This window comes from Nicotiana sylvestris, chromosome 11 (assembly GCF_000393655.2).
Source record: "Nicotiana sylvestris chromosome 11, ASM39365v2, whole genome shotgun sequence".
Lineage (NCBI taxonomy): Eukaryota > Viridiplantae > Streptophyta > Magnoliopsida > Solanales > Solanaceae > Nicotiana > Nicotiana sylvestris.
The window spans coordinates 63,741,806-63,813,894 of NC_091067.1; the positions used below are offsets into that span (position 1 = coordinate 63,741,806).

The window sequence follows — 72,089 nt, forward strand, 5'->3', positions numbered from 1 at the left end:
GAGTCCCATTTACAAATTCAATTGTTATTACCATCTTTACAGTAAACATATTTTTTTTTCTTTCTTCCTTTCTTTATTTATTCTTTAGTAGTTTATATTTTATGTTAGTTTTTGCTCCTTTAATATTAGTTGTTATTTTTAATTATTATTTTTCGTTGTTTTTATCATTTTATTTTTTGGTAGTATTTCCTTGGGTTTTCTTTATGCTACGGTTCTTTTCCGAGGAACATTTTTGTGTTGAACCGGGTGATTTTTCCCTATGATGGGTGGCGTGACGATTATTTTAAGGGAATTAGTCTTGTTTTTTTTATGTGGAAACTTTTGGATTATTTGCCACTAATAGAATTAGTCTCTTGCATATTGAAACATGAATTAAGAATACCCCTCAGAATTTTGATTTTAAATTGAAAAAGTAAATGCATGGAAGGAATAATTTCTATGATAATTTTTTGGCTCTTTTAGTGACTCTATGCCCACTAGTTGGCATGATATTGCTATAAATGCTCTAAAAAGGTGAAATAAAATAATCTTGACTAGTTCATGTGCCATGTGTGTTAGTTTTTGTTAGAAATAATTCCTGTGTTTTCTTATATCATCTAGAACTTGCCCGGCCGGTCTTTCAATGCTAATGTTAGTTATGTTTGGTAGGAGGGATGACCTTAGGCATTCTTTGTGATCTTTGAAAAAACCCTCTTTTTCCTTTCAAGCCTACCATTGCATAAATATTATCACTAGTTTAGCCCATTTGAGCCTTTAACCTTTTCTTTGGCTGCCTCATGACAAACTTTTACCCTTTTGTGAAACAATTCCATCTTTTGAACCTGTCCCTCCTTGAATATTGAGAATGAGGCTACAAGCCTAAGTTGGGGGTGTTGGTGTCAAAGTGGAAATTGGCAAGGTTGTACATTGAGGTATAATTACTCAAGCTCCAAAAGAAAGTATATATATATATATATATGTATGTGTGTGTGTGTGTGTGTGTGTGTGTAAATATGGAGCCTTGAGAAAATTAGAGAGGAACTTCAAGGTGGTTCTATGTTGGTAACTAGATGCAAATAAAGGCTATGTGGTTTAAAAAGAAGCAAAATGCAAAAAGAAATACAAATGTGAGTAGTGTTCAAGGAGGTTGTAGACACTTGTATCCCAAATGCTTATTCTAAACTTTCCTAAACCTACATTACAAGCTTAAAAAGTCCTTATGGGATCTCCAATCGAATGTTCTTTGATAAGCGGCGAATTAAAATAAGGGCAAGCTTATGGTATGATATTTTGTAATACTTGAAATTCTTTGTTGAGAGTGAGCGTCTTTGTGCATTTGTTCCTTGTGTTATTATTGTAAATATGGTGATTTTGGGACTTTCTTTCTTGTGAGGGCACATGAATTAGGATGTATTGGTAACATTGTTGTATCCGGAAATGCGTAAATGGAGCATATGTAGTAGACTAGTGCTTTTGAGTCATTTCTTGAGGCTTTTTGTTGTCACTTGATTACTTAGAAAATCCTTTGCATTTCTAGAAAGTGTTTTCAAATAAGGGAGTTATTTGGTTAAGATTCACGTGCTTGAGCCTAATTATTAGTACCAACCAAATCCATAAGTATGGTGATTAATTGGAGAATGTGATTTGTAAATAATAGCAAAACTATTCGTGCTTTAAATGGTAAAACCTCATTGAAGTGCTGGATTTGATTTGCTTGAGGACAAGAAAAACCATTACGTTGGGGTGTTGATGAGTGGTGATTTTACCACTCATTCTAGTCTCTTTTCTTTAGTTTTTATGTCCTTTAACTATAATATGAGGTCGTTTATGGTGTGTATTGTTAGATTTTCAGGTAAATGATGCCATGAAGTGATTTGAAATCAATTGAAGTGGAATTGAGCAAAAAATGGTGAAAGCAATGCAAAACTCCTCTGTGATTCCGCATCTGCGGAAGAGTGGTCGCAGAAGCGACCCCGCATCTGCGAGAAATGTAACGCATCTGCGGAGCTTAGTATTTTGCTAGAAACCGCATCTGCAATCAAATAACCGCAGAAGAGTGTTGTTAGTGAAAACTCTCAAAGAGCACTATAAGGCAACAGTGAGAAGAGAAATGAGAGAAGTCAGCTCTTGAAACCCGCAAAGGGCTCCCCTGATTGAAAAGAGGATCCTCACAACCATCGGCATCGATAGAGTCCTGGCAAGGTTTCTTGATTTTGAGGCAAAAGTTGTGATGAATTTCTGAGAGTCGGACCTTTTACATAGATCAGGCATCCAGTCCAAAAGGCATGTCATGTTCATTGAAGTCCGCATGTACTACAGATAAGTCCTTCTTTCCTTTCCCCGAAAGGGATACCTCTTGTCTAAATTCATTTATCAATTCCATTGTTTGTTTTTCCTTTGTATCCCTTTCGGTCTAACTCTATTCCAAAACTGAGACAAAGAAGTGATGGTAAGACTGATTTACAGGGTTCTCATTTGACATGAGCTAATGTACAATAAGGCACCCAGCCTCGTGAGGAGGCATCAAGTCGACTTCAATCAGCCATGGTGGCTTATGTTTTGAAACAGAAAACTCTTGGAAGGCGAAAATAAAATTGAAGTGCCTAAAAAGGCAAATGAAGTTGAAAAGGTTAGGTACCACGTGTCTAACCGTCTTGGCAAAGGTTTGAAAATCCAAGGTACCCCAAATGCTCTGAAATTGAAGTTGGAAGAAAGAAGCCAGAAATGAAAGGCCTACGAAGGCGAAATAAAGTTAGAAAAGGTTAAGTCCCATGCGACTAGCCGTTGCAGCAAGTTTGAGGAGCCAAAAAGTTCCAGAATGCTCCGAAAAAAAACAAGAAAAAGGTTGGAAGTGAAAGGCATATAAAGGCAAAATAAAGTCGAAAAGGTTGAGTTCCACGTGACCAACCGTCATGGAAAAGTATGGAAAAGCTAGAGGTTCTCTAGTGTTAGAAATGAATTGGTCATCAGGGAACAAGCAGTTGCAGTTGAAATCTTCATCATAGAAGCCAGGCCGAAATCAAGTGAGTCAAACACTCAGGCCACAAAACCAACCACCATTTCAAACTAACAAATTGTTCTTTATTTTCTTTTAAAAAAAGAAACAGGAGACAGGTGCAATCCAAAAGCAAGAAGCAGGTGCAACAAAAGGAAACCGCGTAGAGACTAAAATAGCTCTACAACAATAATCAATCCAAAAGGGAAGTCTCCTCAAATTCTTTCCTGCATTTTACTCATTTTATTAAATTAAAAAAAAAAAGAAATGAAAAGAAAGAAGAAAAAAAATTAAAAAAAAAATCATGGCAGCCTAGGGTCCCCAATCTCTAGCTACGTTTTCCCAACATAAGGTCCCATTTCCTAGTCGCTGCCAGCATAACTTGGTAGTCTTTTCCAGTATAGGGTTGCACTCTCTAGTTGATTCCCGACATAACCCGTGGACCTTCCCGTCATAACTCGAGGACCTTTTTCCGGCATAACATGATGACTTTCCCGGCATAACCCGTGGACCTCCCCGGCATAACCCGAGGACCTTTTTCTGGCATAACCCGATGACTTTCCCGGCATAACCCGTGGACCTCCCCGGCATAACCCGCTAACCTTTTCCGGCATAATCCGATGATTTTACGGCATAACCCGTAGACTTCCCTGGAATAATCTGAGGACCTTTTTCTGGCATAACCCGTGGACCTCCCCAGCATAACCCGAGGACCTTTTTCCGGCATGACCCGATGACTTTCCTGGCATAACCCGTGGACCTCCCCGGCACAACCCGAGGACCTTTTTCTGGCATAACCCAATAACTTTTCCGACATAACCCGTAGACCTCCCCAGCATAACTCGAGGACCTTTTTTCGGCATAACTAGATGACTTTCCCGGCATAACCCGTGAACCTCCCCGGCATGACCCGCTGACCTTTTCCGGCATAATTCGATGGCTTTCCCGGTATAACCCGTAGACCTCCATGGCATAGTCTGAGGACCTTTTTCCGGTATAACCCGATGACTTTTCCGGCATAACTCGTGGACCTCCCCAGCATAACCCGAAGACCTTTTTCCTTTATGAACCGATGACTTTCCTGGCATAACCCGTAGACCTCCCAGGCACAACCCGAGGACCTTTTTCTGGCATAACCCAATAACTTTTCCGGCATAACCCATAGACCTCCCCGGCATAACCCGAGGACCTTTTTGTGGCATAACTCGATGACTTTCCCGGCATAACCCATGGACCTCCCCGGCATAACCTAAGGACTTTTTCCGGCATAACCCGATGACTTTCCCGGCATAACCCGTGGACCTCCCCGTAATAACTCGAGGACTTTTTTCCGGCATAACTCGATATCTTTCTGGCATAACCCGTGGACCTCCCGGCATAACCCGATGACCTTTTTCCGGCATAGCCCGAGGACTTTTTCCGGCATAACCCGATTACTTTCCTGGCATAACCCGTGGATCTCCCCGGCATAACCGAGGACCTTTTCCGGCATAACGCGATGACCTTACCAGCATAACCCATGGACTTCCACTGCATAACTCGAGGACCTTTTCTGGCATAACCTGATGACTTTTCCGGCATAACCCGTGGACCTCCCCGGCATAACCTGAGCACCTTTTCCAACTTAACCCGATGACTTTCCCGGCATAACTCACGGACCTCCTCGGCATAACCCGAGGACCTTTTCTGGCATAACCTAATGACTTTCCTGACATAACCCGATGACCTTTTTCCCGCATAACCCGATGACCTCTCCAGCATAACCCGAGGACCTTTTCTGGCATAACCCGTTGACCGCTCCGGCACAACCCAAAGATCTTTCCAACATAACCCGATGACCTTCCCCGGTATAACCCGAGGACCTTCCGACATAACCCGATAACCCTACCAGCATAACCTGGTAGTCTTTTCAACATAGGGTCCCACTCCCTAGCTTTGCCAGTATAACCTGGTAATCTTTTCCGCCACAAGGTCTCTTTCCTTAGTTGATGCCAGCATAACCTAGTAATCTTTCCAACTTAGGACCTCCGATCCCCATTTGATTTCGTTTTAGATATAGCGCTCCACTCCCTAATCTCTTTTCTCCCAAGGATACACAATCCTAATTTTATTGCTTTCAATAAAGAGTTAGTTTAGATTTTTTTACAATAACTCATGAAAATTTCCTAATGAAAACAGGGGCAGAAAAGTTTTGTTCATTTGTTTGTTTTGGTGCCTGAGTAGGTTTTTACCCTTAGGTGCAAGTTTCGAGACGACTAAAAGAAAAAGTCTCGATCCAGAATAAAAGAAAAGAAAAACAAGAAAATATGTTGAACTTTAAGTGTAGAAGCGGGGAAAAGATGCGGACTGCTCAAGATATGATTGAAGTCACAAGCTTTGCATGTCCTGCCTTAATCCGAAAAGCTGAAGAAGAATGAACCAGCGATCGCAACTAACAAGCATCAAGATTCAGATCAGAGTCTGCAGGAAGAACCAGCCAAGATTCAAGATCAAGCTTTAGAAGGATTATAGATAGGAATCTTGTAACTCGTAGTTGATAAGCTTAGCTAGTTTATCTTTCATCTTTCATTTGGTGTAATAAGGAGATCAGAAACAGAAACAATGGCAACAACACTGAAATAATAGTTTCCTAGTAGCCACAGCTACCAAAACTTCCAAAACTACACCAACCTGATTCCTTTTTAGCCAAGGATATGTAGGCAACTTGCGAAGCAAAGTTCAGTCAAACTTTTTCAAAATGCTTCCAAATGGAGTAACAAACGGGCAAAAATTGCTCATAATTGCTCACTTTGTCTTTGCCCGAAAACTTTTAATGTTTCCGATTAAAAGTTGCTCACTCTAAAAATTGCTTATTTTTAGAGTCCCATTAACAAATTTAATTGTTATTACCATTTTTGCGGTAAACAGTTTGGTGCCCACCGTGGGGATAAAAATAATAGTGATAATTTTCTTGCTGGTTTCATTACACAACGCAAGTTATCTTTCACACTTTTTCTTGTCCAAGATCTTCGATTTCAAGTCAAAATGTCTAGCTCGGTAAATAGAGTCGAGCATGACAACCTCGAAAACCATGGAGAAAACAGTGTGGTTGTTTTAGTTGTTGGTGCGCCATCACAGAACCCTGATAATGCACCTGGACCGATTCTAGAGGACACGGATTTGCAAGACGTGCAGCAGGTTGACGAAACCTCACACACCTACAGGACATACGACATGGCGACTAAATAAAGGGGATTCTCACCACTTTGTAAAGGGCTGCTGTTGCTCCAACTACTCTACATAAGATCAATAACAACTCTCTCTCTTTTCTCTCTAACTGACTCGCTTGAGACTACCTCTTTAATTTGTTGCTTTAATACCTGTTCTTCATTTATTGTTTAATATTGGCCATAAAGATCCTCCTTTAATTATATCCTAACTGTTAGTCCCTTCCCGATTACCCCAGATGGCTCGAGCCCGATCTCAAGCATCGACTTCGAGGCCCTTCACCGGCTAGCCCGAGGCCCGGACAGCTAGCCCCTCGGTTTGAACACAACTCTTTTCTAGTTTGTGTTCTATATTATATATTCACATATCTAGTATCAAGTTCCCTAACCACTGGCATAAAAATAGAGCACGCATTTTTAGAGTCCCATTAACAAATTTAATTGTTATTACCATTTTTGCGGTAAACAGTTTGGTGCCCACCGTTGGGCTAAAAATAATAGTGATAATTTTCTTGCTGGTTTCATTACACAACGCAAGTTATCTTTCACACTTTTTCTTGTCCAAGATCTTCGATTTCAGGTCAAAATGTCTGGCTCGGTAAACAGAGTCGATCACGACAACCTCGAAAACCATGACAGTGTGGTTGTTTCAGTTGTTGGCACGCCATCACAGAACCCTGATAACGCACTTGGACCGATTCTAGAGGACACGTATTTGCAAGACGTGCAACAGGTCGACGAAACCTCACACACCTACAGGAGCATACGACATGGCGACTAATATGAAGCCCAAAAAACCCATCCCGAGAAGAATAAGAATTTAGTCTTCATGTTATTTTTGAAATATTGTGTTACGCCCCGCAGTATTACATCGTTGTTATGCTCTGCAGTAATATATTACGATGATGTTACCCTCTGCAGTAATATATTAGGATTGTTGTTACGTCCTGCAGTATTAAGTTACGATAGTGTTGTACCCCACAGTATTATATTACTGTGATATTATGCTTCGCAGTAATAAGTTACGACAGTGTTGTACCCTATAGTATTACATTACGGTGATGTTACGCTTCACAGTAATAAGTTACGAAAATATTGCACCCTACAATAGTTTACGTTGAATTTGTTGTAAGGTAGTAATTGACATCAGTCCGAGAAAAAGATTATTTGGGAATTAGAAGGATTATGCTATTTCACAAGTTATTAGTAAATTCACCAGGGTGAAAGGGAGAACAAGTCTAAGAAAACGAATTTTGTCAAAATTTGGCATTTTGGGATAAAATACGGCCCGAGCTAAAATAATCGGTATATATGGACTAGTGCCATACAAGGTACTACATGACCATGATAGTAAGGTGTACAAGGTATGTTAAAAGAGAGTAGTATTTAATTAAGTTGAGATAATTTTTAAATTATACGGGTAATTGATTAATTACTGAATAACAAGACATTGCCCAATTAACAAATAAGGGGATAAAAAATTATAAAATATACCCATCTAAAATGTGGCAAAAAGCCACCATGACAAAAATGATTCATTAGTTATGTTACGCGGCGCCTTCCTGAGATTCCTTGGAAGGGCGACGTAAGGCTAAGCAACTGATGTCAGTGCAGTTGCTGTCCGCCAACTGAGGTCCCCTCCGTACGCTAGACTAGATTGTCAGTGCCGTACGGGAAAACCAATGTCAAGAGAAATTGAGAGAACAGGAATGAGAATTGAGAATGAAAGAAAGCTTGATTGCATTAATGAAAGCTATTACAGAAAGGAAACACGGTGTCGAGGGGGAGAGACACCAGTACAGAGAATTGTTTGCTTGCTAGAAAGTTTGATTGCTTGATCCCCCCTAATAATGCTTAAAAAAAATAATCCAAAGCTACAAGACTAGACTTGATTAAGCTAGAGAAACATAATGGAAGTACATGGAATAAAACTACTCTATATTTACAATGAAAAAGACTTAGTTTGCTATAAGGCAGAAAATAGGGCCGTTGTCGGCAGCATAGTCTTTGGCATCAGGATCTGCGCGCGCGGCATTGTCTGCGCGCGCGGCGCTGTTGGCATCTGCCTGCGGTTGGGCGCTGGCGAGGGATATCGGTGGGGCGACAGAGGCACATGCGCGCTTGTCACTTGGCGCGACCAAGACCACGGGGCCGTCCGTGGCGCTAGGCATTGGAAGGCTTGCTAGGACGCCACGGGGCGCGCCCAAGGGGTCATGGGGCACGGCTGGAAAGCCGCCCATGACATTCTCCCCCACCTGAGTTGGCGACGTCCTCGGCGCCTTACTTGCAAGATAATCTTCAATTAGGCTCTTGTAGGCTTTGAGGTTTGTTCCCCTCTCCCAAGTGTTCTCCTCTGCATCACAGCCCTGCCATTTCACCAAGAACTCTTGGTGATCTTTCCTTGAGGCATGAATCACTCTATCATCAAGGATAACTTCAACACGCCTTTTCCCAGTTGAATTGGGCCCTCGAATACTGGGTATTGTGAGCTGGCTCCTTGAAGGATCCTCCGTGTCTTCCCGAAAAGGTTTCAGGAGGCTGACATGGAAGACAGGATGAATTTTCCACCAAGCTGGGGTATCCACCCGGTATGCAACTTTCCCAATACGCCTTTCAATGGATAAGGGTCCAATGTATTTTTGCAATAAGCGAGGGTCATGGACCCCCGCAAATAAGTAACGTTTTGGAATTTTGACCATCACTTTGTCTCCTACTTGGTATTCAACAAAGCGACGATTCTGATCAGCATGCCTCTTCATCCACTTTTGAGCCTTGACAAGATAGCTCTGCACTATCTCCAAATTTTGCTTCCACTCTTTAGAGAAGCTAGCAGCTCGAGGAGATTTAGACATATTTGGTGCATTGACGGTGTGTGGGAGTAGCGGTTGCTGTCCGGTAACAATTTCAAAAGCGCTTTTGTTTGTACTAGAGCTCTTTTGTGAATTGAAACACAGTTGAGCAGCATCCAGAAGCTTCACCCAATTCTTCTGCGATCCGGTTACAAAATGACGCAAATATTCCTCCAACATACCATTGAACCGCTCCGTCTGGCCATCAGATTGCGGATGAAAACTTGAGCTGTGATTCAGCTTCGACCCAAGACACTTAAAGAGTTGGGTCCAAAAGTTGCTAGTGAAGCGTGAGTCACGATCACTAACAATATCTTTGGGTAGGCCCCAATATTTGACGACATGAGAGAAGAAGAGTCGAGCTGTATCTTCTGCTGATATATATTGTGGGGCAGCAATAAAGGTAGCATATTTGGAAAACCGATCTACCACAACCAAGATAGTTGTTAGATCTCCGACCTTGGGCAATCCGGTGATGAAATCCAGGGAAACACTTTCCCAAGGTCTCTTTGGGACAGCTAGTGGTTCCAAGAGTCCCGCCTGTGTTAAGCGGTCTGACTTGTCCTTCTGGCATACTAGACAAGTCTTCACATACTGAGCAACGTCATCGGCTATTTGAGGCCAATAATATGCACGGAGGAGTAACGCCATGGTACGTTCTTCACCGGGATGGCCGGCCCACAGAGTATCATGACATTCCGCTAGAAGAGTCCTTCGTAGGTCTTCTCCTTTAGGAACACAAAGTCGGTTCCCTTTCACTTTCAGAAAACCATCTTCCATGTAGAACTGGCGAGTCTTGCCCTGTCCTACCAAATCAACCAAATACTGTGCAACAGGGTCTTTGATGAGTAAATCCTGTATCTTGTCCTTGATGGAGGTGGCTACTTCGCTCCCCCTTAGGGTGGCGAGCAAGAACATGCTCTCCGACTGAGCGCATCAGCAATATGATTGGTCTTCCCACTTCGGTACTCCAGGTTGAAGTGGAATTCAGCTAGTAGTTCCTGCCACCTGGCCTGTCGACCATTCAACTTTGGCTGGGTCATGAAATGGCTAACAGCTGTGTTGTCTGTCTTGACCACGAACGGGGTTTCCAGCAGATAGTGCCTCTAGAGGCGCAAGCAGTGGACGATAGCCAATAATTCTTTCTCATGGGCGGCATAGCGTCGCTCTTCATCTTTTAGCTTCCGACTCTCGTACGCTATAGGATGCCCTTCTTGTATCAGGACTCCACCAAGGGCATAGTCAGATGCATCTGTTTGTACTTCGAATGGCTTGGCCAGATCAGGAAGGGCCAAGACGGGGCTACTAGACATAGCCGCTTTCAATGCGTTGAAGGCCTCCGCTCCCTTGGGTCCCCATTCCCAAGGCGTGACCTTCTTGAGGAGTTCTGTCAATGGTACTGCAATGAGGGAGTAGTCTTTCACGAATCATCTATAGAAATTGCATAGACCAAGGAACGCCCTCAAGGCGTGGATATCCTTAGGCGGCGGCCAATCTGTGATTGCCTGAATCTTCTACTGGTCCAACTTGATCCGCCCTTCCTCGATGACATGTCCGAGGAAGTCAATTTGCTTTTGAGCAAAGGAGCACTTAGATAGCTTCACATATAGTTCATGCTCCCGCAATCGAGCTAGGACCTTCCACAAGTGCATCAGGTGTTCCTCAAATGTTTGGCGTCATCCAAGTAGACCACCATGAATTCATCAATGTACTCTCGGAAGACTTGGTTCATCAAAGTGCAAAACGTAGCTGGGGCATTAGTCAAGCTGAATGGCATAACCAGGAAATCGTACGACCCATATCTTGTCACACAGGTCGTCTTGTGCTCATCACCCTCTGCAATTCGAACTTGCCAATAACCTGTCTTCAGGTCTATTTTGGTGAACACCGTCGCTCCACCCAGTCTATCGAACAAGTTTTCTATTAGCGGGATAGGGTACTTGTTCTTCACAGTAATTATTTTTAGAGCCCGATAGTCCACATAGAGTCGTAGACTACCATCATGTTTCTTTTGGAATAGCACAGGGGACCCGTATGGGGATTTGGAGGGCACAATAATCCCTCTGTCTAGCATTTCCGTCAATTGTCTTCGAAGCTCGGTGAGTTCGAGTTGTGACATTCTGTAAGGCGCCCGGGCGGGTGGCTTCGCGCCCGACACCAGCTCAATTTCATGGTCCACAGTGCGCCTAGGCGGTAGTCGCTTTGGCATGTCTTGTGGCATGACATCTTCAAACTCTAGTAGTAGCTCCTTCATGGGTTCAGGAATGGGACCCGAGGAGCGTTCTACATCTTCGATGCAGAGGGTTGCCAGGAACGTGGGTTCATTCCTTTTGACCCACTTCTTCAACTGCAAGGCCGAGATGTTTTCAACAGCCATCTTCATGGGCATGCACGGGATAATGCAGGGCTTGGTCCCGTTTGCTCCCATCATCAGTAACATGTCAGCATACGGTACATGCATGGTGTTGGTTTGCCTCAGGAATTCCAATCCAACTATCAACTCGAAGTCATCTATGATCACCACGCGCAGGTTGAATTTTCCTTCGTAAGGGCCAAGCTTCACCGGTACTTCTTTGGCTATTCCACCCACTGGCTGGGGAGGTGAGTTGATAGCCTTGACACGGCCTCTACCTTTCCCTACAACTAGACCAAGGCGCTCCACCTGAGTCGAGGCTAAGTAGTTGTGGGTAGCACCCGTGTCTACCATGGCCCGAATTGGCTTGCGATTCACCTTCATCTCAACGAACATTAAGGTCCTCTCGTGCTTAAGATGAGTCTCATCATCCGCCTTCTTTTTCCATTTCTTGGTGACTGGACATGGGTCCTTCTTCTTACGGATACCAGCACTAGTCTCTGCTAATGCCTCAGAAATAGAGCCAACAATTGCATTGAAGGCACCTACTGGTTCAGTCTGATCCTCATCGTCTGAGTCGTCATCCGTCCCATCATCAAAAGTATGATGGGATTTCATCTATGCCTATGGGCACTCATTGTTCCAATGTGGTCTCCCACAATGACGGCATCCTGAAGGAGGCTTCATCCCCTGATCATTGTTGTTAGACGCAACACTGTTGCTGCCTGTGGAGGGAGCCTTAGGTTTGGTTGAGCTCCGATCTCCCCCACTTCTGCTAGGGCCACCATTGCTAGACTGGCCCCCTTTGAATCCCGCTCGGGCAGGCGGTTGAGGCCTATCCTTCCGAGCTTCCATTTGATAGTCCCCAAGGCATTCAGTTGCTTGGATCGCCTTGGGCAGGGTATCTACCCGTTGTCTTTGTAGCTCCATACGGGCATAAGGTTTCATCCCTTCTAGGAAAGTGAAGAGCTTGTCTTTATCCCCCATGTCGTGTATGCTTAGCATGAGCGCGGAGAATTCCCGCATGTAGTCCCGCACGGATTTGGCTTGCGGAGCTCCCGTAACTTTCTCCTTGAATTGTATTCGACATTTTCGGGGAAGAACTGTAGGCGGATGGCTGCCTTCAGTTCTGCCCATGTTTTGAGAGCATCTTCACTGGCCTTGATGGCTTCGTATTTCACCCGCCACCAGAGTTTAGCATCACCCTGAAGATACATGGCAGCAATTGCTACCTTCTTAGCTTCTTCTAGGCCCCCAACAGCATCGAAATATTGTTCGACATCAAAGATGAAGTTTTTCACTTCCTTGGCATTCCTAGCTCCACTGTATGGCTTTGGCTCAGGAATTTTCAGTTTTTGTGTCGCGGAAGTGGGGTTTGCAGCGCCCCCGATCTGGTTTCCACCGCCTCGCAGCAGGCCCTGTAAAGTAGCATTGACAACATTGAGCTTGTCTGTCAAGTCGTCAATAGTTTGTTGCATGGCAGTCACCCTGTCTGCCTCTTGTGCCCTGTAAGCTAAATCCTCGGCACGCTCCTGTTGGAGTCCCTCGAATTTGCCAAAAATTTCGGCTGCCTCTGTGGCTGCCGTTTGCCGATCTCCCTCGGAGTCACGACTGATGTTTTCTATGTCAACTTCGGCCTGGAGCACCCTGCGGTCCAGGTCATCCAACCTTTGCCCTAGGCTGGTTCTTAGTTCAGGCACCGTATCCATGATGGGCAGTAATCCGTCAACCGTCTGTTCAAGGGCCGCAATGCGGTCCCCATGATTCACCATGGTCAGAAATGGTGGTAATGGCAATGCGTTCCCTCGTCCGATGTCGAGCCTAGGCTCTGATACCAACTGTTACGCGGCGCCTTCCTGAGATTCCTTGGAAGGGCGACGTAAGGCTAAGCAACTGATATCAGTGCAGTTGTTGTCCGCCAACTGAGGTCCCCTCCGTACGCTAGACTAGATTGTCAGTGCCGTACGGGAAAACCAATGTCAAGAGCAATTGAGAGAACAGGAATGAGAATTGAGAATGAAAGAAAGCTTGATTGCATTAATGAAAGCTATTACAGAAAGGCAACGCGGTGTCGAGGGGGAGAGACACCAGTACACAAAATTGTTTGCTTGCTAGAAAGTTTGATTACTTGATCCCCCCTAATAATGCTTAAAAAAAATAATCCAAAGCTACAAGACTAGACTTGATTAAACTAGAGAAACATAATGGAAGTACATGGAATAAAACTACTCTATATTTATAATGAAAAAGACTTAGTTTGCTATAAGGCAGAAAATAGGTCCGTTGTCAGCAGTATAGTCTTTGGCATCAGGGTCTGCGCGCGCGGCGTTGTCTGGGCGTGCGCCGCTATTGGCATTTGCTTACGGTTGGGCGCTGGCGAGGGATATCGGTGGGGCGACAGAGGCACATGCACACTTGTCACTTGGCGCGGCCAAGACCACGTGGCCGTCCGTGGCTCTAGGCGTTGGAAGGCTTTCTAGGACGCCACGACCACCCAAGGGGTCATGGGGCACGGCTGGAAAGCCGCCCATGACAGTTATCATGCCATGTGGCAATGTAAGGACTCATTATATTCCATGTGGCCAAAGCCACCATGACTTAAGATAAGTCTTAAATAAGACTTGTAAAGTCTTATCAAAGACAAGGACGTGTAAGACAAGTCTTCAATAAGACCTTTAAAGTCTTATCCATAAGTCTTAAACAAGACTTTTGATCATTTTTTTGGAAACTTAGTAAGCCATTTGTTAGGAAACCACATTTTGTCTTTGGATTCAAATCAAAGACATTAGAAGCAGATCATTTTGTCCAACATTCAAATCCAATGTGAATCATAAGGAATCAAAACGTTATTCCTTCTAAAACTCAAAGAACCAGAAACGTTTTCCTCTCAATTTCAAGGGATTCAATCAGAATTTCGTTCAACATATTTCACGAAAGCAGAAGCTTCATTCCATTCAAATAATTCCAGGAAAAATTATGTTAAGGCCCTCCCTTCTCTCTTTTGGCATGGTCCATATAATACTGAAGAAACGAGCAAACATACAGTTTCCATAAATTACTCTATTCATAGAAATAGTCGGGGTGTCTATATTCTTGATTCCCCATGAAAAATATTATTATCTTCTGCTCGTGGGTCTCAGAATAATATGCAGTTGGAAAAATTTATCCGGAAGGAATATTGAGATTATTATGTATTTTTTATGCATTTCATACATGTGCATTGACCCATGACCCGATGGCGATATATATGTATATGGGATATGGGAAAAGGTTACGGCGTTTTATATTTACCACCACCTGATCAACTAGTATATGATGATAATGTTGCCTACAATGGCTGAAATATGATTCAAACGGCATTATATACACGTATATATATATATATATATATATATATGGGATATGGGAAAGGTTATGGCGTTATATACGTACCACCACCTGATCAGATGGTGTACGATGATGATTTTGCCCATAGTGGCCGATATGATATGATGGGATGCCCTCAGAGGTCGATGATGTTATGAAACATGCACCTATGAACGACATGGCATTCATACTCATATGCATGACGCTAAAAGTAATTTATGATTTACAAAAGTATTCAGACTTACATGTTGAGTCATGTACACTGCGTTTCATGCCCGCAGGTCCCGATAGACAGGTCGAGAGTCCTCCAAGTAGGCAATCAGCTCAGCGGAAGATGTTCGTGCGCTCCAGTTGCTTCGGAGTTGCTCGTTTGGTTAGTATGATTTAGATGTGTATTGTTTTGTATGGCGGGACTCTATCTCGACCTTTATGACATTTATGTACTCTTAGAGGCTTGTAGACATATGTCGTGTACATAAAATATTATACAGTTTATAAAGGATAATGTTGGCCTATTAGGCCTGTATGTCATGTGTATATGATGATGTAATAAGAAAGATATGTTACGTTGGTACTCAGTTGAGTAAGGTACCGGGTGCCCATCATGGTACACCGGTTTGGATCATGACAAAAGTGGTATCAGAGCAGTTCTGTCCTAGGGAGTCTACAAGCCGTGTCTAGTAGAGTCTTGTTTATGGGTGTGTCGTGCACCACACTTATAAGCAGGAGGCTACAGGGCATTTAAGACTGTCACTCTTTCTTCTTACTCTAGATCGTGTGGTAGAGCTCACTTATAAGAATTCAAGTCTCGAGCTTCTATTTTTTTTCGAAATAAGACAATGCCTACGTTCAGAAATATGATCGAGAAGAGATATAGTTGTGAAAGATGTAAGCCTCTTGATAAGGAGACTTAAGGCAAGAATGCCTATCCACCTTTATGGAGAAACACAATGAGAGATTAAAAAGATAAATACAAGTTTCAACAAGTAAAAGAAGCAAGATCAATAATGGTATGAGTCGCCCAGTTAATGAAGGTTAACAACGTTTATAATTGAGGCAGAAGAACATAAGCTTTTTGAGTTATATTCAATAGTAATAAAGGTATGTACAATTGGTCACACCCATTTCAGTTATGCCATGTGGGGGCTAATAGGTATAGTTAAGAGAAGGATGGGATATCAAGATCTGGCCAGGGTTAGAGTAACCCAAATTGGTAAATGGATTACTTTCATTTGTTGACATTTCCAAAGGGTATTACAAATGTGCCAATAGATCTTCTTGTGAGACACCCAGATGGTGCACCCTAGAATATTACGATTAGATGTGAATACTAGCATTCAGAAGATAGGCACTGAAAGCTTGGATGGGATAAATATTACCTTAAGTGTGGCTCTCATCCCTAGTAGAGCAAGGATGCTGAGCAACACAAAGAGCCATTGGATGGAGCAAAGGGAAGCTAAGAGCAAAAGAATGTCTTGTTCAAGTTTTCAAAATAAAGTGATAGGCATAAATGTTAGCGGGAAATAAGAAAAGAGTTAGTGAAGCATTATGAGTAAGATGTGATACATGGATGACAATAGTAGATCAAAAGATGAAAATATTACAAAATCTATAGTCAAGTGAATGAATAAACGAGAAGTGACAGGCCTTAGGACAACAAAAGAGTATAGGCCATACAATCATGTCCTCATTTCGAGAAATAAGTTCGCAACTCTAGCTTGGTTACCAAGAGGAAAAGTTAGACCCTAGAGTAATAGAACCAGCATGGATTGGTGAACAAGATAAACTAAACATGAATTAGGGACTGAGTGTCTGATGGTAGTCGCCATCATAAGAATTTCAGATTTTGTTCCGCCAATAATAGAATGGACGACAAAAGAAGATTCATGAGAAATTCAAAGAATGGTCATGTAGAAAGACGCTTCCCTACCGCAAGCAATGTGAGCAAAGTTCAGATTAAGGGACTGTATGTGCAAGTTATACTAAGTTTCACCCTCATGAGTAAGCAATTTTGCTATCCTTGGTAGGGAAGGATTACCGCAAGGCGAGTAAGGGTCATCGATGATGTGAAAGGATGCCAAAGATGAAGAGGTGAAACATCTATAGGCAGGTCGTCGTAGTTCCAACTCTTAGTACTCCCTTAAAAGGGGAAATATGGAATGATAAAAGGAAGAATGTGATAAAAATGAGAAAGGGATGAGATTGCACTTATCCAAATGCTACAAATATGCTACGATTCTAGAACGTTATGCAAACACGACGTCAAGGAGAAGAACTAAGGGTTCCTGTCCAAGAAGTTATTGATAATTAAGGATCCAGTGCGAGACGTAAGTTAAGACCAAGGAAATAACCCAAGAAAGATTGCGAGAAATATTGATATGAGAATGGGCCAACGAGTAGTTAGTGGTCAAGAAGATCCTGGTTATGGCTAAATAGGAGGTTACAGATAAGTCATCAGATCGTGTAAGATAAACATAGTAGAACCCAATGTGAAGAATTCAGCCTCAAAGAATATCATTATAATACTTGACATATATTCAAGCAAGAGTCGGGGTAGTTAAAGGTATCGTATGAGTGTTATGGGGATAAAAAAGAGTGCCACTAGGAATGCAGTCAAAATATCAGTTCAGAAGCAACCATACAAACACAAGGGCATGGAAGTAAGCAACTACAGATGATTATAGGCAAGTAAGGACATCAAAAAAAGTCTGTAATAAGCTCACAGCTTTACAAGAGTCATGGGTTCACCCTAAGTACTACAACGAAAGACTAGAAGAGGAGATAAGAAAGAAGGCTTCAACCTAAGCACCACGACCTAAGAGGAAATGGTCGTGTAACAACAATCTCGCAACAACATTGTAAGCATTCCAAAGGAAAGTGGCACCTACCATGGCTAATAAACGGGAAGTAAGAATTAAAACTAATATTCAAGATCATATGAGCTATCTGAAAACTCTGGCAAGTGTAGGCACTAAGATAAGCTAAGTATGGACGCAACAAATGGCAGAAAGACCAGGAAAAGTAATTGCACACATTTAAAGAAAGCTGAGATGTAACGAAATGAATTATTCGATCAATGATCCTGAGTTACTACATTACGGATACACTCAAGAATTTGGAGCATTATCCAGGCAGCATATTTGTTGATAATCATATAGCTATAGAAGACTCTGATATAAGTTAAAAGAAAGAATTGAGCTAGGGCATAGACAAAGGATTGAATTATTAGAAGATTGCACCATGGATATTCCATAATGCCCATGAAAGGCTAAGGTAATAACTGATACCACGAGCCACAGGTCTGAAGATAGCTTAAGCCTACATAAAGGCTGATCAAAATAAAGAGGAACCTAAAGAATTACATCACCCAAATAAATCAGTAGTCTGATTATTAGACCTAGAAAAATTATAGAAGTTGTGCTGGAGAACATGATAGAATCATTCTTAGTATCAGATGTTCCAAAGAAATAACACAACAACCATAATCTATAATGGATATATAAGGAACCCAGTTGGAAGAAGTACCAGCCTCATAAGAAGTTAGTACGAATCTCCCACCTGATTGTGTATGTACCAGAGGTGCGAGTATTATAATAGAGCTTCAAGTTATGGACATGAATTACACCTAGGTGGAAGGGAGGTCATGAAAGAGATAGAAGATATGATGTGCGATTTTAAGGTAAGTAAGGTAAAGGTGAACAACGTATGAGATACTCAAAGGCAGAAGATCGTAAATAGTCCATACTTCGGATAAAAGGGCCAGAAGCACGAGGATTCAATATCCAAGAATGATAGCGGCATTGTCAACGACATATCTTTTAGTTAATGATTTCTAGGTATCGAGAAGTCTAGTGAAGAAAGTAAAGAAGAGTTAGAGACGTTGTGATGTCTCACTTGATATTCTAAAATAACACAAGAAAATTCAAGCAAGTTGAAGGAAGATTATGAGTAGTATAAATAGATATGTATAGGTCGTAAGCTAAAGTATGGTAAAGCGTTAAGGTTTTAGGAAGACAGGAATACAGATAAGAAAGGGCAGTGAGAAGGTGATGAGAATGGATTAGTCCTTAAGATTAGGCCCATGAAGAAAAGGGAGCTAATGGCTTCTCTATGTTATAGTAAGCTCAGTATAGCCTGAATGGACTCAAAGGAGTTACTCTTCATAAGTAGCATTTAGAAGAGATGGAATGCTACCCTAATAGTAGAATAAAGGTGTAATTGTGATAGATAAAGAATGACGTTTGGGCCTTTAATTGAGTAATGATTTGAAAAGAAAAGAGAAAGAAAAGGGGTTCAGGAATTGTAGGGGATTAAAATAGCCATGTAAGAGAATCACCTTGGGATGCTATAGAATACGGTTATTGAAGAACAATATCGCCGCTAAGTGGATCAAGAAAATTACTTCGAATATTCCATGATGTAACGTAAGCCCTAGTGGCAAAGTATTGCGTAAGAAGTTTTAAGTTATCTGTGGTATATTGTAGATCAATATTGAGGTGAATCAACAATGGATGGACAAAAGTTACAAAGTATGAGATGAGATTAGGCGTCATTCTAAAGATGAGCAATAATGAGGAAACATTAAAGGAAATAAATTTATACATAAGGAATAAGCAATGAGAGTAAGATGGGATATGGTATCAGACCTCAGCAATGATAAATTAAAGTAAGAGTTATGGCAGTAAATTCATACGGATGGCTAAATGGACTTATGCGATGAGATATAGCAATATTCGTGAATTCAACAAAGTACCGAGCGAAGAACTTCAGTATACTCATATATGCCCAAAGGGACATCTTATCAAGATCTACATATGAAACCTAGAGATTGGGTACACTTACAACATCAAAATTGCACAGGATGCATGATGAAAGGTAGTAACAGTTACGAGATTGGAAGGATTCTGACTACAAGTTGTGGTGTGAGAAGGAGGCTTGAGGAGGGAATGCCCTGGACTTTGGACTTATTCATAGAACAGTCGCCTAGATGGCAAGAGAAGTTCTAAAGTACTCAGAAGATATATGTTATAAAAATAATAAGTGCATCAGTCAACATTCGAGGACGAATGTTCCAAAGGGGGGAATAATATTACATGCTGCAGTATTATATCGATGTTATGCTCTGCAGTAATATATTACGATGATGTTACCCTCTATAGTAATATATTACGATTGATGTTACGTCCTGCAGTATTAAGTTACGATAGTGTTGTACCCGACATTATTACATTATTATGATATTACGCTTCGCAGTAATAAGTTACGACAGTGTTTCACCCTGTAGCATTACATTACGGTTATGTTACGCTTCGCAGTAATAAGTTACGACAATGTTGCACCCTGTAGTATTTTACGTTGAATTTGTCGTAAGGTAATTGACATCTGTCCAAGGAAAAGACTATTTAGGGATTATAAGGATTATATTATTTCACAAGTGATTAGTAAATTCATGAGGGTGAAAGGGGGAGCAAGTCCAAGAAAATGAATTGTATCAAAGTTTGGCATTTTGGGATAAAATATGGCCCGAGCTAAAATACCTAGTATTTATGGACTAGTGCCACACAAGGTACTACATGGCCATGATAGTAAGGTGTACAAGATATGTTAAAAGAGAGTAGTATTTAATTAAGTTGAGATAATTTTTAAATTATGCGGGTAATTGATTAATTACTGGGTAAAAGGACATTACCCAGTTAACTAATAAGTGGATAAAAATTTATAAAATATACCCATCTAAAATGTGACAAAAAGCCACCATGACAAAAATGACTCTTTAATCATCATGTCATGTGGCAATATAAGGACTCATTATATGCCATGTGGCCAAAGCCACCATGACTTAAGATAAGTCTTAAGATAAGTCTTAAATAAGACTTTTAAAGTCTTATCAAAGACAAGGACGTGTAAGACAAGTCTTTAATAAGACTTTTAAAGTCTTATCCATAAGTCTTAAACAAGACTTTTGATCATTTTTTTGAAACTTAGTAAGCCGTTCATTAGGAAACCACATTCTGTCTTTGGATTCAAACTAAAGATGTTAGAAGCAAATCATTTTGTCCAACATTCAAATCCAATGTGAATCATAAGGAATCCAAACATTATTCCTTCCAAAACTCAAAGAACCAGAAACGTTTTCCTCTCAATTTCAAGGGATTCAATCAGAATTTTGTTCAACATATTTCACGGAAGCAGAATCTTCATTCCATTCAAATAATTCCAGGAACAATTATGTTAAGGCCCTCCCTTCTCTCTTTTGGCATGGTCCATATAATACTGAAGAAACGAGCAAACATACAGTTTCCATAAATTACTCTATTCATAGAAATAGTCGGGGTGTCTATATTCTTGATTCCCCATGAAAAATATTATTATCTTCTGCTCGTGGGTCTTAGAATAATACGCAGTTGGAAAAATTTATCCGGAAGGAATATTGAGATTATTACGTATTTTTCATGCATTTCATGCATGTGCATTGACCCATGATCAGATGGCGATATATACGTGTATATATGTAAATATATGTATATGGGATATAGGAAAAGGTTACAGTGTTATATACGCACCACCACTTAATCAGCTGGTATATGATGATGATGTTGCTCACAGTGGGTGAAATATGATTCAAACGGCATTATATACGCGTATATATGTATGTATATATATGTATATGGGATATGGGAAAGGTTGTGGCGTTATATATGCATCACCACCTGATCAACTGGTATACAATGATGATTTTGCCCACACAGGCTGATATGATATGATAGGATGCCCTCAAAGTTGATGATGTTATGAAACTTGTACCTATGCACGACATGACATTCATACGCATATGCATGACGCTAAAAGTAATTTATGATTTACAAAGTTATTCAGACTTATAGGTTGAGTCATGTACTCTATATTTCTTCCATGTCTCTTATGTATTTATTTATGTGCCTTACATACTCGGTACATTATTTGTACTAACGTCCCTTTTGCCTAGGGACGCTGCGTTTCATGCCTGCAGGTTCCGATAGATAAGTCGAGAGTCCTCCAAGTAGGCTATCATCTCAGCAGAAGATGTTGGTGCGCTCCATTTGCTTCGGATTTGCTCGTTTGGTTAGTATGATTTAGACGTGTATTTTTTTGTATGGCGGGACTCTGTCCCGACCTTTATGACATTTATGTATTCTTAGAGGCTTGTAGACATATGTCGTGTACATAAAAGATTGTACGGACTTGTCAACCTATGTTTTGAGTTTATAAAGGATCATATTGGCCTATTATGCCCGTATGTCATGTGAATATGATGATGTAATAAGAAAGATACGTTACGTTGGTATTCAGTTGAGTAAGGTACCGAGTTCCCATCGCGGCCCATCGGTTTGGGTCATGACATGTTGCAAGCACAACAGTTGGCTATCGCTCAGTTGCAAAGCCACCTGAAGACTCTCAGCGCAGTAGAACCGGAAACTACTCCCCTAGCCGAACAGATACCGGAGAGATCGAGCAACTACGGATTAATAGCTGATCGTGCCATCGTGAAAATGTTGGAGAACCTCACCAAAAGGATCGAGTCAGGCGAGAAAATGATAGCAGCCAACGATAAGAAGGTCAAAACCTATAACTTCAGAGTTGACCAAATCCCGGGCGCACCCCAGTCCTAAAGGGTGTAGATTCGAAGAAGTTCGTACAACGGCCGTTTCCATAGGAAGCGGCCCCGAAACCTATTCCAAAGAAGTTCAGAATTCCAGAACTCCCAAAATACAACGGGACCTCTGATCCCATCGAACATGTCACTGCCTATACATGCACGGTGAAGGGCAATGACATAAAAGACGACGAGATCTAATCCGTCATACTGAAGAAGTTTGGAGAAATGCTCTCAAAGGGGGCCATGATGTGGTATCACAACCTAGCTCCCAACTCCATAGATTCATTTGCCATGCTAGCAGATTCCTTCATAAAGGCGCACGCCGGTGCCATCAAGGTAGCAACAAGGAAGTCCGACGTATTCAAGATTAAGCAGAGAGAGAACGAAATGCTGTGAGAATCCGTATCTCGTTTCCAAACTGAATGAATGGAACTACCCTCGGTCTCCAACGACTGGATGATGCAGGCCTTCACTCAAGGCCTGAATGAACGAAGCTTAGTGGCCTCAAGGTAACTGAAAGAGAATCTGATCGAATATCATGACATAACCTGGTCAGACGTCCACAATCGGTATCAGTCAAAGATCAGCGTCTAGGATGAGCAGTTGGGAGCCCCCTCGGGCTCAGTATATTCAAGCAGACTCCTAGTGAAGGAGTCAAAATAGAATAAAGAAAGGTATCGGCTGTACCCCGATGATAGGAGGAATGCCCTGAAATGCATTCTGCCTTCCAACGACCGATTGGTAAATCGAGGACTGAACCCTTGGTGACCCATTAATAGAGGTGGCTTTGACGGGGACATGGGGCCAACGAGGGTACCTCACCTATCAAAATACAACTTAACGTCGATGTATCAGACATCGTGTTCGCCATCAGCAAAATCAGGGACGCTAGATGGCCCAGGCCTATACACTCGGATCCTTCCCAAAGAAACAACAACTTGATATGCGAGTTTCACAACTCGCACGGGCACAGAACTGAGGATTGCAAGCAACTCCGGGAGTAAGTGGCCCAGCTACTCGATAACGGACACCTTCGGGAATTCCTTAGCAACTGAACTAAAAACTAGTCCAGAGAAAGAGAAACAACCAAAAAGAATAAAGCAGACGAGGCCTAACACATCATCCATATGATTTTTTAATGCACGCCCTCGGCCGTATTCAAATGAAAGACCACATTGCATCCACTAAACAAACGCCGGAACCCAAGAGCTCCATCGCTACTAAGGTATAATCATTTCTCGCTTTTTCTATCTTTTACTTCACGGTAACTCTTGCGCAGGCCAGTGACCAAAGCAGTCGGGACACCGATCCGGCTCGAGGGCCCTGAGGTTTCAAAACGTTTGTTGCACTCTTTTCCTTAGATCTAGTTTTTATACCAAAATGGGTTTTTGCTGGCATGGTTTTAGCGAGGCAATGCCCACGCGCTGCCTAAGAAGGACCCAACAAGCTTACAGGGTTTCTTTTGCAATCAACCCTATACCAGGAAATGACAAACGAGGTTCCAATAGGAAATGATGTACCAGGCCAAATGGTTGAACGAACCGTGTCCGCATAATCCAGGCTTACGGCAACAAAACAATATGTACTTACGCCAAGCAATCAAAGAATATCTTTCACCAAATGCATCTCGTGCTCCAAAGAAAATTCAGCATGTTCACAGCAAGGATTCCTCCATCAAGTACGTCCCGAAATACTCGGAGATTAGCGTCAATAATTTGATACCCACATGGCCTCAGGGTCGGAACTCCATGCTCATAAGCCCTCAATGATGCAATTTCGAGCTCACGAGTAATGGGTTTCGAGCCTAAGGAAACTCGATGACTCGGAGACTGTCGCCAATCGCCACTCACTTGAAAACCTGAGGTCGTAAGACCCCGAGCGGGCAAACTTGGTCTAGCGACATCTATTTAACATAGCAACAAAAATGTTAAGACCTCAACATGCATGAAAAAACTGTAAGACCTCAACAGGCATGAAAAAACTGTAAGACCTCAATAGGCATGAAAATGCAAGACCTTACTACAGGCATAAAACTCGATCCCGAAGTTTAGGCTATATGTCACATTTGTAACACTCTCAAAAGGGCATACCCTCGATGTAGACGCCTAAACTACCACACATGGGATCAAAAATGGCCCCGTCCAAACGCAAATGACTACGGTCAATACTGCTGCACCAACAATATTAACATGACTCGGGGATGCCCGACTGTCGCTATAAAATCACAGGCCATTACTTCGAATCTACTTCGAAAAGAACCAGTTAAACAGGATACCCTCGACAGGCAAACGAGCTTCGACCATGTCAGCTCCAAATCACAAGGTTTCGAGCTACTCAGCCTATGAGCTAAACTTTCCGAGGTGCTCAAACATCGCTGCAAACGACTTGAAATCGAGGTTCTTCCCGAACCGACGACAGGTCAGGCAAAATCATTTCAAAAAGTCCTTAACGAGAGGAAAATAAAGCCTACACATGCCCAAGGGAAAAAGCGTAAGAGCCATTGTCGCCAGCCAAACGAACCTCAGGGCCACACACTAAAAGGTCGCAACGGCCAAAAGTGTAAGATCCATTATCGCTAGCTTAAAATTTGAAAACTTGAGGATCAAAATGAGCTCGAGTCATAACCTGATTCAGAGATCGGATCCAAAATAGTTAACTAATGCATGCCTAAGGGTAAAAGCATAAGAGCCATTGCCACCAGCTTCATGAGCCTCAGGGACACATACATAAAAGGTCACTTCACCCCAAGGCGTGAGAGCCACTGTCGCCTGCCCATGTAGATATAAAACTTGAGGGTCGATTGAGCTCGAGTTGAAGCCCCACTCGGAGACTGAACCCAAAATAGTTAAAATGCGTATGCCCAAGGGCAAAAGATAAAATCCGTTGTCTCCAGCCTAACGAACCTCGGGGCCGTACCATGGGTTCGAAGACTCCTACTAATTCAAAGGTTGAATCGACCCAATTGAGATCTTGACAAACAGAAACACAAAAGACACAAATTGCGGGGTTTCCCCTTTTTTACATATAGGTGGTGAAATACAAGCTCCGTCGAAAATATATTATGAAAGCTATGTACATAAGAACAAGTCATGAAATATACATTCCCCCCACGGTGACTATGGCACGGCGGCCCCCTCCTTGCCGTCTTTAGCATTGGACAGAAGAAACTTGGCATCGTACTCCTCCCCTTTGGTTTGCTCGATCTCCCCCGAGAGATCAAAGCCCCTGGCATGAATTTCCTGGAGAATTTCCCTCCGGGATCTGCACCTAGTATACTCCTTGCTACTGCTTGCACGATCAAGGGCTCTCTTTATTTCAGCTTTAGCATCGGTAACACTCTTCGAATAGGCCGCCACTTTCTATCCCGCCCTAGTATTGCTCATCACAACCTCGGCCCGGATATTCACCACCTCAGTCTTTGCCTTCAAAGCTTGGACGAGAGTTTTGTGATCATATTCTCCCAAGCAGAATCACTCGCGTGAACGTTCTGGATTTGTGTCTCAAGAGCAGAAACCATGGCTAGAGCACTCTCTTTGGTCGCAAAATGTGCACTTACATGTCCCTGCAACTCGTTGAATTCGCGTTTGGCTCGACCAACCTCGCCCCAGAGCTGTCCCAGCTCCTCTTCCTTGTCCTCCAACTGAAATATCAAAACATCAAGGCGTCGAGGTAAAAAAGGAGCTTAAGGGATTTCTCTTCAGTCTACCTCGCGTCTTTGGCTCCGGTCTACCTCGCGTCGCAGGGAAACCAACTCGCTTTCCTTTTTTGCACAAAAGAAGCTTAAGGGATTTCTCCCTATCCAAAGCTTCCAGCAACGGGGCCTCACTACGAAGCAGCTCAGATTTAAGTTTGTCCAAGGCCTATGAAAGAAAGCTAAATAAAAAAGAGAGAGAGAGAAAGGCATGGGTCCGGAATAATCTTACAGCAATCAAAACTCACTGTGAGCACGTGATTTTTGCCTCACGAAAACTACTCCAAAATAAATCAAAAATAAAATAAATCTCTTTTAATGTGCAATTTTTAGGATTTGTGTGGTGTTTGTAAATTATTTGTGTTGTCCGTAAATGTTTGCTTTGTTATAATTAAACAAAATAAAAATAAAAATATATGTTTCATGCATATCTAGGATTTAATTATGCATTTAATAATTGATTTAAAAATAAAATCACAAGATACGCATTGGTTCTATTTTAAATATTTCACTGTATGATTAATGTTTTGTCTATGTGTTAATAGTTGTTAAAAGTAATCAGTATTTTTGTAATGATAATTTTTGTTTTTAATAATTTTAATTAGGATTTTAGTAATTAAAAAATAAAATTGGAAATTGAAAAGAGTTGATTAAAATGTAAAAAAACGGACTGGGCCATTTATTTAACAAAATATTCAGGCCCAAAACAATACATTTTAACCCAGCCCAAGTCAGTCAACCCGAAGACCATCAAACGGCGTAGTATAGGGCAAATACTACGTCGTTTGATGATGCCCGACCATTTAATTTCAAATGCAAACCATACGGCGTCGTATGGTTGCAATAGATCGGGGTCGTTCATTACTTTTGATCCAAGGGCTCCCAGGATTTTGACCTAACCCGTTATCATTACCCGATCCAGTACCCGGGCCGACCCATTCCCTAACTAAACCAAAACGACGCCGTTCATGTAAGCATATAGATCCTGGCCATCCATTCTGCCTTATCTAACGGCCAGTATCAATCCACCTTCCCCTTATATAAACCCCAAATCCTTACCCCGGCCCCCTTAACTAAACACCCCCCTCCTCTCCTGTTCATCATCGTCCTCAAACACACCCCTAACCCTAGCCGCCCTAGCATCCCATCACCTGAAACCCGGCGGCAACAACGCCGCCGGTCACCACCTTAACACCCCAGACTCCTCACAACCTCATCTTCACGGATCTGGCCTTAGTTTCTTTCGAATCAGACCCCAACTCTTCGAATATTAAATCGAAGGTTGGTCTGAAAACTCAACCCTTTCCAATGGCTTCCAAAATAACACCACAGCTTCCCCTAGATACCCTAGCTATGGATCTAGTGTTGGTTTGGTTCGAGTCCCCTCAGAACTCTTCGAATCTTTTTTTGAAGGTTCGAATAAAAAATGAACTCACTCAGATTCCTTCCAAATTAACACCAAATGACCCCTAGGCTTCCCTCACCCTTGTGTCATCTTTGGTTCCCTTCGAATCTGCCTAGAAGTGTTCGGATTTAAGATCCAAAATCTGAAACCCTAAAAATTTTCCAATCTTGGAATTTTTTTTCAATTCAAACGAGGGATTGAGGTTTAATCGACCTTAGTTTGTTTGATTTCAAAAGTCCGAATCCAAGTTGAGTTTGAGTCCGGTTGAATTTGAAAAAGTAAAGGTATTTTCCCTATTTTTCTTTTTTGTTCCTACGTATGTATAGTTGTTTGTTTTAATAACCTGTAATTTTTCATATTTTTGTTTATTTCTGTGATTCTGTCTCCTACCCGTCTACTTGATCAAAATGTGAATTGTTTCTGTTGGTTATGATTATTTACAATGTGTGTAATCGACTCGATTAAGCTCGTCGATTAGTTGTGTTATAAATCCTGTTCCTGAAAATGTTGATTGAAACAACCTGTTTTGGATGGATTATTTTGTTGTAATCAGTTGTTTCGTATTTGATAGTCAGTTGATTAATACTCGTTTGTGAATCAATAAGTCTGTCAAAATAAATGTTGTGTATATGGTGTTTCCTAAACTTTAAGTTTCAGGGCATTGTCAGTATATTGACAATGCTCCTGTATTTTTTTAATTTTAGTCCAATGTTGAAATTCAGCTTATGCTGAATTCAATATAATGTTGTTGTGATGTTAGGTTTAAATTCAATTTCACAATTGTTGGATAGATACAACTGTGTTAGGAAGATAATTGGGATTGATTCTAGTTGTTTAAAATCAGAAGGATAATTAAGCCTGGACAGATTTTAAAATCTGTTTTGTATCAGATTCTGAATTTAAGTTTAAAGGCAGTAATAACAGTAATTGTAGTAGTATTTCTGGGATAAAACAGTGAGGGTAATATGATAATAATAGTGGGCTGAAAGTGGAATGTTAATGGCTTTTAATTTAAAGGGATAATGGGAAACAAAAGGTAATGGAATGCTGGAAATCAGGAAAAAGGTCACTTAATGGGATTTAAAGTTTTAAAAGCAGATTTTGGGGTATGATTTTCTGATTTTAAAAGAAAGTAGGGGTCCAGGCAGATCTGTATAAATACAGGGACAGACATTAGAAGAAGGGATCTGATTTTTAAGGCATTAGGGAATACACATAGAGATACATATACACAGAGAGATACACAGAGGAAAGGATAGAAATTAGGAAAAGAAACACATACTAATCAGAAACAACAATCTGAAAAGAAAGAAGAAAACAAAAAGAAACAGAAGAATGAGAACACACACACACACACACAATCTGAAACAGATATAGAAAAAGGAAAGAAAAACCCGAAACATATTTTTCCTGGAATCTGTCCGTGTTTATTTATTGATACTGTGTGGTTTAAATCTGAAATTTTTTCTCAAATCTCTGTTACTATTGGTCTGGTTTCACGGGACTCGTTGATTGTGCTCAAAATCAGTTGCGTTATTTGGCATTTTCTGCCTATTTTGTTGCTGCCATTACTGCTGAAATTCACTTCTTCTTCCCTCGTTTCCAGGTACATATCTGTAAACTCCTGTCATGAAAGGCTTCAATGTGACAAATAAATGAAGCTCGAATTGTAATTCTGTTTTCTATTCATTTAAGTTTGTTAGTTTAAATTTCAGCTTTGTTTCATATTAATTAACTAGTAGTGAGTTCGACACGATGACTATAAGTTAATTGTCTTATTTTGAAATTCGTATAAAAGTTTTGTAATAAGTGTTATCCATTTTTAAATCTCATTAGTGTAGTTGAATTGTCAAAATAGGGAACATGGCAGAAAGATGGCCATTATTTAAACTTTATGGTATTATTAGTTAAGTACAGCATAATATGGAAATATCAAGGAAAAAATACATTATTGGTTTATTTTGTTAGTTTTTTTAGTTGTTGTTTAAAGCTAGGTGATGTTGGTTGCATTTTGTTATATTATGGCATAACAATGGTTATGTTTACAATCAATAGTTGAAAGTTGCATTAGTAAAATCCGTTATGTTCACAAGGTCAAAATATGGCGAATAATGTTGTATGCAATATCATTTTATTAAGTCAACCGGTAGATTTGTTCTCTTTCTTAATAACAAAGGGTCTAGGAATTTTACAATGTGAAAGTTAGCGTTTTCCAATAGTTCGCATAGGTTGAGAATAGAAATCGTTTCGATTATGTATATCCCAAACTCAATCATAAACATAATTAATTAAAATAATCATGCATATCGGATTAAGAACAAGCGATATAGAAGTAGATTAGAGTTATAACGTGTAACAATTTTAAGAGTGCAAAAATAGCATTCGTTGCAAAAAGAATAATGAGAATTCTTCGAAAATATCATTTCCATTCAAGAATTGATTTTTTTTAGTTTCATACGCTATTCACATTTTTAGTATACATATATTGTATTTACTAAAAAATAGTGTTAATCATATGTTTATTCTTTTCTTTGGATTTGAATAGCTTGGAGGAATATAATTCATACGCGAAAAAATATAATTCGCAATAAATATTTAATAAATTGTGAATTCTTTTCAAGAATTTAAGGGTATATTAAATGGAGATTTTTCATGATCTTTACATAAAATGTATAGATATAATAAAAAATTTGTGGAAAATCTATACTACCATTAAGAATATTTTGCGTAATTAAGGATGCGTTCGCGTACCCTGATTATATTTCTAAAAGCAATTCGAATTATGCGTTCGCGCAACTTCGAGTGAACATTTTAATAAAAGGGATTTCTCCGAGGATGTTAAAATAATTTCATATAACCCGAGATGTGCAGTTCATTGTTTAAATACAAGGGTGACGATGTTCTTAATTTTATTTTAAATTTTGAACATATGATTTTTAATAAAAACTATAATATGGTCAATTTTATTGTGTACACGTATGCGTGACACCATTCTTTATATCTATAAAAATGTATAATACGAATATACGTACGCGTAATTCGTTTATGGTAAACAATAAACAGAAGCGGTAACAAAATCCTGCAATAAAAATGTAAAATCAAGATAAGCCAAGAATAAAAACAGTTAAGCGACCGTGCTAGAACCACGGAATTCGGAAATGCCTAACACCTTCTTCCGGATTAACAGAATTCCTTACTCAGGATTTCTGGTTCGCAGAATAACAAACAAAGTCATATTCTCCTCGATTCAGGGATTAAAACTGGTGACTTGGGACGCCTTAAAATTCCCAGATGGCGACTCTGAAACAAATAAACAAATCCCGTTTCGACTGTCCTTTAATTGGAGAAAACTCCTTTGCACCCTCGCGGGGGCGGAAAAAGGAGGTGCGACAGCTCTGGCGACTCTGCTAGGGACAAAAGTGAAAACTGTAACCCAGAACCACTGGTTCAGGGTTTAAAGAATTCGAGCTTAAAATAACTGCGATAATTGGCTTTATTTACTATATGATTTTCAACTGTTTATATGCTTAATATGCTAAATGTTGTTTTTTACCGCTTTAATATTATTTGAATTGTGAATATATACAACTGCTACGAAACCCCCTTCTTTCTGAGTCTTCTGAATTTATGGTGTACACATGCGCGTGGCCCACCTTTCTGTTAAAGTCATACCAAATAAGATGGAGTTGGGACAAGTAACTAGGCCGGGTAGACTTTCGTGCTCCCGGTACGTTGCCCCCACTTTGGCTCAAACTGTCCTTTTGGGTAAGCCAGGTTTAGAACAATATGCCTCCGGTTTTTACCTAGAATAACTCAGCCATGTACCGGATCCCTAGTAGGAGCGTCTATTTGCATCATGCACATCTGACCTTGGAGACTCAACACAGGGGTTGGGTCTGTCTAGGACAGGTGAACCCGAAATAAAAAGACCATCCTGATGCATCCTACTTGCTACCTGTGCATTCATTTGCCTCGAACATGCTTGTTGACCAGCTTAATTGAAATCATTGTGAGAACCGAGGAATAAAATGGGTTGTTTTAAAAAAAAATTCCCAAAAAATAGTTTTAAATCTTGAAAAAAAAAAGGTGTTAATAAATAAAAAAAAATGAAAATGATTTTTTAGTGTATATTTTCAAAATGAATCTTGACTTTATTAAATTAAATTTCAGATACAAAATGAGCGCCACACAAAACCCCCCATCCACGAATACATTCGAGTTTCTATTTCAGCTTCAAATGTGGTGGTATGAATTAGGCGAAGATGGTCAAAAATGGGTCATCAAGCATTTGGGAAATCTCACGGATATTACGAAAGTTAAACCCCGTGATGATCTGATTGCGGCATTCGTAACTTTTTGGGACCCTGTTCACAATGTCTTTCATTTCTCTGATTTCGAGCTTACTCCTACATTAGAGGAGATAGCTGGATATGCTGGTTTTGACGGAAGTCTAAGAAATCAGGGCCTGATATTCACAAAGGCTCCCTCGGTACATTGATTCTTCGGTCTTCTGAACATCAGTAATCAAATCAGGAAAAGCAATGTCATCAACAGATGTTGTTCGTTCAACTTCTTATATTCAAGGTTCGGAAAGTCAGATGGATTCGAAATTCATGAGAAAGGCCTTACTAACAAGCAAAACAAAGACACTTGGCAGATTCACCGTCGCTTTGCCTTCATGGTGGCTTTTCTAGGAATCATGGTCTTCCCAAACAAAGAGCGAACAATTGATATTCGCACCGCAAAAGTTGTGCAAATCCTCACCACCAAGGAAAATCACACCCTTGTCCCCATCATTCTCTCAGACATTTATCGGGCGTTGACTTTATGTAAATCAGGAGCAAAAGTCTTCGAAGGATGCAAAATTTTGTTGCAAATGTGGGTGATTGAACATCTCCGACAACAGCCCAAGATCATACAATATGGGCCAAGCAATGATAATTGCATCGAGAGTTATGAGGAAAGAATAAAGGATTATAAGTCCCCAGAAGGGATAGAAGCATGGGTATCTCATCTAAGGGCTTTAACGGCAAATCAAATTGAGTGGACTTTGGGATGGCTCCCGATGAGGGAAGTGATACACATGTCAACCTCAAATAGTTATTTGCTACTATTGGGATTAAGAAGCATCCAGCCATATGCACCCCTAAGAGTCCTAAGACAACTAGGGAGATACCAAGTAGTTCCTGATGATGAAGATTTGAGTATGCAAGTAATCGAATTACACCCAGAAGCCACTATTCCCGAGGCTCTAATTCAGCAGATGTGGAATGGATGTCGATACTTGAAAAGTGATACTCAAGTCCCAGACACTACAAAGGGTGAGATAAATCCTGGATATGCAAGTTGGTTTGAGAAACGGTCTCGCGTGGATGATGTACCAGAACCTGAGCTAAGAAGGCCAACAAAAAGACCCCACATTCAAAACTTTAATGATAAAATCCAAGAGCGGTTGATCTGGGGAGAAAAGGAAAAAGGGTACAAAGCAACTATCCATGCCCTAAAGGAAAATATGAGGAGCCTCAGTCTGGAGAAAGATTTTCAAGCACAAGAAGCCGAAGGCGAGAAGAAGAGTCTAGCTTGTGAGAATGAAAATCTTCATGCTCGATTTGAAAAAATGAAAAAAGCTTCTGAAACACCAATGAGGAGTTGGAAGGATCAAAAAACCATCGCCAATCTTTTTGAAAGAATGCAAGATTATGATTCCATTCTTGCTACAAACGAAAGGGCGTTGAGCAAAGCAAAAGAAAGAATCCAACAATTAAACGAAGAAGCCAGATCTAATAAGGAACGACAAGTAAGGCATTCCGAAGAAGACAGGGCACAATTCAAGAAGGAAAAAGACCATTGGATACGGTCAGAAGACCAACTTCGTGCACAACTAGAAGAGGCAAGAAGATACAACAGAGAGCATCGACAAGCGGACATCGACAGAGAAAGAGCGCAGGCGAGATTAGAGCAGGCCAGACTCCGAGCTCTATTAGAGTCAGCTCTAGATCGTGAAGACCGTGTTAGAGATATAGCCACCACTCGCCAGTAGCAATTGTAGAATCAAGGCCAACGTCTCCAAGATTTCAGGGCACAAATCCACGACCTGGCGGTCTACACCTCTCAAAGTTATATAAACTGCCAAGGAATGGATTATGAAAGGTTTACAGAGCATGCACCCACTTTTGCCCATCATCTGGCAATGGAGTTGGAAAGGATGTATCGTACGCTGGGAGGTCATCCAGGTCAAGCCCCACATTGAGCAGATAATCCAATAATTGACAACAAAAGTGGAAAGTGGGGCATGTTGTGAGATGTTAAGAGTTGTATCTTTTATTTTGATTTAAGTGTGCGTGTTTTAAACCATTTTATTATAAAGTTTTCAAATGTAATGTCTGTTCATCTTTGTATAATGAATAAAATGTTTGCCTCATGACCGAACTACGCAAGGTCTGATTCATGCGGGAGCATGATACGTAGGCAATCTCTATAATATTCGACTACCACAATAAAATATATATAAGGAAATAAATAAAATAAGGGTGAACAACAATAAAAGACCAAGAAAAGCTGGGATGACGCAAGCAGCCGAGCAAATGCATAATAGAAAGGGGATATTTGTCTAGGAGCATTGCATCTCAACGTGTAATTATATATGTGTTAAACTCTCAAAACTAACAAGTTTGCTCATTTCCAGAATTCAAGCAGTTAGTTTCTCTAATGAGTATACTGGCATATTATCATTATCACACGAGATCAAAAGGACAAATACCCGAAAGTATGTCTATCCCAGATGTTGACACAGGTATTGAGCTAGAGGAGATGGATGTCGGGAAAATGAAAGAAGAGATGTTTAAACTCAAGCAGCAAATGGCTAAAATGTACCAGGCCTGGTCTACAGTGCAGTTACCCCCATCTTACCCAACTAACCCTGCTTCATCAACGGCCCAAACTCAGGATATTCTTACCACTGAATTATCCCCAAATTTCCCCATTTACCAACACTACCGAGGCACCACCTCTCAGACACCGCAGTCTCCCCCTCCCAAACCAGTTCCATACTTTCCGCCACCTTTAACTCCTGTCTTTGTGGCACCTCCCACAACTACACTCCACAAATCTCTTAGTGAGCCTACATTCCAGGCCCAGGACAACCAATATTACCCCCGGAGCCCACCCTCAAAGCCTCCGAAATCCATTCAACTACTCCTCGTTTTGACCTCCCAACCGAAAGTGACAAGCCAGCCAAAAATGCTGTACAAGAAGAGATGTTCAGGAAGGTCAAAAGTCTATAACAATCGTTCCGAGACATGCGAGGGTTAGGTGGGCAAGTCAGTGTAGCATACAAGGATTTGTGTTTGTTCCCAAATGTACAATTACCAGTTGGCTTCAAGATGCCTAAATTTGACCTATACAATGGGCACGGCGACCCAGTAGCCCACTTAAGGGGTTTTTGCAGCAAGATGCGAGGAGCTGGGGGAAAGGATGAATTATTGATGGCTTACTTCAGTCAAAGTTTAAGTGGATCAGCTTTGGAGTGGTATACACGCCAAGACCATGGGAGATGGTACACCTGGGATGACCTGGCACAGGCATTCGCATACCATTTCCAATACAATTTGGAAATCATCCCAGATCGACTATCTTTGACAAAATTTGAGAATAAACACAATGAATGTTTCAGAGAGTATGGCTTCCGGTGGAGAGAACAGGCAGCAAGAGTGGATCCTCCTATGAAGGAGAGTGAAATGGTAGACTACTTCCTCCAAGCCTTGGAACCAACTTACTATGCCCATTTGGTTTCAGCGGTAGGGAAATCATTCAACGAAGTAGTGAAGATGGGAGGTATGGTGGAAGAAGGCCTCAAGACAAATAAAATTATGAGCTATTCAGCAATTAAGGCAACTACTCAAGCTATTCAAGGCGGGGTAGGAGGAATCGGAAGAAAGAAGAGAGAGGAAGCAGCGGTAGTTGATTCAGGAATTTGGTCAGGACCCAGAGGTTCACAGCCTTACTATAATAAACAACGACATCGCCAATCAACTTACCACCACAATTCATCCCAACACTACTATCACCCTTCGGAGCCTCATTTTTCCATTAACCATGCACAAGCATACAATCAGCCACCTGTTCACGCTAATTGGCGTGCTCCTGCCATACCAGGTACTTACCCACGAGCCTATCCCGGACCAGGTTTCAGGCCTAGGCCAGCATTCAGGGGAGAAAGGGAACAGAAAAAGAAAACCTACACTCCATTGGAAGAGTCTGACACTAGTCTGTTCCACAGGCTGAGACAGTTGGACATGCTAAGACCAATACAATCCATGCTACCCAATCCTCCTCCAAAGAATCTGGAATACACCATTAGCTGTGAGTATTGCTCCGGTACACCAGGCCATAATACATAGAAATGCAATACAAGAGCTGATTGATACTAATAAAATTGAGGTCCAAACCCCTGAAGCTCCCAATATCAACAGAAATCCAATGCCAGCCCATCAGGAGGCCAATATGATAGAAATCATACAAGCTGATGGGGAGACAAAGAAGCCGTCACGAACTATCATGATGATCAGGTCTCATGAAGCCAAGCCAGATAAGCAGTTAACAGAGGAGAAGCCGGTACCTAAGCAGAACAGAAATGGTGATGAACCATCTGTGGTAGTCAAAAAGGGGTCTCCGAGCAAGGTTGCCACAAAGCAAGAAAGGTTGAAAGTGATAGTACTAGGGGTTTCCAGTAAACCCATTGTAGTCGTGGAAGGAGTCCGTGTAGATCGGGTTATTATTAAACCTGTAACCCAGCTACCAGTGATCAACAACAAAGCTATTCCATGGAACTATGAATGGGTGACTGTAATGTACAAGGGAAAAGAAGTCAAGGAAGAAGTATGTGAGGTGCAAGGCTTGACTCGTTCGGGAAGATGTTTTACGCCCGAAGAGTTAAGAAAAACTAAAAATAATCCAACACCAATAAAGAGAGCTGTGACGGAAGAAGAAGCGGAAGAGTTTTTAAGAAAAATAAAACTCCATGACTATTCTGTTGTGGATCAATTGAAGAAGACGCCCGCTCAAATTTCATTGTTGTCATTACTGATCCATTCAGAGGAGCACCGTCTGGCTTTGATGAAAATCCTGAATGAGGCTCATGTTCCTGAAAAAATCTCTGTAAATCATTTGGGAAGAATAGCCAACAGAATCTTTGAGGCAAACAGAATTACATTTTCTGATGATGAATTGCCTGTGGAAGGTACCGAGCACAACAGAGCTCTTTACCTCACCGTGAAATGTGAAAACTCCGTAGTAACCCGGGTATTGGTTGACAACGGGTCAAGTGCAAACATCTGCCCTCTCTCCACCTTAATCAAATTGAAAATCAAAGAGGAGAGGATCCAGAAGAATAGTATTTGCGTACGGGGGTTTGACGGTGGAAGCAGAGATTCATTTGGCGACATAGTGTTGGAACTGACAATAGGGCCAGTTGAATTCACAATGGAGTTTCAAGTACTGGACATAACTGTTTCTTATAATTTGTTGTTGGGTCGACCATGGATCCATGCTGCTAAAGCAGTCCCGTCAACACTACACCAGGCGGTCAAGTTTGAATGGGATCATCAAGAAATAGTTGTGCATGGGGAAGAAAGTTTAAATGCTCACAGCAGTGCCATTGTACCGGTCGAGGGAATAGAAAATGACCAGGGACCATGGGTATACCAAGTGTCCGATACAGTGTCGGTAGAGAAAATTCCAGAGGGGAAGTACCTTCCGAATCCAAAGATAACCTCTGCATCAGTAATGGTAGCCTATGAAATGTTAAAAAATGGTTTTATACTCGGCAAAGGTTTAGGCTCGTCTTTGCAAGGAATTATACAACCAGTATCTCTCCCCGAGAACTGGGGAACATTCGGTTTGGGGTTGATACCCACTGTCAACGACGTGAAAAAGGCCAGAAAGCTGAAACAAAAGGCATGGGTTCTTCCAAAACCAGTCCCACATCTATCAAAGTCTTTTGTCAAGACCGGTGCTAAAAATCGCCCAATAACAACAATTCCTAAATCCCTAGTCAATCCTGAGGAAGAATTAATTGAAAGATTCGAGAAATTATTTGACGATATGAATATGGTGGAAAGCGGGGAAGGTTGTAGCAACGCAGAAGTTCAATTCGTTGGGCCAGAAACAAAGCTTAATAATTGGAAAGCCACTCCTCTCCCCATTCTAAAGGAGTCTTGGTAGTTTATTTTGATTTTCTATCAGTTTGTTTGGGTTACCTCAGGGTTGTAATCCCAAAGCTTATCTTATAGTTTGTTTGAAGTGTGCAAACTTTGTTATCTTTCAGCATCCAATAAAATACAGTTTCCTTTATCATTCCTGATAGTTTTCTTTTTCCCTTTCTTCTTTTTCTGTACAGTTCTTTTTACGTTGGCTCTAGTGATATGGCATGCATGAGGAATCCTCAGCCCAGTCTTAAAAATCAATCTGGTTCCGAAGTAATAAGTCAAGAAATATATTGTGATTATGAATCAGAATATGATGAAGATGAGGTTTTTGAGGAGATTAGTAAAGAGTTAATTCACTTTGAGGAAAAAACCAAACCTAACTTGAGTGATACCGAGGACATCAATATAGGGGACACGAGTAATATCCGGGAAACTAAAATAAGTGTCCATCTCGAACCAAAGATCCGAGAAGAGTTAATTAAAGCACTCATAGAATTCAAAGATGTTTTTGCATGGTCATATGACGACATGCCGGGCCTGAGCACTGATTTAGTGGTTCACAAATTGCCCACCGATCCAACGGTGCCTCCTGTCAAGCAGAGGCTGAGAAAATTCAAGCCTGATATGAGTGTGAGAATTAAGGAAGAAATCACCAAACAGTTGGAAGCAAAGGTCATTCGAGTCACTCGATATCCTGTTTGGTTAGCTAATATCGTTCCTGTACCAAAGAAAGACGGCAAAATTAGAGTATGCGTCGACTACCGCAATCTCAACAAAGCAAGTCCGAAGGATAATTTCCCATTACCCAATATCCATATTTTGATCGATAATTGTGCCAAGCATGATATAGGGTCTTTCGTGGATTGTTATGCCGGGTATCATCAAATTCTAATGGATGAAGAAGATGCAGAAAAGACGGCATTCATCACACCATGGGGAACTTATTGCTACCGGGTAATGCCATTCGGTTTGAAGAACGCCGGAGCAACCTACATGAGAGCGATGACCACAGTGTTTCATGATATGATACACAAGGAGATTGAGGTATACGTGGACGATGTGATCATAAAATCAAAGCATCAGGCCGACCACGTTGGGGATTTGAGGAAATTCTTCTTAAGACTTCGCAGGTACAACCTCAAGCTTAACCCTGCCAAATGCGCATTTGGAGTTCCATCTGGAAAGTTGCTGGTATTCATAGTCAGTCGGCGAGGCATCGAGCTAGACCCATCAAAAATCAAAGCCATTCAAGAATTGCCACCTCCAAGGAACAAAACTGAAGTAATAAGTTTGTTGGGAAGGCTGAATTACATCAGTAGGTTTATTGCTCAGCTTACGACAACCTGTGAGCCTATTTTCAAATTGTTGAAAAAAGATGCTGCGGTCAAATGGACAGATAAGTGTCAGGAGCCGTTTGATAAGATAAAAGGATACCTGTCAAACCCACCCGTATTAGTCCCGCCAGAGCCAGGAAGACCTCTGATTCTTTACTTGACGGTCTTGAAAAATTCATTTGGTTGTGTATTGGGGCAACATGACCTCACCGGCAGAAAGGAACAGGCCATCTACTACCTTAGCAAGAAATTCACAGCTTATGAGATTAAGTATACTCATCTGGAGAAGACATGTTGCGCCCTGACCTGGGTAGCTCAAAAATTGAAACACTATTTGTCTTCTTACACTACTTACCTCATTTCGGGTTTGGATCCGTTGAAATATATTTTTCAAAAGCCTATGCCAATAGGGAGACTTGCAAAGTGGCAAATATTGCTCACAGAATTTGACATCATCTATGTGACTCGGACTGCAATGAAAGCCCAAGCACTAGCTGATCATTTAGCTGAAAACCTGGTCGACGAGGAGTACGAGCCGTTGAAAACCTATTTTCCCGATGAAGAAATAATGCATATCGATGAGATCGAGCAAATTGAAAAACCTGGCTGGAAACTTTTCTTCGATGGGGCTGCTAACATGAAAGGAGTCGGGATAGGAGCTGTAATCATTTCTGAAACAGGGCATCACTATCCTGTTGCGGCTCAACTGCGATTTTATTGCACCAATAATATGGCTGAATATGAAGCCTGTATTTTGGGGTTAAGGCTAGCCGCAGACATGGGTATCCAAGAAATCTTAGTCATGGGAGATTCGGATCTTCTGGTACATAAAATTCAAGGAGAATTGGAAACCCGAGACTTGAAGCTCATACCATACCGACAATGTCTACATGATCTTTGTCAGCGGTTTCAATCAGTGGAGTTCTGGCATATTCCAAGGATCCATAATGAGGTCGCCGATGCATTGGCTACATTGGCATCAATGTTGTACCATCCAGACAAAGCTTATGTGGATCCACTACATATTCAAGTCCACAATCAGCACGCTTATTGCAATATGGTTGAAGAAGAATTTGATGGTGAACCATGGTTCCACGACATCAAAGAGTATATCAGGATGGGGATATATCCCGCACAAGCCACATGAGATCAAAAGAGGACCATTAGGCGATTGGCAAATGGATTCTTCTTAAGCGGAGGAGTTTTGTATAAAAGAACACCAGATCTTGGATTATTAAGATGCATAGATGCCAGACAAGCTACGGCTGTCATGTTTGAAGTACATTCAGGAGTTTGCGGACCCCACATGAGCGGATATGTACTGGCAAAGAAAATCCTCCGAGCTGGTTATTATTGGCTTACCATGGAGCGAGATTGTATCAGTTTTGTGCGCAAGTGTCATCAATGCCAGATACACAGAGATATGATTCATTCTCCACCAGCCGAGTTGCACACAATGTCGGCACCATGGCCCTTCGTTGCCTGGGGCATGGATGTGATTGGACCAATTGAGCCGGCAGAATCCAATGGGCACAAGTTCATTCTGGTAGCCATTGATTATTTTACCAAATGGGTTGAGGCCAAGACATTCAAATCAGTGACCAAGAAAACTGTGGTCGATTTTGTCCACTCAAATATCATATGTCGATTCGGAATCCCAAAAGTGATCATCACAGATAACGGTGCTAATCTTAACAGTAACTTAATGAAGGAAGTATGTCAACAGTTTAAGATTACACATCGCAACTCTACCCCATATCGGCCCAAGGCAAATGGAGCTGTCGAGGCAGCCAACAAAAACATAAAGAAGATACTTCGGAAAATGGTAGAAGGTTCAAGACAATGGCATGAAAAACTACCATTTGCATTATTGGGATATCGCACTACTGTTCGCACTTCAGTAGGAGCAACTCCTTATTTGTTGGTATATGACACTGAAGCAGTAATTCCTGCAGAAGTTGAGATTCCTTCCCTTCGGATCATCGCCGAAGCAAAGATTGATGATGATGAATAGGTCAAAACCCGTCTGGAACAGTTAAACTTGATTGATGAAAAACGATTGGCCGTAGTATGTCGTGGCCAATTGTATCAAAGAAGAATAGCAAGAGCATACAACAAAAAAGTGCGTCCACGGAAGTTTGAAGTGGGTCAGCATGTGCTGAAACGTATTCTTCCATATCAGGTTGAGGCAAAGGGCAAATTTGCCCCGAATTGGCAAGGACCATTCATTGTGACCAGAGTATTATCGAATGGTGCACTATGCTTAACAGATATTGAAGGCAAATGCATAGACATGGCGATCAATTCTGACGCGGTAAAGAGATATTATGCATAACTTTTTGAATGTTTGTATTTAGCATTATTTCGAAGATTGGAATAACAAAGGCAATTTATTCTGTTATCAAAACACTATACCCTTTGCTTCCCCTTTTGAGCCATATTTGTTTCTTTCTTACCCTCTCTTGGAATCAATGAAAATCAAATATGAAATAATAATAATAATAAAAAAAAAATCACTATTATTTAGTGAACTACGTTTGACCTTATTCCTCAAAGAAGGATACGTAGGCGCCTCACGGCTCGGTCATAGGGTACACAATATACATAATGTGCACAAAAAGAAACATCAAGCGACCCCAATCAAGAAACTGGGGCAAGAATTGTATTGGAAATAAGAAAAAGATTCCAAGAGTTGTAATTTTAAACATATACCAAAACTGTTTAGCTTTTGATACCTTTCCATTTCCAACCACATACCAAAAAGACCTTTCGATCAATCTTAGAAAAATGCTGAGTCAAGCAAATGAAGATGGTTCATAACACTCTGGTACAGACAAGAAAAGAAAGTAAAAATGAGAGAGTCTTATAGGTGAAAACCCACACGGGCACCATAAGATGACATAAGTTAAAAGAAAGTAAAAATGAGAGAGTTTTATAGGTGAAAACCCATACGGGCACCATAAGATGACATAAGTTGAGAGAAAGTAAAATGAGAGAGTCTTATTGGTGAAAACCTTCGCAGGCACCATAAGGCGAAAAGGAAGTAAGAAATGAACAAATGAGGAAGGTTTGTCGGTAAAAACTCTTTGAGATATTGCAAGTCAAACAGGTCTGTAAAATGAAAAATGAAGTTGGGTTATGGAAATTTTGGGGAAAACAAAAATGAGACAATTGAAAGGAGATTGATTAAAAGACTGGGTTGATTAATCCAAATTGCATGCCATGATCATTGGCGCCGGTAACTCCAATCAGATAAGTCCTTTATTCCTTCTCCAACAATTACCCAAATTTGGATTTTTCTTTTAGATTGTCGAAATCATCATGTTTTCGTCACTAATAATCTTACTCTTCTAAAGCTTTTGAGATGAGTTTTGTACCAAACAAATAGGAAAGAATGTCAAGGTATACTACCAAGATTCAAGGTTGCATAGGACAAAAATACGGCCATGATGGGCAAGAGGGGCAAAAACAACATTGGTGTCAGGAAAAACCCGATGAAGAAATTAAGAAGAAATCAGGCGTCCACCTGGAGAATGAGGATAAAGAAAAAGAAGAAGTCAGGCGTCCACCTGGAGAATGAGGATGAAAAGAAGAAGTCAGGCGTCCACATGGAGAATGAGGATGAAGAAATTAAGAAGAAATCAGGCGTCCACCTGGAGAATGAGGATGAAGAAATTAAGAAGAAATCAGGCGTCCACCTGGAGAATGAGGATGAAAAGAAGAAGTCAGGCGTCCACCTGGAGAATGAGGATGAAGAAATTAAGAAGAAATCAGGCGTCCACCTGGAGAATGAGGATGAAAAATTTAAGAAGAAATCAGGCGTCCACCTGGAGAATGAGGATAAAAAATTGAAGAAGAAGTCAGGCATCCACCAGGAGAATGAGGATGAAAAATTTAAGAAGAAGTCAGGCGTCCACCTGGAGAATGAGGATGAAAAGAAGAAGTCAGGCGTCCACCTGGAGAATGAGGATGAAGAAATTAAGAAGAAATCAGGCGTCCACCTGGAGAATGAGGATGAAAAATTTAAGAAGAAATCAGGCATCCACCTGGAGAATGAAGATGAAAAGAAGAAGTCAGGCGTCCACCTGGAGAATGAGGATGAAGAAATTAAGAAGAAATCAGGCGTCCACCTGGAGAATGAGGATAAAGAAAAAGAAGAAGTCAGGCGTCCACCTGGAGAATGAGGATGAAAAGAAGAAGTCAGGCGTCTACCTGGAGAATGAGGATGAAGAAATTAAGAAGAAATCAAGAGTCCACCTGGAGAATAAGGATGAAGAAATTAAGAAGAAATCAGGCGTCCACCTGGAGAATGAGGATAAAGAAAAAGAAGAAGTCAGGCATCCACCTGGAGAATGAGGATGAAAAGAAGAAGTCAGGCATCCACCTGGAGAATGAGGATGAAGAAATTAAGAAGAAATCAGGCGTCCACCTGGAGAATGAGGATGAAGAAATTAAGAAGAAATCAGGCGTCCACCTGGAGAATGAGGATGAAAAGAAGAAATCAGGCGTCCACCTGGAGAATGAGGATGAAAAGAAGAAGTCAGGCATCTACCTGGAGAATGAGGATGAAGAAATTAAGAAGAAATCAGGCGTCCACCTGGAGAATGAGGATGAAAAATTTAAGAAGAAATCAGGCGTCCACCTGGAGAATGAGGATAAGAAATTGAAGAAGAAGTCAGGCATCCACCAGGAGAATGAGGATGAAAAATTTAAGAAGAAGTCAGGCGTCCACCTGGAGAATGAGGATGAAAAGAAGAAGTCAGGCATCCACCTGGAGAATGAGGATGAAGAAATTAAGAAGAAATCAGGCGTCCACCTGGAGAATGAGGATGAAAAGAAGAAGTCAGGCATCCACCTGGAGAATGAGGATGAAGAAATTAAGAAGAAATCAGGCGTCCACCTGGAGAATGAGGATGAAGAATTGAAGAAATCAGGCGTCCACCTGGAGAATGAGGATGAAGAATTGAAGAAATCAGGCGTCCACCTGGAGAATGAGGATGAAGAATTGAAGAAATCAGGCGTCCACCTGGAGAATGAGGATGAAAATTTTAAGAGGAAATTAGGCATCCACCTGGAGAACAAGGACAAAAAAAGGAGGAAATCAGGCGTCCACCTGGAGAACAAGGACAAAGGAAGGATGAAAAAGAAAGCAGAAGTCAGGCGCCCACATGGAGAATAAGGGAATACAACTGAAGCAGCAGAAATCACGCGTCCACCTGGAGAACAAGGGAATATAATTAAAGTATTGAAGTCAAAGGCCCGCCCATATAAGACAGGAGCACACTTAGAGTCAATAAAGCAGAGGAGTCCAACAAAGTCCCCAGCAGGAAACAACAAGAGTCCCAAACAGAGAAAGAAAATACGGGACACAATGAAAGGGAATGCGGAACAAGCCAAATGCCCAAGAGTCACCAAGATATCAAGACAACAAGAAACGCAAGGGCATGATCTAGATAAGATTTTATAATTCATGTACCATAATCTAGTTTAGCTTTTGTATTACGTTTGAAGCAAGGTGTAATAAGGAGGTCAGCAAGCAGTAAAAGCAGCACGAAACAGCAGTAACATCACAGTCCCATGGTAGTCCCAGCTACCCAAAACTTCCCGAACTACATTGACCTGATTCCTTTATAGCCAAGGATATGTAGGAAACCTTTGAAGCAGAGGTTCGGTCAAATCTTTCAAAAAATGCTTCCCACAGAGTATTTGAACAGGCAAAAATCGCTCGTATCCGCTCACTTTATCTTTGCACGAAAAACTCTTCGAGTTTCCGCACAAAGAGGGGCAGTTGTGAGCACGTGATTTTTGCTTCACGAAAACTACTCCAAAATAAATCAAAAATAAAATAAATCTCTTTTAATGTGCAATTTTTAGAATTTGTGTGGTGTTTGTAAATTATTTGTGTTGTCCGTAAATGTTTGCTTTGTTATAATTAAACAAAATTAAAATAAAAATATATGTTTCTTGCATATCTAGGATTTAATTATGCATTTAATAATTGATTTAAAAATAAAATCACAAGATACGCATTGGTTCTATTTTAAATATTTCACTGTGTGATTAATGTTTTGTCTATGTGTTAATAGTTGTTAAAAGTAATCAGTATTTTTGTAATGATAATTTTGTTTTTAATAATTTTAATTAGGATTTTAGTAATTAAAAAATAAAATTGGAAATTGAAAAGAGTTGATTAAAATGTAAAAAAACGGGCTGGGCCATTTATTTGACAAAAATTCAGGCCCAAAACAATACATTTTAACCCAGCCCAAGTCAGTCAACCCGAAGACCATCAAACGACGTAGTATAGGGAAAATACTACGCTGTTTGATGATGCCCGGCCATTTAATTTCAAATGCAAACCATACGGCGTCGTATGGTTGCAATAGATCGGGGCCGTTCATTACTTTTGATCCAAGGGCTCCCAGGATTTTGACCTAACCCGTGATCATTACCCGATCCAGTACCCGGGCCGACCCATTCCCTAACTAAACCAAAACGACGCCTTTCATGTAAGCATATAGATCCTGGCCATCTATTCTGCCTGATCTAACGACCAGTATCAATCCACCTTCCCCCTATATAAACCCCAAATCCTTACCCCGGCCCCCCTAACTAAACACCCCCCTCCTCTCCTGTTCATCATTGTCCTCAAACACACCCCTAACCCTAGCCGCCCTAGCATCCCATCACCTGAAACCCGGCGGCAACAACGCCGCAGGTCACCACCTTAACACCCCAGACTCCTCACAACCTCCTCTTCACGGATCTGGCCTTAGTTTCTTTCGAATTAGACCCCAACTCTTCGAATATTAAATCGAAGGTTGGTCTGAAAACTCAACCCTTTCCAATGGCTTCCAAAATAACACCACAGCTTCCCTTAGATACCCTAGCTATGGATCTAGTGTTGGTTTGGTTCGAATCCCCTCAAAACTCTTCGAATCTTCTTTTGAAGGTTCGAATCAAAAATGAACTCACTCAGATTCCTTCCAAATTAACACCAAATGACCCCTAGGCTTCCCTCACCCTTGTGTCATCTTTGGTTCCCTTCGAATCTGCCCAGAAGTGTTCGGATTTAAGATCCAAAATCTGAAACCCTAAAAATTTTCCAATCTTGGAATTTTTTCAATTCAAACGAGGGATTGAGGTTTAATCGACCTTAGTCGAAGTATTTTCAGTTGAAAATACTTCGACTAAGGTCTGTTTGATTTCAAAAGTCCGAATCCAAGTTGAGTTTGAGTCCGGTTGAATTTGAAGAAGTAAAGGTATTTTCCCTATTTTTCTTTTTTGTTCCTACGTATGTATAGTTGTTTGTTTTAATAACCTGTATTTTTTCATATTTTTGTTTATTTCTGTGATTCTGTCTCCTACCCGTCTACTTGATCAAAATGTGAATTGTTTCTGTTGGTTATGATTATTTACAATGTGTGTAATCGACTCGATTAAGCTCGTCGATTAGTTGTGTTATAAATCCTGTTCCTGAAAATGTTGATTGAAACAACCTGTTTTGGATGGATTATTTTGTTGTAATCAGTTGTTTCGTATTTGATAGTCAGTTGATTAATACTCGTTTGTGAATCAATAAGTCTGTCAAAATAAATGTTGTGTATATGGTGTTTCCTGAACTTTAAGTTTCAGGGCATTGTCAGTATATTGACAATGCTCCTGTATTTGTTTAGTTTTAGTCCAATGTTGAAATTCAGCTTGATTGATATGCTGAATTCAATATAATGTTGTTGTGATGTTAGGTTTAAATTCAATTTCACAATTGTTGGATAGATACAACTGTGTTTGGAAGATAATTGGGATTGATTCTAGTTGTTTAAAATCAGAAGGATAATTAAGCCTGGACAGATTTTAAAATCTATTTTGTATCAGATTCTGAATTTAAGTTTAAAGGCAGTAATAACAGTAATTGTAGTAGTATTTCTGGGATAAAACAGTGAGGGTAATATGATAATAACAGTGGGCTGAAAGTGGAATGTTAATGGCTTTTAATTTAAAGGGATAATGGGAAACAAAAGGTAATGGAATGCTGGAAATCAGGAAAAGGGTCACTTAATGGGATTTAAAGTTTTAAAAGCAGATTTTGGGGTATGATTTTCTGATTTTAAAAGAAAGTAGGGGTCCAGGCAGATCTGTATAAATACAGGGACAGACATTAGAAGAAGGGATCTGATTTTTAAGGCATTAGGGAATACACACAAAGATACATATACACAGAGAGATACACAGAGGAAAGGATATAAATTAGGAAAAGAAACACATACTAATCAGAAACAACAATCTGAAATGAAAGAAGAAAACAAAAAGAAACAGAAGAATGAGAACACACACACACACACACAATCTGAAACAGATATAGAAAAAGGAAAGAAAAACCCGAAACATATTTTTCCTGGAATCTGTCCGTGTTTGCTTATTGATACTGTGTGGTTTAAATCTGAAATTTTTTCTCAAATCTCTGTTACTATTGGTCTGGTTTCACGGGACTCGTTGATTGTGCTCAAAATCAGTTGCGTTATTTGGCATTTTCTGCCTATTTTGTTGCTGCCATTACTGCTGAAATTCACTTCTTCTTCCCTCGTTTCCAGGTACATATCTGTAAACTCCTGTCATGAAAGGCTTCAATGTGACAAATAAATGAAGCTCGAATTGTAATTCTGTTTTCTATTCATTTAAGTTTGTTAGTTTAAATTTCAGCTTTGTTTCATATTAATTAACTAGTAGTGAGTTCGACACGATGACTATAAGTTAATTGTCTTATTTTGAAATTCGTATAAAAGTTTTGTAATAAGTGTTATCCATTTTTAAATCTCATTAGTGTACTTGAATTGTCAAAATAGGGAACATGGCAGAAAGATGGCCATTATTTAAACTTTATGGTATTATTAGTTAAGTACAACATAATATAGAAATATCAAGGAAAAAATACATTATTGGTTTATTTTGTTAGTTTTTTTAGTTGTTGTTTAAAGCTAGGTGATGTTGGTTGCATTTTGTTATATTATGGCATAACAATGGTTATGTTTACAATCAATAGTTGAAAGTTGCATTAGTAAAATCCGTTATGTTCACAAGGTCAAAATATGGAGAATAATATTGTATGCAATATCATTTTATTAAGTCAACGGGTAGATTTGTTCTCTTTCTTAATAACAAAGGGCCTAGGAATTTTACAATGCGAAAGTTAGCGTTTTCCAATAGTTCGCATAGGTTGAGAATAGAAATCGTTTCGATTATGTATATCCCAAACTCAATCATAAACATAATTAATTAAAATAATCATGCATATCGGATTAAGAACAAGCGATATAGAAGTAGATTAGAGTTATAACGTGTAACAATTTTAAGAGTGCAAAAATAGCATTCGTTGCAAAAAAGAATAATGAGAATTCTTCGAAAATATCATTTCCATTCAAGAATTGATTTTTTTTAGTTTCATACGCTATTCACATTTTTAGTATACATATATTGTATTTACTAAAAAATAGTGTTAATCATATGTTTATTCTTTTCTTTGGATTTGAATAGCTTGGAGGAATATAATTCATACGCGAAAAAATATAATTCGCAATAAACATTTAATAAATTGTGAATTCTTTTCAAGAATTTAAGGGTATATTAAATGGAGATTTTTCATGATCTTTACATAAAATGTATAGATATAATAAAAAATTTGTGGAAAATCTATACTACCATTAAGAATATTTTGCGTAATTAGGGATGCGTTCGCGTACCCTGATTATATTTCTAAAAGCAATTCGAATTATGCGTTCGCGCAACTTCGAGTGAACATTTTAATAAAAGGGATTTCTCCGAGGATGTTAAAATAATTTCATATAACCCGAGATGTGCAGTTCATTGTTTAAATACAAGGGTGACGATGTTCTTAATTTTATTTTAAATTTTGAACATATGATTTTTAATAAAAACTATAATATGGTCAATTTTATTGTGTACACGTATGCGTGACACAATTCTTTATATCTATAAAAATGTATAATACGAATATACGTACGCGTAATTCGTTTATGGTAAACAATAAATAGAAGCGGTAACAAAATCATGCAATAAAAATGTAAAATCAAGATAAGCCAAGAATAAAAATAGTTAAGCGACCGTGCTAGAACCACGGAATTCGGAAATGCCTAACACCTTCTTCCGGATTAACAGAATTCCTTACTCAGGATTTCTGGTTCGCAGAATAACAAACAGAGTCATATTCTCCTCGATTCAGGGATTAAAACTGGTGACTTGGGACGCCTTAAAATTCCCAGATGGCGACTCTGAAACAAATAAACAAATCCCGTTTCGACTGTCCTTTAATTGGAGAAAACTCCTTTGCACCCTCGCGGGGGCGGAAAAAGGAGGTGGGACACTCACCATGAGGCTACGACACTGAGCCTTGCCGAAGGCCGAAGCAACATACGATAGCGTACCGCCTTCAGAAGGTGACTGATCAACCGAATCGCTTCTCCTCAACCGTTGAGAAGGAGTCACCTCATTGCAAGCCCTTTTGCACCCCGGAGCATCTTTTCGTTTGTCATCACTCCTCGATCCCGAGGCTAGCAATCTCTCTTCCTCCCCCGGAGGACACGGCCTCATTTCAAAAGAACCCCCGACATCTGCGACAGTTGAGTTAAATAAGTTGGCAAGAAAAGCGCTATTTTCTAGGAAGCAAAGCACTTGACACCTACCACGATGCTTTGCCTCCAATCTCCCTTTGGAGAGATCTCGCCACCGTCACCTATCATAAATCGAGCAAGCTGCTAGCTTATGAGACCACCGGCTAAATGGGGGACCTCGTTTGGCGACCAATGAGTTGCTACAAATATGTAATGGAAAGATATCATTACGGATCCTGCCTCCGGTCAAAACGATGATAGTTTAGATGAGACACTTACGTGTGAATTTTCATTTCCCAGGAAATGGAAAAAATTCTCTAGGAATGATATCGATTGTTCAAATCTGAACGAACCGATTCATCCATTCATGGTCCTCGCCCTCATCGCTACCGACGACAAGAGCTCTAGTGGATCGATGCTGAATAGCAATCAAACCCCGGTAATGTAGTGGCCAATATAACCTCACGAGATGGCTAAGGGTAAACTCTCCCGGCCTTATTAGCAAATTATCTCATTGCCGTTACTATTTTTCAAATGAAGGGATGAGCCTACACTAGTGTAACTTGATATCTCCGACAGAAATCAAGCACGACCCGGTCGGGGGAACCAAAAACATGCATGTATACGCTCAAAAACCCCTCAACGTATGTCATGACACTCTCATCAGGAGAAGGTACTTGTAATACCGCGCCTTCTCCCCATCCGCAGTATTTTCTTATCATTTTGAGGTTTTCCTCTCCCACTAATGAGATGATCCTGGACACATTCTTCCGGTGACCCGGAACATTGGGAGGCCTCCCTAGCTTGACGGTTCTCCTCGAGGCAGGGCACCCCAAGGCTCGTTCACCGGGCATCGGTAGTGAGTCGCTATCACCAACCAAATGCGGAGCACAAGAAGAACTCCCCTATCCACAACGGTGGGATGTCGACGTAGTAGTCATGGATATGATGGAATAGGAGGAGAAAGATGTGGATCTGAGAAATTTTTTTGAATTGAAGCAACAGAAGAACTAGCACGAACGCCAGACTCTGTGGAAGGGATAATCTATCCAAGCAGCAGAATCACCATTGGAAAGGTAAGTGAATAAATATATAGGGGCAAGACAACAACTGCCCGCCTACCCAAAAGGCCTATTAATTCTGGTTGCATTAAAATCGCCCTCTCCTAGGGAAATGTACTAAAAGAATCACCCTGAGGCCCACTTTTACCGGATCAAACAAATGTTGCTACCCCGCAGAAGTCAAAAACTGTGAGGCCTCGGGGGTTCCCCGATGTCGCCATCACCAGTCCGATAGGAGCTATCGATTTAATCCCAGGGCAAGGCCCAGTTTGAGGGTCCCGGTTGCTCCAAGAACGGATTTTGAAATATTAATGTCAAAGGTCGAAAGTTAATCTGCGAAAGCACAGGAACAAAAAAGGAAAGACTGAAAAAACCAAAAGGAGGAAAGTCCCTCTTTTTTACATTGCCAAAAACATATCAACAAAGGACATCTTTATAAAATCCATCCCCCGGGGGCTGCGTAGAAAAGGAAAAAGGAGGGGATACAAAAATAACTTGAGGACTACTCCTCATCACTACTATCTTCGCCCTCATCGGGGGCAATTAAAAGTGCTAGTTCTCTATCCAATTTGTGGGATTCCTCGAGATTAGCTGACAAGTCAACACCTCTAGCTCCGATTTCCTCCAAGGTCTCCCTCCTCGCGTCCGTCTTAGCATGATTAATAGCTCGAACTTGCTTCTACTAAGCTACTATAGATACGTCACGAGCTATTTTATGCGTCGTGGCTACATCCTCCAGATAAGTGGCAGCGTTTTGTTCAACCTCGGACTTGGCCGCGGCCAAGACAACAACTTCCTTGCGAGCATCCTTGAGAAGACCCTGGGATGTCGCCACCCCAGTCGCTACTTCATTCCGCTCCCTCAGCCCGAAGATCTCTGTGTTCAGTTGGCTAATCAGTGAACTATTTTGCTTGACCTACAAAATAAAGATGAGCCAATTTATGTCAGAATACGGGAGCAAAGGTCTAGTACAAGTAGGGCGAAATACCTGCATAACAAGGTCAGCCTTTTTCCGGAGTGCTCTCTCCAGAGCATCTCGGAGCCCTCCTAATTCCTTCTCTCCTCGGGAAGAATGAGCCTCCAAATCCTGCAGCATCGAGGTAAGCTTCTTACACTCTTTGTCATAGTAAGAATGCTCCTCGCGGAGCAGAAAGAGGGCATGATCATGCATATCCTTGCACTGCGACATAGCGGAAGAGTTAGGAAAATGAAGCCGGTTTTCTCCATGTGTATACTTACACATTTACTTTTGGGTCCGGCTGATCCTTCTAAATCCACTCCCTCGAAGATAGATTGGTTACTCTCGACTTTTGCAATAAATACCAGGTGATCCTTGATCAAATCTATCCCTCTTTTTGGAGAATAATCTTGATGCTCCGCCATTTCACCGACAAGGTTGTGGGTGAGACCTTTACCCTCAACCATTTGATTAGGATGTACAGCCCCTTGTTCTATCCATGCTTGATTAGGCTTCGTCACCAATCCAAAAAATCATTTTTCTTGAGCACCGACGAGGACAAAGATCGAGGATGGATGAGTAGGTTTGTCCGGGTTAGAACTCAGACATCATTCCGGCCGGGAGGATGCCTTTCCCGGGGAGGTGGAACATACGACGTAAGCATTTTTTCCTTCGGACATGTTTTGTGATCTTCTTTCCTTTCTTCCAAAAAATGACCTCTTTTTGGTTTCTGTAGCTGTTGCTTGGTATCATAAAGCTGTTTTGGACCTGCCGAGGTGGATCGAGCAGTCGGATAACAAGTTCCCATATCTTGCTCGATCTTGGACCGACCTGGCTAAGAAGCGGTGGGTGGCCAAGAACAATGGTAATGTTTCCCTTGCCACCTATGTCTTAGCCTTATGTTTCTTCTTGTACCTTTTGTGCCTATAAGTTGGGGATTCTATGCTCGTGCAGGCCTTGTCAGGAATATGCTGATGAGACCGCCTCCTGGTGGCGAGATAGGGGCAGAAGTTACCCATCAAGGACATCGATGACCTGGTCGATCTCAATTCGGGTCTTCGATTCTCGTTAGGGGAGCTAAGGGATGCTTAGGAGATTAACATCACTAAATAGGGGAGTCCTCTTAAGGGGGGAAGGTGTGCTTGGCAACATTCTAAACGATGTTAGCGACAATGTCGGTCTCGATGCTCCTGGCGCCATCGAGGCGGCGGAGAAATTCCTTTAGCAGGTAATAGCTGTTTTACGTGTATTTTTTTTCAGTCTAGAGTATTACTCTTCGCTCTTGTATTTCTTTCGTTATGCCGTGGTGTAAGGAGATGTATGATCACTCCCTCTCCAAGATTAGGTGAGCTATCGGTCAACTTTGGAGGAAGCGCTCCAGGGGAAGGCTGGTCTTGCTAAGTAGGCACTTTGTCTTGCATGGACCCGACCTTTGCTCCTATAGTTCGACACCGATTAGCTTACCTTTCTTTTTGCAGGTCGATCAAAATAACTTGCAAATTGGGCGACTGAACGTGGAGATCCTCGGGCTGAGGAAACAAAATGAGGTAGTGACCTCGGAGTTAGCATAAACCCATGATCTTCTCAAAGATGCTCGAAAGGAAATTGTTGTGCTGGTTGCGGCCAAGTTCGAGATTGAATGAAATGTTGCTACTTATTTGAAGGACACAACTATGGCAAATAAAATAGCCCATGACGTATCGATAAAGGCCGAGCATAATATTGCTCGAACCATCGAACATGCTTGGGCGGAGGCGAGGAGAGAAACCTTGGATGAGGTCGAGGCCAGAGGCGTCGACCTGTCTGTTGAAATTGAGGAGGCCCAAGAGTTGGAGAGAAAGTTGGCGCTCTTGATCGCCCTAGATGAGGATGCTTGAGATGGTACTGAAGATAGTGGCTATGAAGAGTAGGCTTTGTGTTGCTTTGCTTTCTTTTTCTTTTTTCATTCCATGTACGTACTCCCCGGGGAAATGAGTTTTGTAAAGACGTCCCTTGTATATATATTTTTGGCAATACAAAAGGGGTTTTTTCTATTCCGAACTTTCCTAGTCTTTATATTTTGTCGCTCTTGTGGAGTCATCCTTTGAATTTTAACATTGGATCTTTGAGGCCCATACTTGGAGCAATTGAGACACTGAGATTGGGTTCTGTCTTAGAGCTAGGTCGACAATTTTTTTGGGGCCGATGCTTGTGGTTAGCGAGAAAACCTCGAGGTCTCAATACCTCTCGAATCTTGTGGGAAAGAGACGTTCGTGCTATCCGATAAAGGGACCACATGGTGGTCTTGCCAGTACATTCCCAAGAAAAGGGGTGATATTAACATGTCCAGAATGAATTGGCCCTCTAGGTAGGCAAGCAGCCGCCACTTTGCCCTATATATTTCTTCATTTGCTCCTCAAATGGAGATTCTATCACTTTGAGTAACCATTTCTACCATAGAAATTGCTGCTTTGTGCTAGTTCTTCCGTCGTTTGAACTCAAAATCTTTCCCAAATCTATTCTCGCCTTTGCTTATTTTATCGCAGCCATGGTTGCTACATCGACATCCGCTTACCAAGGAGGGGGAGTTCCGCCACTGCTCTGCATATGGTCGGTGGTATGCCACCAGCACTCATTAAGCGGACCTCGAGGTGCATTTCCCCAGGGAAAGACTTTACGTTAGAGAGACCTCCCAACGTTCAAGGACATCAAGAGCACACGTCGAGGTTTATATCATCAGTAAGGGAGGAACATCTTAAAATGATCAGAAAAGACTACGGATGGGGAGAAGGTGTGGTACTACAAGTACCTTACTCCGAAGAGAGCATCATGACCTATGTCGAGGGGTTTTTGAGCGTGTATACGCATGCTTTAACGTTGGGTCCCCCCCCCCCCCCGATCGGGTCGTGCTTGAGTTCTGCCGGAGATATCCGGTTACCTTGGCGTAGGCTCACCCATCCCTTTGGAAGATAGTGGAGATGATAAGATACTTTGTGTGAGCACGTAATTTTTGCCCTATATGAATTACTCCCACAAATTCAAAACAAAATAATTTCTTTCATTATTTGCAAATTTCGTAGGTTTTTGTAGCATTTCTGTTAATTGTTTGCATTTTTTTGTCTGTGCATTTTAATTAATGAAAAATACAAAACTATATGTGTATTTGTATTTAGGATTTAATTTAATATTTTAGGGCTAATTAAGCAATTAGGTTGTTTATAAAAGCAAAATTACAAAAAAATAGTTTAATTTGCATTTTTAATTTTAACTTTGATTTTAAGTAGCTTTCCCTTTAATTTTGTTTTTAATTGTGACAATTATCGTTTAGGTTTAATTAGTGTTTGTTAGATGAATTAAGTTCTCGGAATTAATTTAGATTTTTATTTAATCTTGAAAAAAAAAGAGAACTTTTGGAAAAATTGAAAATAGGTGAAAATAAAAGGAAGAGCAATACCAATTGGACCCATCTCCAATTTTCTTGTCCAAGCCCAAAGTGAAATCCTTCACCCCATCCCAATTACGCCAAACCCGCCCGGCCAACCCGTATGCAACCCGACTCGCTCCCCAAATAATGGGTTAAACCCAAATGAAACAAGCGAACGAGCCCTAAGTCCCAAACCGATGCCTACCGTTCTTCTTCTCCAAAATCACTCGAACCAAGCCCCAAATTCAGTCCAGATTTGGGCGAGTGAATCCCAAATCTCGCCTTACGCGTTCCCCCTCTCTCCTCATCACCATTTCTAATGGTTTCTGACACCTAAGATTCCCCTCTCCTCTCACTCACTCGAATTCGAGTTTTATCGCACGATTGGAAGGCTCTAGAGACGAGATGCTGGATGAGTGTGAGGCATTGGATTGATTTCACTCAATCCGAGCCCCACATTCATCAAGGATTGGTCTTCAAAAGAAGCCTTATCCGATTTTGTGAAAGGGGACTCAAAAAAGAATTTTCCGAAAAAGGGTTAAAAAGCTTACTGAACTGATGGTTTTCAGGGTAGATATTCTTCTTTGAGGAGTCCTTTCAAGGTTTAAGAGAAGTATAGGTACAAATTTCTATTTTTCTGAATCCGGATTTGAGTTTCAAGGAGATAAAAGTTGAAGTTCATGCTTGAATTTCTATGGTTGTTCTGTTGATTTGTCACTGAACTTCGCTAGTATTCGAAAGCAAGAGGTGTATTATTAAGACTGTAATTGTTAAAAGAAGTTCGTAACTTCAGGTTCAGTTTTCTTTCTCACATATAACTCTGGTTTTAGCTATTCTTGAGCTATGGAATTTCTGATTTTGCATCTCTTTGTTGTTGTCATTTAAGTTTTTGTGGGATCGAATCAGTGAATTCGAGTTTAGTTTCTTATTGATTTGTGACTAGCTGAGATTTTTTTTTGTAAAGTCTGTTGAGCTATGTCGATTTTCTTCGATGTGCTGTGGCTGAGAACTTAGTTCGCGTCTGTTTGTTTGACATTGTTTGGACTTAACACTAGAGGCTGAGGCCCAGTTGTGTGAGTTGAGCTCAACCTTGAAGTTCTGGGAATTGGAAAATAGTTTCTCGTTTCTACTTTAGTCTTGATTCATCGAGTCTTAAAACTTGGCGCAAAGCTGCATTGGTTTATGTTATACTAAGTTTGACCCGTGTTAGTTTGTCTTGGTTTCTTCATGTTAAATGACACGGGCAGTAGGATTCTTTGTTGACTGCACGAATTTGTGAATCTGGTATGCCGCTTGATGATTCATTCTCATTAGAGCTTGGTTTAAATTGGTGTTGAAACTCAACTATTTCACTGCTTGTATATGTGTAGATCTGCTCTATTTTCCTTCCCCTGCTTGAAAGTTATCTGCATTGTTACAGCTGTAAGAACTTAGTTCTTTCACGCTGCCAAAAACAGTTGAATCGAGCAATGAATCGTGCCGAAACATGCAGGATTTTGGGACATTTGTTTGGATTGTGAGCCTGCTGAAAATCTGCTTTATTTTGCAACTAATTAAGCAACAAATCTGCACAGTTTGAGTGCAAATTCTGTGCTATTAGCCCTCGTTAGTGAATCTGTCTTGGTTTAACTAAAATCTCTAATGTGGGACCATTAAATGAACTTAATCATTTGAATTGAATTCGATTTTGAAGCAACTTTAAAGGCGGAACAGAGTTTTATGCTGTATGCTCATGAGAAATGAGATTTTCAGTTTACTTTTCAATATTAAACAGTCTTAAGGGGTTTATTAAACTCACTGTGAGTTGTGCATTTGGAGTTTTTGGCTGTCCTCATTGTCCTTTCAGTTGTGACTATTTCCCTGGTAAAAACTCTAGCTAAATTTGGAGTTGGCTGGAAAAGACTATTTGGAGTTGTGAGTTGTGAACTATTTCAGTTGTGAAAGATTCTGCCTGCGTAGTTTGAAACTGGAATTTCTAGCTTGCTATAGCTATTGTTATCTATGAATCCTTCCATCTAATAAACTTGGTGCACACTAGGAGGTCAAATCACGCTATACAGCTGGGCTAACCATTACTTTGACCGATCATGTGAGCTGAAATTAGTCATTGTTATTGCACTTGAATTTCACTGTATTTCACCTCTATGTTCACTTATTATTCTCATGTCAAAGGAATTTTCATATATTTCTGAGTCACATTCTTTTCGTTGTTGTCGTACTACTAAAACATGAAGAATTGATTTGGTTCTTACTTATAAGTTGTCTTATTCCTTTGACTAGTTTACTGCAACTGTTGGCATTTCATTGTTAGGCAGACCTACAATCATATAATTAGATCATTACGACTACAGGTATGGTTCCCGTAATGTAGTTGCGGTGATTAATTTCGTATTAGTTCCAAATATCAATATCCTAATTCATTTAGTTAAATTGTTTGGAGGCGTGCCATTCATACATTTGAATTACATAGTTTACGACCCTCGTTTAACTAGTCCTGTTTTGATTCTTAGAATTCGAGGCGTACCATTTAGTAAATTTCCACGGCCCTCGCAAAGTTGCAAACGCGTAGTTGCTTTAGGCGCGTTATTTTAATAATTTACCTTCCTAAATTCGGGTGCGCATTTATGTGACCCAAATCCAAATCTCTACAATGTTTAAATGTGTCGAAGACCGCGGGTGCATTTATGTGACGTGGTTCGAGACGTATTTTAATAACGTTGCAATCTTCTTAAAAATAATTCAAAGCGGCACAAATTTAAAATTGAACCATATGTTAAAACATGTATTAAAAATCAGATAATAGACCAAATATAATAGTTAGCGACCGTGCTAGAACCACGGAACTTAGGAATGCCTAACACCTTCTCCCAGGTTAACAGAATTCCTTACCCAGATTTTTGGTTCGCGGACTGTAATACAGAGTCAACCTTTTTCTCGATTCGGGATTTGAACCGGTGACTTGGGACACCATAAATTATCCCAAGTGACGACTCTGATTTTTAATAAATAAATGATCCCGTTTCGATTGTCCTTTAATTGGAAAAACTCCCTTGTATATATACCCTTTACGGGGTGTGGGAAATAAAAGGAGGTGTGACAGCTCTGCCGACTCTGCTGGGGATCGAACCCAGAATCTCTAGTTCAGGGTTCAAGAATTCGAGCTTAGATGAATCGTTGTATTTGGCTTTATTTATTATCTGATTTTATTCACATGTTTGGGCATAATGTTCTAAATGTTGCTTTTTATCGCTTTGATATTATCTGAACTGTATACATAAACTTCTACGAATCCCCTCTCTTCTCTCCTAAGGAGTGCACGCTGGTTGTGACTTCTTTCTGTTAGTGTCAAATCCCAAATAGAACGAGGCTCGAACAAGTTGCAAAGCCGAATGATCCTTTGGTTACCGGTACGCAGCCCCCTCCTCGGCTTGAGTTGTCAGCTCAGGTAAGCTAGGTCTAGAACAAATAAACCCAGGGTTTTAAATCTAGTATAACAACGCCTCATGCCGGATCCCTAGTAGGAACGTTTGTTTGCATCATGTGAATATTTGACTTGGGAGACTCAACACAGGGGTTAGGTCTGTCTAGGACAGGTGCACCCAAAACAAAAGACCATCCTAATGCATCTTGCTTGCTATTTGTGCATTTATTTGCTTCGGATTTGCATGCTGACCGGTTTTTTTTTTAAAAAAAGAGAGCATTTGGAAAGAAATGGCAGTACGAGGGCTAAAGAGAGTTAATCGCCTGTTTTGAAAAAAAAATGTCCAAATAGTGTCGAAACTCTACCAAATATTTGAGAAATTAGTTTGTTTATATGCCAATGGAATGAAAAAAAGAGTTTTGTTTTCAAAAAAAAATAATAGTTTTCTTTATTTGCCCGAACTACGCCAATTTGATTCTCACAGGGTGTGAGATATGTAGGCAACTCCCATCGGGTCCAACTTACTTTTTGCAAAAATAATCCAAAAGAACAAAAAATTTACTTTTATTTGAAAATAGTTGGGGTGATGCCATTCTTGTCAGAAATAGCCGAATGTCCCTAAAAGGGCGCCAGAAGGCTGTTTTTCCAAGAACAGCTGTCTGTGGTCATTTTTCAAGGTTTTCACCGGTTAGCCAATACAGCCTTAAAATCTTCGTCTTCGAGGTGTTGAAAGGCCGTATTTGCAAAACCGGATTTTATTTTTTTGAAAAAAAGGGAAAAGAAAAGTTGTGTCAATTTTGTCTTTGAGTCAAATGAGTCTTGATTTTTGCTTAATCACCCTAATAAATGTGCAGAATGAGCACGAGTCCAAGTTTGCCAATAGCAGTCATGAACAAGATCCCTTTGGAGTTACATATGTGGTGGGAGGATCTAGGAAAGTCGGAGCAAGATAAGGTCAATATACATTTGGGAGGTCTCACCGGGTTGTTAAAAATCAGGCCCAGAGGAGATGTCATAAAGGCTTTGGTTATGTTTTGGGACCCGGTCCATAACGTGTTTCACTTTTCGGATTTTGAACTCACCCCAACCTTGGAAGAGATAGCAGGTTATATGGGAAGTGCTGAAAGGCTGAGGCATAAGTATCCGATCGCTCCAAGAGCCGTTAACTATCACAAATTCATGGATTTGCTAAAGATAAGAAAGGGAGTGTCGTGCTCCAAGTTAGAGGATGGTTTTGCTACTTTACATTTTATATACCAGAGGTACGGGCATGTAGGAGGGTTCAATGATCCGGCAAACGGGTTTGTAGCAAAGGAAACCGAACAAAATGGGATGAGCATAGGCGTTTCGCCTTCATGGTAGCTTTTTAGGCCTTGTGGTATTTCCCCAAAGAGACGGGAATATCGATTTGCGGGTGGCCAGAGTCGTCAAGGTCCTGATTACCAATGCCAAGAGCATTCTCGCCCCTATGATAGTGTCTGAGATATACCGAGCTCTCACAGCCTGTAAAGCTGGGGCAGATTTTTTCGAGGGGTGCAATTTGTTATTACAAATGTGGACGATCAAGCACCTGTGCCATCGCCCTCAGTATATGAGTTATGGATCCACAGAGAAAAGTTGTATTGAAGAGTTTGGCACAAGAATTGCAGGGTTTAAGTTGCCAGAGGGGTTTGAGGAATGGGTATCCTGCCTTCGCTCCATTACTGCAGGGCAAATAGGGTGGACATTGGGTTGGCTTCCTGTTGAAGAAATTGTGTATATGCCCGCCACTGGTCCTTATTTCCTCCTGATGGGTCTGCGAGGTATTCAGCCTTATGCTCCTTACCAGGCGATGAGACAGTTGGGAAGGTGTCAAGTGATGCATCCAGATGAAGATCTTAGTACGCATGTGGTCGAGGTTAGTTCTGACGGTCAATTTCATGAAGAGACAGTTCGTTCTATTTGGAATGAATGCCAGTACTTAACAGTAAACACTCGAGTGCGTGATTTATCTAGAGGCGAAGTCTCACCCGTCTATCTTGCTTGGTATAGAAAGAAGAACACTGCAAGGGCTGAACCAGAAAGACCATCCAAAAAGCCTCACGTTCAGAAATTCGTTGAAGCATCACAAGAACAGTGGGCTTGGGTGGCTAATGAGAGTGAGTACAGGGCCACAATAGGAAAATTGGAAAAGAAAATCAGGGAGCTTCAATTCGAGAGTATCTTGCAGATTGCGGTGGATGAAGGGGAAAAGAAAAGGCTAGCCAAAGAAAATGAAGCCCTTCGAGCTCAAATTCAGAAGATAAAAGTAGCGGCAGAAAATACAGCCCGAAGTGACAGGGATGAAAAATTCATAGCTAACCTAAGGCAGAAAGTGAGTGAATATAGTTTTGATTTGAACAAAGCAGAAAGTGAACTAGCCAAGGCTAAAAAACAATTGGCTAAAAAGATGAACGGATACACCTGGTTAAGCAGTTGATAGAAGGTACGACGATGGGGTTGCAGGGTTGAAGAAAAGGGTCATCACCATGGAAAACAAAATGATCAAGCTGGCAAAAGACTTCAAAGTTGAAAGGGAACATTGTTATACGACACTGGGGCAGTTAGAAATAGATTTGCAACAGCTTCAGGAGCAAAATTATGCTGCTGAGCAAACTTTGGAGTCCAGGGCCCAGCAGATTGGGCGTTTTTTACAAGAAAAGGACGTCATAAGAGAGAGAATTGGAAACATCGCCGACTACATCATTATGAAGTGCCATATCTGTGAGGATATGACTCGCACTACATTCTTTGCAGCAGTGATGACCTTTGTTAAATAGATGATGAATGATTTGGACCGACTTCAAAGGGATCTTACACATAGGCCCGCGACGAGACCAAATGATGTCCTGCGGGCACTAGGAGCATTGATGTACTCGTAAGTTTTTGTTTGAGTATGTATTTCCTTTTCTGTCAGAGTCTGTAAGTCATGTTGGGCTTGTATTTTCTTTCTGTCTGAGTCTTTATTTCTTTGGCGTATGATAGCTTATTTACGGAGTCTGTATTTTGTCTTTGCATCAGAGTCTATTAGTCTTTTGGAATTTGTTAGTATTGAGTCTCTGTAATCGAAACATCTGCTTTTATAAAAACTAAAAATCCCAAAAATGTTTTATTTACTTTCACACTTATCTCCCAGAACTACGCTCGGTCTGATTCATGCAGGGTCATGATATGTAGGCAATCTCTATAGGATTCGACCATAACCAAAAGAAAGAAAAAGAAAGAGAAAAAGGGGGAAAAGAAAAGAGGGGAAAAACAAGAGAGAGGAAGAGAAAGCAAGAAAATAAGAGAAATAAGAGGAAATAAACGATGGCGAGGAGAGGATAGAGAAAGAAAAGAGAAACAAAGAAAAGAAAAGAAAATGGAAAAGACAGAAAGCTGCAAAATGACCAAGCCGGGATGACGCAAGCGGTCGAACAAAGCATGATAGAAACGGTTAACTGCTTAGGTGCATTCATCCCTCAAATGTGCGATAACCAACTTGTTGAAAACCTAACCACTAACAATGTTGTTGTTGATGAATAGAGTTCAGGCAGGTGGTTAGTTGACTGACATTCTGGCAACTCACTCCTACAACACCCGATCGAAGATAGGTTGAATATGGTCGACCAGGAACCGGAAACAAGTATTGTCGACCCATCGAAAGAGGTGGAAGAAATGGACGTTAATGCAATGAGGGAAGAAATGTATAAGCTTAAACAGCAGATGGCTGAAATGTACCAAGCTTGGGCGAAAGGGCATCCACCACCGGTTTATCCCGCCAATCCTGCTTATATCCCACCATCAGCCCAACCTCCGGAGCCCCCCAATGTGAACTCATCTCCAGCCTTTCCCCTCTACCAACAATGTCGTGGTGCCACTTCCCATACTTCTCAAGCTCCACCACCCAAACAAGTCTCATACCCTACTCCACCAATTTCACCTATTTTTGTGGCATCTCCCCCTACTACATTACACCGATTTTCCAGTGAACCCCTGTTCCAAACTCACGACAACCAGTACTATCCCCCTGAACCCACCTTCAAAGTTCCAGAACCATATCCTTACACTCCTCATCTTGATATCCCGGCAAACACCGAGAAACAGCCCAAAAATCCCGAGCATGAAGAGATGATCAGAAATGTCAAAAGCTTAGAGCAATCATTCCGAGATATGAAGGGGTTGGGGAGGCCAAGTGAGCGTGGCCTATAAGGATTTGTGTCTGTTCCCAGATGTTCAATTGCCAGCAGGGTTCAAAATGCCCAAGTTTGATCTGTACGATGGGCATGGCGACCCGGTAGCACACTTAAGAGGATTCTGTAGCAAGATAAGAGGAGCAGGTGGAAGAGACGAATTGTTGATGGCATATTTCAGCCAAAGTTTGAGTGGGTCGGCACTAGAATGGTACACTAGACAAGATCATAGCAGGTGGTACACATGGGACGATTTGGCCCAAGCCTTCGCCTGTCATTTCCAGTATAATCTTGAAATCATCCCAGACCATCTGTCATTGACGGCGATTGAGAAGAATCCCGGTGAGAGTTTCCAAGAATATGGGTTACGTTGGAGAGAGCAAGTAGCGAGGGTTGACCCCCCCGATGAAAGAGAGCAAGATGGTTGATTATTTCTTGCAGGATTTGGAGCCCACTTATTTTGGTCATTTGGTGTCAGCATTGGGCAAGTCCTTTAATGAAGTTGTGAAAATGGGAGGCATGGTTGAGGAGGGACTCAAGTCCAATAAGATCATGAGTTATTCAGCAATCAAAGCAACCACTTAGGCCATTCAAAATGGTACTGGGGTGTACTTGGAAAGAAGAAGAAAGAGGATGTTGCAACGATCAAGTCAGCAGCTTGGGGTGGATCCAGGAACCTTCCACCATTCTACAACCAGCCTCGAACCTATCCCCAAACATACCCCCACACTCTATATAGCCAACCAAAACACTACTACCCACCGCTAGATCCCCATTTTTCTGTCTATCACGCACAAACCTATACCCAACCTCCCGCTCACGCACAATGGTGTGCGCTAGCTCCATGGAGTCCCTACCAAGCTCCACAAAATACCCATCTACCCCCAAAGGCCTACAAAAACCCTCCTAGGACAGGTTTGAGACCTAATCCAGCCTTTAAGAATGAGAGGTTGCAGAAGCAGAAGACTTTCACTCCATTGGGAGAATCATATACCAGCCTATTCCACAGATTGAGACTGTTGGGTATGTTGAATCCGATCGTGGCCAAAATGTCGGATCCCCTCCCTAGAAATCTTGATCGCTCGGTGAATTGTGAGTATTGTTCAGGGGCCCTGGGCCATGACATAGAGAAATGCTGGAAACTAAAAACAGCTGTACAAGAGCTCATTGATACTTATCGGATCGAGGTTCAAGCCCCAGAAACACCAAACATCAACTAGAATCTGCTACCAGCTCACCATGAGACCCATATGATTGAGTTGATACACAAGGGAGGGAGGCTAAGAAACCCTCGCAGACGGTGATGATGATCCGCTCCAGTGAAACCAGTTGAAAGGAAAGGGTAACTAGTGGGAAATCAGTGGTGCAGTGGAAAGAGGTAGACAACAAGCCAGCTGTGGTAGCCGAGAAAGGGTCGTCAAGTACTGTTGCAGTGAAACCAGAGAAAGCTAAAGTGGTGGTACCAGGGGTTACAAGTAAACCTGCCGTGGTCGTGAAGGGTGCTCGCACAGAGCCTGTTATTATAAAACTAGTAACTCAGCTTCCAGTGATCAGCGGTAAGGCGGTCCCATGGAGTTATGAACGAGTAACAGTAACTTACCAGGGGAAAGAGTTTAAAGAAGAAGTGTGTGAGACTCATGGTTTGACTCGATCGGTGAGATGCTTTGCCCCCGAGGAGTTGAGAAAAGCTAAAACTTCCAAAGACAACCTAGTGTTGGTAAAGAAAGCTGTGTCCGAGGAAGAAGCAGAGGAATTTTTGAAAAAGATGAAAGTGCAAGACTATTCCATTGTAGAGCAGTTAAGGAAAACACCTGCTCAGATTTCATTATTATCATTGTTGATCCATTCCGATGAGCACCGCCGGGCTTTGATGAAGATCTTAAACGAGGCTCATGTTCCTGACAAGATCTCAGTAAACCACTTGGAAAAGATAGCTAACAAGATATTTGAGGTAAACAGAGTCACTTTTTTTGATGATGAGCTGCACGTGGAGGGTACTGAGCATAATAGAGCCCTCTACCTGACGGTGAAATGCGAAGATTCCGTGGTTACTCGGGTACTGGTTGATAATTGGTCTAGTGAAAACATTTGTCCTCTATCCACCCTGAACAAGTTGAAGGTGGATGATGAAAGAATTCACAAGAATAGTATCTGCGTTCGGGGGTTCGACGGTGGAGGGAAGGATTCAGTCGGAGACATAGTGCTTGAGCTCACCATAGGGCTAGTTGAATTTACAGTGGAATTCCAGGTGCTCAATGTGGCTGTTTCTTACAATTTGTTGCTGGGATGACCCTGGATTCATGCTGCCAAGGCAGTCCCGTCTACGCTACATTAAGTTGTCAAGTTTGAATGGGATCGATAGGAAATTGTTGTACACACTGAAGATAATTTGTATGTGTCCAATGATGCCATTGTTTCGTTCATAGAGGCCGATGACGAAAAAGGGATGTGGGTTATCACATTTCCGACACAGTATCAGTAGAGAAAATTCCAGAAGGAAAGTGCGTTCCAACTCCAAAGATGGCTGCAACATCAGTTATGGTAGCTGTTGAAATGTTGAAAAATGGTTTCGTATCGGGCAAGGGTTTAGGTGCATCTCTGCAAGGTATTGTGCAGCCAGTTTCTCTTCCAAAGAATCTGGATACTTTTGGTCTTGGGTTCAAGCCTGCCGGTGCAGTCCAAGAAGAGCTAGAAAAATGAAAAAAAAAGCATGGGCACTGCCAAAGCCAATCCCGCATCTATCTAGGTCATTCGTCAGGTCGGGTACCAGAAAGCAACTGTTGTCAAAGATCCTTGGACCACTGATTGGAGCCGATAGAGACTTGGATAAGGGGTTCGAAAGGTTATTCGCTGAGGTTAATATGGTTCAGGCTGGGGAAGGGTCCACCAAGGCAGATGTGCAATTTTTGGGGCCACGTGCAAAAGTCAACAACTGGGAAGCTACTCCTCTTCCTCTCCGGAGGGAGTCTTGGTAGTGGGTTTTGATTTTCTTTTAGTTATCTGGATTATTTGAAGGTCTGTAATTCAGATATTATGTTCCGTCCAGTTGGATGTGTTAAAACCCTGTTATCCTTATATTCAATGAAATGCAATTGTTCCTTTTCCTTTATTTCTTCTAATTTTATTTTTGTTTTGGTATTCTTCTTTTGTACAGTCCTTTTTATGCTGATATCAATGACATGACATGCGTGAGGAATCTTCGGCCAAGTTTTAAAAGCCAATCTAAATCTGAAATAATAATATAATAAATTGAGTGTGATGACGAGTTGGAATTTGAGGATGAGGAGGCCTATGAAGAAATTAGTAAGGAACTAAGTCATTTTGAGGAAAAACCCAAACCTAATTTGAATGACACAGAAACAGTTAATCTAGGGACCAAGAAAAAGTCCGTGAAACTAAAATAAGTGTCCATCTGGAACCTCAACTCAGGGAGGAGATAATTAAAGCACTGTTCGAATACAAAGACGTTTTTGCATGGTCCTATGACAACATGCCGGGTCTGAGCACTGATTTAGTGGTTCACAAGTTGCCCACTGACCCGGCATTCCCTCCTGTCAAACAGAAGTTGAGAAAGTTCAAAACGGATATGAGTGTAAAGATCAAAGAAGAGGTCACCAAGCAGTTCGATGCGAAAGTTATTCGGGTCACGCGGTATCCTACCTAGTTAGCCCATGTTGTGCATGTGCCAAAGAAGGATGGCAAGACCAGGGTGTGCGTTGATTATCGGGATCTCAACAGAGCAAGTCCGAAGGATAATTTTCCCCTACCAAACATCCATATATTGATTGACAATTGTGCCAAACATGAGATTGGTTCTTTTGTGGATTGTTACGCAGGTTATCATCAGATCTTGATGGATGAGGAAGATGCAGAAAAGACGGCATTCATTACGCCGTGGGAACGTACTGCTATCGGGTCATGCCATTCGGTTTTAAAAATGCGGGGGCAACCTACATGAGGGCAATGACAACAATATTCCATGATATGATACACCAGGAAATCGAGGTATACGTGGTTGATGTGATCGTGAAGTCTAGAAAGCAGCCTGACCATGTCAGGGACCTGAAGAAGTTCTTCCGAAGGCTTCATAGGTACAATCTCAAGCTTAATCCTGCAAAGTGTGATTTTGGGGTGTCGTCTAGTAAGTTGTTGGGGTTCGTACTCAGCCGCCGGGGTATTGAATTGGACCCATCAAAAATCAAGGCCATCCAGGAATTGCCACCTCTAAAGAACTATACCGAGGTGATGAGTTTGTTGAGGAGATTGAATTATAATAGCAGGTTCATCGCTCAGCTCACGGCAACTTGTGAGCCTGTCTTCAAGCTGCTAAAGAAAGACGCTGCGGTCAAGTGGACAGATAAATGTCAGGAGGCATTTGAAAAGATAAAGGGGTATTTGTCAAATCCACCTGTGTTGGTCCTGCCAGAACCAGAGCGACCTTTGATTCTATATTTGATGGTATTGGACAATTCATTCGGCTGTGTATTGGGTCAACATGATATCACTGGTAGGAAGTAGCAGGCCGTCTATTACCTCAGCAAGAAGTTCACATCCTACGAGGTTAAGTACACTCATCTTGAGAGGACATGTTGCGCCCTAAATTGGGTGGCACAGAAGCTGAAACACTATTTGTCATCTTATACTACTTACCTCATATCTCGCTTGGATCCATTGAAGTATATCTTTCAGAAACCTATGCCCACAGGGAGGCTTGCAAAGTGGCAGGTCCTACTCACAGAGTTTGACATTGTCTACGTGACTCGGACTGCAATGAAAGGACAGGCCTTGGCAGACCATTTGGCCGAGAATCCGGTTGATGAAGATTATGAACCTTTGAAAACTTATTTCCCCGACGAAGAGGTGATGCATGTTGATGAGTTGGAACAAGTTGAGAAGCCAGGATGGAAACTTTTCTTTGATGGGGCTGCAAATATGAAAGGTGTGGGAATAGGAGCGGTACATATTTCTGAAACAAGGCAACACTACCCTGTTACGGCTCAGCTTCATTTTTACTGTACCAACAACATGGCTGAGTACGAGGCGTGCATTTTGGGTTTGAGGTTAGCTGTGGATATGGGTGTCCAGGAAGTCTTGGTCTTAGGCTACTCGGACCTCCTCGTGCACCAAATTCAGGGAGAATGGGAAACACGGGATTTGAAACTCATACCGTACAGACAATGTTTGCATGACCTTTGCCAACAGTTTCAGTCGATAGAATTCAAGCATATCCTGAGGATCCATAATGAAGTTGCAGATGCTTTGGCTACTTTGGCGTCGATGCTACATCATCCAGATAAGGCTCATGTGGACCCTTTGCATATTTAGGTCCGTGACCAACATGCTTACTATAACGTGGTAGAAGAAAAACTTGATGGGGAGCCATCGTTCCATGATATCAAAGAATACATCAGGATGTGGGTGTACCCGGTATAGGACACAGGTGATTAGAAAAGAACAATTCGACGGTTGGCAAGTGGATTTTTCTTCAGTGGAGGGGTATTGTATAAAAGAACTCCAGATTTGGGATTGCTAACATGCATAGATGCAAGACAGGCCACAACTATCATGACCGAGGTACATTCCGGAGTTTGTGGACCGCATATGAGTGGGTACATTCTGGAAAAGAAGATTCTCCGAGCAGGTTATTACTGGCTCACTATGGAGCGGGATTACATCAGTTTTGTGCGTAAATGTCATCAGTGCCAAGTGCACGGAGATTTGATTCATTCTCCACCATCTGAATTACGTAAAATGTCTGCACCATGGCCTTTTGTTGTTTGGGGAATGGATGTCATTGGGCCAATCGAACCAGCATCATCAAACGGACACAGGTTTATTCTGGTAGCCATTGATTATTTCACCAAGTAGGTTGAAGCGAAAGCTTTCAAATCTGTGACCAAGAAAGCAGTGGTCGATTTGTGCATTTGAATATCATCTATCGGTTTGGGATTCCGAAGGTGATCATCACAGACAATGGCGCTAATCTCAACAGTCATCTGATGACGGAAACATGTCAGCAGTTTAAGATTATACATCGCTATTCCACACCATATCGCCCTAAGGCCAATGGAGTAGTCCGGGCAGCCAACAAGAATATAAAGAAGATACTTCGAAAAATGGTGGAAAGTTCTAGGCAATGGCATAAAAAGCTACCATTTGCATTGCTGGGTTATCGCACTACTGTTCGCACTTCAGTAGGGGCTACTCCTTATTTGTTGGTGTATGGCACAGAGGCAGTAATACCCGCAGAAATAGAAATCCCATCCCTTCGAATTCTTGCTGAGGTAGAAATTGACGATGTTGAATGGGTCAAAACCCGCTTGGAGCAATTAAGTCTGATTGATGAAAAGAGATTGGCGGCAGTATGTCATGACCAATTGTACCAATAGAGAATGGCGAGAGCATATAACAAGAAGGTACTCCACGGAAGTTCGAAGTGGGTCAACTAGTGTTGAGACGTATCTTGCCTCATCAGGCTGAAGCAAAAGGAAAGTTCGCCCCAAACTGGCAAAGGCCATTTCTTGTATCCAGAGTATTGTCCAATGGTGCATTATATTTGACAGATATAGAAGGCAAATGTGTAGAAATGACTATCAATTCTGATGCAGTCAAAAGATACTATGTATGATTCTCTTGTTTGATTGTACTTGTTTGTATTTGGCATATTTTGAAGATTGAAATGACGAAGGCGTTTTGTTCTGCTATCTAAACACTTTATCCCTTGTCACCCCTTTTTGAGCCTTATTTATTTTCTTTCATACCCCTCTTTCGGGATTAACAACACAATTCAGAAACGCAAGTGCGCAGGATAAGTAAGTGAAAGGAAAAAGAAGGGTGAACAAGAAAGGAAAAAGAGAAGAAAAATGAAAAGAGAGAAGAAAGAGAAAGAAAAGAAAAGAAAAGAGAAAAGGAAAAGGAAAAAAAAGAGAGAAAAGAAAAAAGAAGAAGAAAAGAAGAATAACAGAAGAAAAAGAGAGAAAGAAAAGAAAAAGAGAAAAGAAAAATCACAACAACGAAGTAATTTCTATGACATGAACTACGCTCGACCTGATTCCTTTTAAGGATACGTAGGCAGCCTCACGGTTCGGTCCCATCAAAATAAAATCCAACAATCCCAAGCAAGAAACTGGGGCAGAAGTTGTGGTTGTTGTGAGAAATCTGATTCCGAAAGTTGTAATTTTAACCCATTTGAATTTTATTGAGCCTTTTATACCCTTTCTTTTTAACCCTGTCAAAAAGCCCACATTACGGTCCCAAGAAAGACCTTCTGATCAATCTTTGAGAAATGCCAAGTCGAGCAAGTAAAGGAAATTCATGTCAGGGGAAACTCTTTGGTTCAAGCAGAAAAAATAAAAATGAGAGAGTCTTATTGGTGAAAAACTTCACAGGCACCGTAAGGCGACAAAAGTTGAGAGAAATAAAAATGAGAAAGCCTTATTGGTGAAAACCTTCACAGGTACCGTAAGGTGATAGAAGTTGAGAAAAATAAAAATGAGAGAGTCTTATTGGTGAAAACCTTCACAAGCACCGTAAGGCGATGGGAGTTGAGAGAAATTAAAATGAGAGTCTTATTGGTGAAAACCTTCACGGGCACCTTGAGGCGAAAGTGAGTTGAGAAGTGAAATGAGAAAGGTCTGTTGGTGGAAAATTGTTTCAAGGCACCGCAGGATGAACAATGTCAAGGTTTGGGTGAAGTAATCAGGTCATGGAAATTCTGAGGCAACATAGTACGGCGAATGAAAGTTGATTGGTTGGACAGATTGGGCAGATTAATCCGAAATGCATGTCACGCCCATTGGTATCAGCTGTTCCACACAGATAAGTTTTTTTTTCTTTTCCCCTCTGTAGCAGTCATCTGGTTTTAAATTCTTCTTATCTTTAACCCGCAAAATCATTGCATTTCATTTTTTTGGGTTTATTTGTCTAAGATGTTTCGATATCAGTTTTGTTCAAAGCAAGTCAAAGCTCACTACCAAACTTCCAAAATTGCAAAGCACAGTGTGGTCAGAGTGTACTAAGGATAACATGATGTAAGAGGGGGGTACAAGGAATCACTAGAAGTTCCGTCGGTGTAATGGATTGGTAATGTCAGGGGGAATGCAATGGTTCGGATAAAGGGGTCAGAGGTAAAACAATAGCATGGGTATAGAACACTCAGTTCATCAAAGGTCATGGGGTGTGAAAGTCAGTCAGAAAGTCAAAGCGGTTCAAGGCCAGTTCGGGGAAGTCAGTCAGAACAAAACAATGCAACGGAAAAATCTTCAGCAAGAATGCCATCAACTAGCCACCATTTTAAACTGACAAATTTTCTTTGATTGAAACATGGGCAGAAAAGTTCGTTTGTTTCAGAGGAATTCTCCGTGGTGAAAGGTAGTCACCAAACAGGTTTGATTTGTTTAATTTTCAGGACCCTCCTGGAAAATGGGACCTAGTTTAAAGTTCAAAAATAGCATAATCTAGCATAAATATATCCCAAAGGAATATAAGTGGGCTTAGAAGTTTGCATGTTCTAGAGAGGATTCAATTAGGAGTTTTCAGGACCCTCCTGAATAATGGGACTTAACTTAAGATTTCGATTAGATACAAACATTTAGCGTAAACTCTGCTATAAGATAGTATAATTCAGATATGAAAGTTGTCACCTTTATGAAAAAATTTGACCTTTGAGTTTCAGGACCCTCCTGGATAATGGGGAGTAGTCTAAAGATCCTCTTAGATAGCAAGATTTAGCAGAAGTCACACCCGTAGAAGATATAACTTAGATTTTAAATTGTCGTTAGTTAAGAGTTGTCAGGACCCCCCCTCCCCCCCCCCGAATAATGGAACCTAGCTCTCAAATCCTTAGTAACACTTGGTAGCATGATTTAGTTTAACAATCACATCTGTCCCCAACCGCCAAACTGGGGCAGAAAGTTTTCTTTTTTTGTTTGTTTTGCTGAAGTCAAGAGCCCGCCTGGAGAGCAGGGAATATTTTCAAGTCAGCAATCAGGATCCCGCCTGGAGAACAAGGGAGTACAATGGAAGTTTTAGTTCTCAAATTCTTTGCTTTGTTCATTTTGAAGTCATGAGCCCTCCGGGAGAACAAGGGAGTACATTTCCAGTCAGAATTCAGGAGCCCGCCTGGAGAGCAGGGAATACATTTCAAATTGAAGTCAGGTGCCCGCCTGAAGAGCAGGGAATACTTCAAATGCAGTAGTCAGGAGCCTGCTTGGAGAACAAGTTAGTACCATTTAATTTTAGCTATCAGATTCTTTGCTTTGTTTATGCTGAAGTCAGGAGCCCGCCTGAAGAGCAGGGAATACATTTCAAGTCAGCAGTCAGGAGCCCGGCTGGATAGCATGGGCATACATTCACGTTTTGAAGTCAGGAGCCCGCTTGGAGAGCAGGGAATGCATATCAAGTTCAACAGTCA

At 41.1% G+C, this 72,089-nt stretch overlaps 1 protein-coding gene across 1 annotated transcript; it reads right to left on the reverse strand.

The window, feature by feature from the left end:
• Positions 1–25,808: 25,808 nt before the first annotated feature.
• Positions 25,809–52,088, reverse strand: LOC138881105 (uncharacterized). Its single transcript, XM_070161306.1, has 5 exons — positions 52,029–52,088; positions 51,694–51,885; positions 51,406–51,621; positions 26,137–26,244; positions 25,809–26,024 (listed from the first exon to the last, which is right to left on the reverse strand). The coding sequence occupies exons 1-5, from the start codon at positions 52,086–52,088 to the stop codon at positions 25,809–25,811; spliced, it is 792 nt and encodes a 263-aa protein (XP_070017407.1).
• Between the last annotated feature and the right edge of the window lie 20,001 nt (positions 52,089–72,089).

Coding starts and splice junctions, on each gene's coding strand:
- LOC138881105 (XM_070161306.1), bottom strand. CDS start 52,088: ATGGCGGAGCATCAAGATTATTCTCCAAAAAGAGGGATAGATTTGATC. Junction 26,245..51,405: donor CGCATAAAATAGCTCGTGAC/GTATCTATAGTA, acceptor TTTCTTTCATAG/GCCTTGGACAAACTTAAATC. Junction 26,025..26,136: donor TGTGCAAAAAAGGAAAGCGA/GTTGGTTTCCCT, acceptor TTGATATTTCAG/TTGGAGGACAAGGAAGAGGA.